Source organism: Ursus arctos, unplaced genomic scaffold (genome assembly GCF_023065955.2).
Source record: "Ursus arctos isolate Adak ecotype North America unplaced genomic scaffold, UrsArc2.0 scaffold_1, whole genome shotgun sequence".
NCBI classification, from domain to species: Eukaryota; Metazoa; Chordata; class Mammalia; order Carnivora; family Ursidae; genus Ursus; species Ursus arctos.
Window position 1 is genome coordinate 52,596,863 of NW_026622763.1, and position 72,089 is coordinate 52,668,951.

The 72,089-nt window shown below is 41.2% G+C and overlaps 1 protein-coding gene across 2 annotated transcripts; it reads left to right on the forward strand.

The window, feature by feature from the left end:
* The first annotated feature begins 667 nt into the window (after positions 1–667).
* CDCA7 (cell division cycle associated 7) lies at positions 668–12,472 on the forward strand. 2 transcript variants are annotated; one of them, XM_026492540.4, is made up of 10 exons: positions 668–787; positions 3,477–3,602; positions 4,018–4,254; positions 6,967–7,203; positions 7,499–7,576; positions 8,668–8,862; positions 9,411–9,548; positions 10,119–10,268; positions 10,720–10,856; positions 11,211–12,472. In XM_026492540.4, exons 1-10 carry the CDS (start codon positions 767–769, stop codon positions 11,239–11,241), a joined length of 1,350 nt encoding a protein of 449 aa, XP_026348325.1. In that variant the 5' UTR covers positions 668–766; the 3' UTR covers positions 11,242–12,472. The 2 variants fall into 2 exon arrangements, with proteins under 2 accessions (XP_026348325.1, XP_026348324.1); XM_026492539.4 differs by lacking the exon at positions 4,018–4,254.
* Positions 12,473–72,089: the final 59,617 nt, after the last annotated feature.

Sequence of the window (72,089 nt, forward strand, 5' to 3'; positions counted from 1 at the left end):
GCCTGCATGATCCCGCAGATAAGTCTTAACAAATGGCAGCGCCTTTTTTGTCCTAATTTAAAAACCACAAGTCTTATGTAAAACAACAACGCGGCTTCCCGTGCTTTCTGGCAAGAAACATCAAGATTTAACTCATTTTATTGCTGCAGATAATAACGTGGTTGCCAGATAAGAAGTATCACACTCAGGGACAGTGACTGGACTAATAAAGGGGTGAATTCGTGCTTAATTCTTTGATCTTAACGTTTAATAACGTAAACCGCACGCCGCAATGAAAGTGGTAAGAGCCAAAACCCGCAAGACACTCGAGCTGCTCTCCATTAACCCGCATCTCGACTTTTCCTCTCCCAGCCCGGGAATTCATGCAAATCAGCCTGCCAACCCCGGGGCAATACGAACCTCTTTCGCGCCATTCGCTCAGGACCGTGCAGCAACGTAAAGAGAGTGGTTCTAGAACCCTAAAAGCGCCGCTTTTCAACGGCGGACATTAGGGCATTTCAAGGACGTGGCTTAGAGATCACAATATTTGGGGGGCCGCTTTTTTCCCTGGTGCCGAGACGGTCTCGCGCTTGGGCAAGTGGTTACCACAGCTTGCAGGACCTGCGCCCCAACGCGGGAAAGCCGGCCGGAGCCCCGCCCCTCGGGGCCCGGGTCTGCGCGCCCCGCCCGCCCGCTGCAGCTCCAGCTCCTTCGGCTCATTGGGACCGCGGCGCGCGGTGCTTCGCTCTCTCGTCTCAGAGCGCTGGCCTGGGCGCCCACCGCCAGCATGGACGCTCGCCGCGTGCGGGTGAGCGCTAGGCTGATGAACCCGAGGGGCGGGTGCGGTGGGTTCTGGGCGCGGGCCGACTCCCTCTAACTCCGCGGACGGAGTGCTGCTCATCAACTAGTGGCCGCCCTGGGCGGTGCCCATTTAGGCAAGCCCCAGATTTTATGCATTTCGCGTAATTTGGAGCCCGGGGCCGACCCGGCTGGGCGTGCGCACCCAGCACGCTGGTGGTCGGAGATTTGAGCAGTTTTCAGGTTGGTTGGCAGCGCTGGGGAACCCAAAGCCACGTGCGCCTGAAGTGCACGTGCGCTCGGGGCCGGACAGCGGCTAGAGCGGGTGGGTCCCCCATTGTGTCTGCCGGCCTCAGCCTGGGTAGAGGGGAGCTTTTCGTTCCCTCCTCCCCGGGGGGTTTGCCCTGCCGCCGTGCAGCCCTTTACAGCTTGCAGCTGCGGGCGAGTAGGTGGTTAGCTGCAACAAGACCTGCGCGCACTGGGGGACCCTTTGGACGCGCTCCCCGCGGGATTTTGTGCCTGCCACACCAGCATCCGCTTTCTAACCGCTGAGGATCGGTGGGTTTGAAGTTTAAAGGTCTTGCAAAATGGTCTCTTTAGGACTTGGGTGCGCACATGGGGGGAGGCATCTCTAGTTCTGGGTGGCAATTAAGAGCATTTGAAGGACCTGGTGGTCCAAACTGTTCCCCGACCATTTGCTTGTTTCCCACTTCTCCATCCACCAACCTTATTAACTCGCAGCTGCAGGATGTTGCCCTGAATGGAACGTTACTTTTTACTCTAACGGAAACCGGAACGTAGGGTCTGCCCCGGGAGATGTTAGAAGATGGGGGTTGGGTGGAAAGGAAGAGTGTGACTTGCTTAAAATAAATAGAGTAACACGTGGGGAGGCTGTGGTTCTAGTGCGGGTGGGATGTGGGAGAGGGCGTGTTGGGGGCGTGGTTTCAGAGACACATCTCTTGGGTGTAACCTGGCAGTAGCTTTTAGGTTGGAGAAAGCCTTGTGGAACAGGACTTGGAATGTGACGTACCTGGGTTCAAGTTTGCGCCATCCTGTGACTTGAGTTATCCACTTTACCCCTCACGCCTCAGCTTCCCCATTTGTTAGGTGGGAATAATGATAGCACCTTTGTTGCAAGGCATTAAGCGTAATGTGAAAGCATGCTTAGTGCCGGCACGAAAAAAACACCTAGCAGGTGGTATTTGTTATTACCTGCGTGCCAGAAAAGTTCATCTCAACCATGACCATTTGCCTTTTTCTACGTCTTTTCCTCCACACATGCATTTGCCTGCTAACAACTCTTGGCATGTGCTGACGTGTTAAAGCCTAGCGTATGTTTCCCTGTCAGCTTCCAGTAGACTGCCCCCTTTGAGGCTGTCTTGGGCCTCTGACCGCTTGCAGGTACATTGTTGAGTAAATTGCTGCAGCAATGCCAGGAGCACTCCTGTCGAAGATTGCAGAATTGGGTTCTCCTTCCAGCTGTGTCATCTTAGGCACTCTTCACCTCCCTGGGGCCTTGAATTTTCTTACCTGGAAAATGGGGTGTTTGTGAGAGCCCTTCTAATAGATAGCCCTACCCATTATCCATTTTTCTGCCTTTCTAAAAGGACAAAAGATAGAGTTCTATTTGCAAGAGATTGAAATGAAGTGCAGAGTGTTAGGTGTACAAGGAAGGTCAAGAATGTTCTTTCCACCTGACACCTCACATCTTGGCTTTATTTTGTGGGACCCATAGCAGACCCTACCTTTCAGAGTTTTCAGTGTGAGGAGTCATTTCTGTTGTGTGGCCATGTTTAAGAAAATTAAAACGTAGGAACTAAAAACACTTAAGTCTCATTAAATATTAAGAAATGCCAGAAACTGCTGTCTTTATTTTGAGATAGATGCTGATTGCATTTTCTGATGAACAAAGCCAGGCTGCTCCGTGTTTATGAACAAGTAACCTACAAGTGATTTGTGGCTTACACAAGGTCTTCTAAAAACTTTAACAATTGTGTAGCAAGGGGACTTCAGAAAGAGCTGCATGTCAGGCCAGGCTGGTAGGATGCAGAGGTGGAATCAGGCATTCTACCTGGGTTTGGAGTGCTGTTTGACCTTGTCTCCTTGTATGTTTGTTGACTCGGTTTTTGTAAGGACTTGGGCTGAAATCAATATACCCTCTGGTTAGAGCAGGGCCTGCTTGAAAGCCCGCCATCTTGAAGTAGAGGTTCTACCCACATTTTGTAGTTTGGGAAATTAGCATCACAGTACAAGAGCCCAAAGCTTACATAAAAAAAGACCTCATTAGCTTGATTTTGGCTGAGGGAGAGAAATCACTCTACCATTTTTTACTTTTGAAATTTCCTTTTGGAAGTGCAATCTAATGTTTTTAACAGGTTTTAGGAGGTCAGCATTAAACCCCTTGGGAAATCCCTATCACGCTCAGCTTGGTGGGAAGAGAGGTGGGCAGTAAGGTAGTTCTACAGATGTTTGATTGAACGGATAAATGTCCTTAATATTCCTTCAAAGGGATCCCCTTTTAAGATTTTACCAGGTTTTGAAAATATTTTTGTAGCATTCACAAATCCTCCTTTTACTGTGTAGGGTATAAGAAATAGATATATCTACTCTGTGCTGTTTGAACTACTAAACTCAAAAATGATGTCTTCAGTTAGTGTAGTAAGCGTCCCACTTAATAGTATTGCCATTTTCATTTACAGCAAAAGGATCACGGAGTAAAGAAGAACGTAAAGAAATTTAGATATGTGAAGTTGATTTCCATGGAAACGTCGTCATCCTCTGATGACAGTTGTGACAGCTTTGCTTCTGATAATTTTGCAAACACGGTAAGTGCTGCCTGAGAATAAACAGAATTGAGTCTGCAGTGCCCACAGTGCCCCAAATGCTTTGTGCGTGATTAAAACTGCTTGCTTTTTGCCTGCATTTCTATACAGCCGCTGGAAATTCAGTATGCATTGTAATTTCATTTCACTTTTTGCTGTGGTTCTAGGTAGTAATTGTTGGAGGTAGATTAGCTACTTATTCTATCTTTTTGAAATGTCGCCTATCCTAACATGCCTGATGATTTGCCATAACAACTCAGAAATCATTTGTAAACCTCTGAACCATTTTTCTTTGTAACAAAAGCTGTTCTCTTGTAGTGCACTTGTAAATGTGATTTGCTCTCTGCACGGTTTATGGAAAATTGGTTCTTGAAAAAGGAAAAAAATGCACAACCACATTTATTTATTTATTTTACAGAAACCTAAATTCAGGTCAGATATCAGTGAAGAACTGGCAAATGTTTTTTATGAGGACTCTGATAATGAATCTTTCTGCGGCTTTTCAGAAAGTGAGGTGCAAGATGTGTTAGACCATTGTGGATTTTTACAGAAACCAAGGCCAGATGTCACTAAAGAACTGGCCAGTATTTTTCATGCCGACTCTGACGATGAATCATTTTGCGGTTTCTCAGAGAGTGAGATACAAGATGGAATGGTGAGTTTGAGAACCCATGTCAAGATGTACAGTACATTTACAGGCATGACATACTTGTTTAAATTTATTTTTTTCCTCATAATTTTCATTTTAGTTATGCCAGAAGATTTTGTTGACCTTTTTAATATTTTAAGAGTTATTTTCTTCTTCAAGTCTTGTAACAATTTTTACTAATGTAGTCCTACTTGTAAAGCTTGAACATTTTGTAGGCTCTGAAAGTTTTGGAAACTGGTCAGATAAAATTGGCCAACCTCCAGATTTCTGTTGCCACAAAAATCTAGCCTGATGATCAAAAGCCCACATGTCCTCAAGATTAGCTATATTCATATTTAAGTTCAAGTGCCCAGCCCAGTACTGGCCTGCAGCAGGCCTTTGGTAAATGTTGGTTCCCGTAGTGGATCTAGACCTCATTTGAAAAACCTGTGATAACTCATGTGCAGGAGTTTAAGTGCACATAATGACAGTTAGGGCCCTTCCTGCTTTCACTTGTGCTCCTTGGCTGGCCTTTCTTGTGCACGCTGCCTTACCTTTAACCTCTGTCATTCTGCTCAGACCACTGCTGCTGCTGCACCTTGGTCCCACTCTCCCTGAAAATGGTGTTTAGTTCTGCAGACTGGTTAGCAGGACTGTCTCAGCAAAGGAAACTGTGTTGATTTACAGTCAGGTGCTTGCTTCTCAGCTCAGTGGGTTCTGATGGGGAGCCACTCCCAGGGACCACAGCGATGCTGACATTAAGTGAGAGCATCTGGCCAAGGAGTGTTTATCACTGTCTAACTTTGTGGTAATGAAACGCTGCCTCCAAATCAGTGCAGATTGAAGTTTTTGCAGGGGCTGGTCTGTAAGTCTGCATGTGACCTAAACATTGTCTAGCCTGGGTCATTTCTGGGCAGTGTTTTCATTCTTTGTAGATGCTATTTGTTTCAATTAATAAGATGCCAGTTGATTAAAAGGCTTAAGAACCCATAAAAGTTTGTCATTTTCTCGTCTGATATCAGGCACACTAAAAAGTACACGAAGAATACTAGAAGCTATGCAGATTTAAGAAGTGTTTGGATGTTTAAAAAAAATGGGTGATATATTTTCCTTTCTCAGTTTTTTTTTTTTTTTCAGCCATCACCACAATCAATTTAGAATATTTTCATCAGCTCCCCAAAAAAATCCTGTCCCCATTAGCAGTCACATCTCATCCTTTCCCAGTACCCTCAATCGTCAATGGGCAGCCACCGGTCTGTCTGCTACCATTATAGATTTTCTATTCTGGACACTTCTTTTTTTTTTTTTTTTTTTAAAGATTTTATTTATTTATTTGACAGAGACAGCCAGCGAGAGAGGGAACACAAGCAGGGGGAGTGGGAGAGGAAGAAGCAGGCTCCTCGCGGAGGAGCCTGATGTGGGGCTCGATCCCATAACGCCGGGATCACGCCCTGAGCCGAAGGCAGACGCTTAACCACTGTGCCACCCAGGCGCCCCTATTCTGGACACTTCTTACAATGAAACCGTACACTATGCTGTCTTTTGTGACTGGCTTCTCACACTTGAAGATTTTCAAGGTTCTTTCATGTTGTGGCATGTGCTAGTACGTAATATTTTTATTGCTGTATAATATTTTGTAAATGTACAACATTTTATTTATCCTCTTCATCAGTTGATGGATTTTCGGGTTGTTTGCACCTTTTGGCTATTGTGAATAGCACTGCCATGAACATTCACGTACAAGTTTTTGTGTGGACATAATACTCTTGAGTATATATACCAACGAGTCCTGTAGTAACTCTGGCCTTTTAACGAACTGGCAGGCTGTCTTCAGCTGCACCTTTGTACATTCCTACCAGCAGTGTATGCGGTTCCAGGTTCTCTACATTCTTGCCATACCTGCTATTGATTCAGCTCCACTAGTGGGTAATGAAGCAGTATCTTGTGATTCTGATTTGCTTTTCCCTGATGGCTAATTTTAATATATTTTTAATGATGGAATCCCACTGCATTTTTGGAATCCCAATTTTTTCTTTAATTTTAAATTTACAATAATTAGGTAACTCAGGTAGTCAAATTCATAGAGACAAAGTGGAATGGTGGTTGCCAGAGGCTGGGGGGGAGGAGGGAGTTAGTGTTGAATGGGTACAGAGTTTCAGTTTGGGAAGATGACAAAATTCTGGAGACAGATAGTGGTGATGGTTGTACAACAGTGTGAATGTCCTTCATGCCACTAAACTGTACAGTTAAAAATGGTTAAAATGGTGAATTTCCCTTTTCGCCTATTTGCCGCAAATTTTTTAAAAAGTAGATTAGAGCACTAACGCACTTTCTAATAAAGTTTAATGCCAAACATCGAAACCATGTTTGTGAGAGAACACATATTTGTTTTTATAGGAATTCTAAAAAATAAAGATCTATTTTTGAATTAAAGAGGGAGCTGGGATTTTCACATTTAAAAAATGTGAACCACTTGCCTAAGAGCTGAGAAGGTGGCTTACAACGACGATGTGTCTCAGATAGGCTACAGGAGTTAAATTACCCTGATTATTGTATTTATTTGTAATTCCTGATTTTGTTGCCCGGCACTGTCAATTTAAATTGACAATTAAAGTGTTCAATTAAAATTTATTTGATGTCAGTGTCTTTTGTTCACAAAAGGGATTTTGTAGTCATACTGGTGCAGCCTGTGGGACAGTCAACAAGTCATTAATGACTCCATTGTTCCTGATTAACTAGAGACTGCAATCAGACCACACTGGCTATAGGACCCGCAGCCAGTGCCGACGGTCTGGACCCCTCCGGGTGGCCATGAAGTTTCCAACTCAAAACACCAGGGGAGCCGCCAACAAAAGAGCAGTGCCCCCCCAGCCCCCTGAGAATTCTGTGACCAATTCCAGTTCTGATTCAGAAGATGAAAATGGAATGAATTTTTTGGAGAAAAGAGCTTTAAATATAAAGCAAAACAAAGCAATGGTAGGTATCTGACTTTGTGCTAACACTGACCTTTCCCGTCCTTTCTCTGAGCTGCTTGTTGCTTTTATCTGTGTCCTAAGAATTATTTTCAGTGTACCTGTGAAGTCTTCACAGTACGTGCTTTAAAATGTGCTGCTTTTCCTAAATTAACTTCTCTTTTTTAATCTATTAAAGTCTTGGTAAATGTATAAATGAAATCAGAAACTCAAGATGTGCTGCTGTAATTTCCAGAAGTTGCTTTTTTTCAGCAGTTATTCTAAACTAATGGTTTGTGTTGAATTTCCTCCCTTTTTAGCTTGCAAAACTAATGTCAGAATTAGAAAGCTTCCCTGGCTCATTCCCTGGAAGGCGTTCCCTACCAGGCCCCAGTACAGTAAGTGCAAATCCTTGTTTATATTGTAGTATTTTGGACAGGTCTAAGATAGATATTTTTTTTATTTTAAGATTTTATTTGAGAGAGTGTGCACATGCGTGCGCAAGGGTGGGAGGAGGGGCAGAGGGAGAGGGAGAAGCATACTTGGGTTGCGCGGGGAACTCAATGCTGGGCTTGATCCCAGGACCACACGGTTAGGACTAACCGAAGGCAGACGCTTAATGGACTGAGCCACTGAGACGCCCCTAGATTTGTTATTTTAAAATCCAGTTTCCTTATTTTTGTTTAGTCGTACAGACAAAGAAGTAGAGAAAACCTTCTAACAGATTTCTGGGACCTTTTCTCTGCTTGCTAGGGCAGGTGTGATCTCTCCAAGCCATGCTTCTGCAGTGCTTAAACCCCTTTTGATTGGCTGTTTTCTCTCCTTCCCAACTAAACTAAGCCTCTCAAGGGCAGGGAGTAAAGATTGAGTTTTTTTTTTCCTGTATCCCCAGCATTAGGATATTCCTTCTACATGGTAGATGAGTAATAACAGAGGTTTTTAATAACCGAGAATGAGAGGGAAAAAAAGGAAAAAACAATTTCTTAACCAAATTATGGCCTAATACATGTGATTATCTTCTAAGGAACTAAGCTGGTATGACTAAAGGGGATTTGGTGTGTCTGCTGTGGCACAAAAGGAAAGACTTCTTTCCCCACCTCTTCCTGGGAAGAAAAGGAAGAGGCAAATGGAACAGAAGGAAAACCATAGATACATTCCTCTCATGTAGAAATAGTGTGTTTCAGGGCTTAAGAGATGTTGTAGAAAGATTTTTTTTTTTTTTTTTTTTTTTTTTTTTTTGAGAACAAGATCTGTTCTTAAGTGGAAGAATGAAAGGATCATCTCAGTGTGAGAGAAATGGCTTTGTGTTAGAAAAGCAGAATTACAACAACAAACATTTTGGGGCTCACTTTCCATGCATTATGGAAACGACAAGGGATTAGGAAATGGAGCTCTCCTTTTACTTAAACAAAAACGTACTTAAGGAGAAGGTGCCACTTCTCTTCATTCTGGAATAAATGGGTTCCATCGCATGTGTTTTGTTTGGCAGTCAAAGACACCCCGAAGGCGTACATTCCCAGGTGTTGCTTCCAGGAGAAACCCTGAACGAAGAGCTCGTCCTCTTACCAGGTCAAGGTCCCGGATCCTTGGGTCCCCTAGTGCTCTACCCACAGAGGAGGAGGAGGAAGAGGAGGATAAGTACATGCTGGTGAGAAAGAGGAAGACCATGGACAACTACATGAATGTGAGTTCTCCACATTTGTGCTTGCTCTTCCGTTTGTCATCTTCTGTAGGCCCAGTATCCAATACAGGGACCCACAGGGCCTCAACACTAGATGACCCATAATAAACCTTCTCATATCATTCGGAATTGTTAATGTCAATGTCCTATAAACTTATTTGATGTGTTTTGTTAGCAGGTGAGAAGGTCAAAGCTTGCTTGCTTTTTTTTTTTTTTTTTTAAGATTTTAAGTAATTTCTGCATCCAACATGGGGCTCAAACTTAACCCCAAGATGAAGAGTCCCACGCTCTACCGAATGAGCCACCCAGAGCGCCCCCCCAAACCTTTTATTTAAGTGGCCAAAGCTTACTTCAGCTTTTCTTAATGTAGGAGTCATTTCCATGATGATGTCCCATTATCTTTAGAAAACTTAACAACTTGCCCCTTCTCCATAAGCTCTAAGAAAGATTTCTAGGTTGAATTCTTTGTGAAGAAATTACAAATCATGTATCTGGAATTCAGAGCTGGGGAGAGCTGGTAAGAGCACCGTTCCATGATTTTTGTCATGCAGGAAGATGACATGCCCAGAAGTCGTCGCACTGGATCCATGACCCTTCCGCATATAATTCGCCCTGTGGAAGAAATTACAGAGGAAGAGCTGGAGAACATTTGCAACAACTCTCGAGAGAAGATCTATAACCGTTCATTGGTACACATCTCTAGAAGTTGTATCCGTGAACATGAACATCTGTGAGAGAAAGGATAGCTTCTATCCTTAGAGTTTTGCTAATGTTAAAAGTCTTAGGATATGGGATATGTACCTGTGTATTTTTTTCATATAAGGAGAGTTTTTTAGCATCCTTGGGATACACATCTGAGTCTGCAGTAGTAGTATTTGCTTAGTAAGCCTTTCGTAGCATTTGATCTCTTTTAATTTAGAAATTGATTCAGCATATATTTACTGTGCGTATGTTTACATACACAGGTGCTGGGATATAGGGGTGTGCTAAAAATAAAGATTTGGGTACTTTTTTTGCATAAGATGTTTCTTGCAGAAAACTACTTTTCATAATATTAGCTGTTGCATCTGCCAATTGAATGAAATCACCATGCTTGATTTATTTTTCATGCCCTTGGCATATACATGTGTATGTAGATTTGACATAGGATTGAAAGACAAATTGTGAGATACTATCTACAAAGGACGTTCTTTATGCTACTTTTCTATACAAAAAGCGGTGTTTTGTACTGTTTTTCCTTCTTCTTTGCGTATTTGTAGGGATCTACTTGCCATCAATGCCGCCAGAAAACTATTGATACCAAAACAAACTGCAGAAACCCAGAGTGCTGGGGTGTTCGAGGCCAGTTCTGTGGTCCCTGCCTTCGAAACCGTTACGGTGAAGAAGTCAAGGATGCTCTGCTGGATCCAGTAGGTAGCCTTGAAGGGTGGTCTTGTGGGCTTGAAGGTCAGCCATGAGTTGAAAGGACCAGAAAGGGTAACAGTAAACGAATCAAGTCCTTATCATTGTGGGGAGTGCATTTCAGGGGAGGCTGATAAATTCATAGTATTGGTGCTAGGTAAGTATGAGCCCCAGCCCCCCCCCCCCTCCCCGAGTGCTTGGTTGGGACCAGGCCATTCAGGGGAAGTTGACTCTACTACCCCTGCTAGTTGCTGTGTAACCTCTGCTGCATTTTGTAAGAAAACAGCAGGAGGGCTAGTGGAAGTTAATCATATTGAGCTTTTACTCTTACTTGAAGAAAAAAAAAAAGATAAAAATGCAATTGATGATACTTACCTTAGAGGTTAAGCAGGAATAGATAAGTAAGGGGAGGAGAGTACGATTTGATTTCAAATCTGCCTTTTCACAATTCTCCTTCAGAACTGGCATTGCCCGCCTTGCCGCAGGATCTGCAACTGCAGTTTCTGCCGGCAGCGAGATGGGCGGTGTGCGACTGGGGTCCTTGTGTATTTAGCCAAATACCATGGCTTTGGGAACGTGCATGCTTACTTGAAAAGGTAAATGGCTGATTTTTCTCTCTTCCACACCCAAATCTTACATTCATGTATGTGTCTTAATAAAAAGATGACAGAAGTGAAAAGAGCGGTTGTCTCCTGGTGGTGAGGACTGCAGGTTTGACTGGAAAGGGGCACTTCAGGAGCCTTTTCGATTGTTGGAAATATTTTCTATCCTTATGTGGGTGGTGGTGACGTGTGTGAGTGCATAAAAATTCCAGTTGTATGCCTCAGATGTGTGCACTTAAATGTATACACTTTAACTCAATGAAAACATTTTGAAAACTGGATTAGGCTTTCCAAAGAAAATTCTTAGGTTGAAAACCATATCTTGACCTGTTCCCTTCTCTCTTTCAGTCTGAAACAGGAATTCGAAATGCAAGCATAGCATTTGGAAGATCTGTTCGTCTTCCACTGCGCAAGTCTTCCTAAAGTTTTTGGTTTTGTCACATGATTGAAACCCGAGTTAAGAATTTTGATCAGTTTTATAGGAAAGGCAAATCAAGTTATTTAGACACGTGTTTCTGAGCATCACAGAGGTATATCGCTAGCTATACTTCGCCCTCCTGCAGTTTGTCCTTTGCTTTCCCCACCCCCACACCCCATACGAGCCCCCTCTATTTCCAGTGGTTCTCTCCCACCATTTTGTTTCTGAACTCTTTAAATGGCAATTTTAGGAAAGCATGTTTGATTTAATTGGAGTTGAAATAACCCTGGAATCCACCCATAAAACCAAGCACTTAGAAACACAGTAGTAATGTTAACTACATCTATTGAATTCCAGAGAACAGCCCTCTAACTTGTTCACAAGAAAGGAGTATAATAATTTAAGATTTAGCGTTCATACTGGTTCATGTTTTTTAACAGAATCAAGGCACACAAGTCTTAAAACCATGTGGAAAAATTGGGTAATTGTTGGAAAGAGGAGTATATTACTTTGGGTGCCCCTCATGAGAATATTCCATGACTGTGCTTATTTTACAAGTTGTCCTGGTTGAGACTTAGTTGCTGCTGCTTTCTTCCACTACAAGGTTAAGTGATGCATCTGGCTCTCTCAGTCACTGCCCACAGGTCCAAGGGCAGTGCTATATTCAAAGCCATTGTAGAAAAGACACCCCAGGGAGTTAAGATGGTGAGGCTTCAGGAATAGGCTGACTTGAATTCATGCTGTAACACTTCAGTGTAATTATAGTTAGCCAAGTTTATTTTGGTTTGTATGTAAGGTGTTTCAAATTAATTCCCAATCATTTCGGATGGAAAATTAATAGTAATACTACTCTACTACTAGTCTTTGCGGTGTTTGCTTTCTTGAAGTTAAAACTAGGCACAGGGTTCTTGTTCAGGTTTTAAGCACTTTTATAACAATGAGAAGTGCCTTTTTAGAATTGGGTGACTTTGAACGGTTTGTTAACTTGCCATCTCTGCCCTTTTAGTTTCTGGGCAGATTTCATGTGTTGTGCCCCATCCCCCTCTCCTTTTGCATTAATCAAATCGTTTTGTAGAGATGGAATCTTAAGTGTTTTGTGTGTCCATTTTCTTTGCATGTGCAGCCTTTTGCTGGGCCTGTTCAGTGTTTGATGCCTAATTGGATATTGAATCAATAAATGTAAATAGAGCTTTTGATCTGTAATGCTTTTATACAAAGTTTTTTATTTTAATAATAAAACATTTTACTTTAGCTTGTCTTATTTTTTTTAATTCTTTAATACTCATTCTTACTGAACTGAATCCTAATTTTTTCCCTCATACTTAAACAAAAGATTGTTTCTACCTTTTGACTTAAGTTTCTGAAGGTCAAGGGCCAGCTCTTTTGAACAGGACCTAGCTTGGTGATAAAACCAGCCAGTAGCTGTGATGAGAAAAATCAGCTGAGACAGCTACATCCCAAGATAGAAAATAATACAAGCTCATGAAGTTTTACAATATTGTTTTCCTTCACCATTTGCCAACCCAAGAACTAACGGTGATTTCACAATACCTAGCTTGATTTTATCAGCCATTTGAATATTTAAGGCGTGCTGTACCTTGAGGCCTGTTCCAGGACAGAAAAGATGGCATGGTCTAAAAGTTCTCATAACCATGGTTGGCCAACTTCAGCCTGTGGGCCAGATGGTACCGTAGCCTATGTAAATATGGCACTTGCACTAAGTACTATGTTTTTAGAAGGTTGTAAAAGCATGTGGCACTATGGTCCACAAAGCTTAAAATGTTTTTACAATCTGGCATTTAACTGTAGGTTTGCTGGCTTAGCTCTAGACTTAATTCAGAAATCATGTTCACTCCCACATACTCGGGGAAAACAAGCCATTTGAAAAGTTACACAACTGGTATTCTAGATAGATGCGAAAGAAATGGGTATTTCTTCTAACAAACTTGGGAATCTTAATCCAAATTCTAATCTGACCCTTTTTTAGGGAGGTAATTGGGAAGGTTAAATTTTTGGGAGTTTGTAATATTGGCACTAGGGAACATTGTTGGTGTTACCATGTTTTAATATGAAGTGGAATTAATGTGGTTTTCCATCCAAAACTAGTGACACCTTTAAAGGATTGACAGTCTAGTGGAGGAACTACAAGTTCTGAGTAGGAATGAAGAGAGGAAAAGACATGCTCTCAGTATCAGGTGTTTTATAGCACTGATGCGCCCATGGGTTTTATAATGGCTCCCATCTTAAAAAAAGAAACTCATCAGTTGCGCAGTCTCAGCCTTGCCTGGAAGCCCCAAACTTTCTCCCACACACCATCCTTACAGTTGAGAGAACTAAGGTTTTAAGAGAAGTCTGTGCCTTTATTGGCCGACCGGGTCACTTACAGAGGGATGAAGTGGAAAGGGTGGGTGGTCCCGATGCCAGGCCAGGCGAGCTTCACTGGCTTGCAGGTAATGGAGAACTCCCCCAGGTGGTGGCCAATCACCTCCGGCTTGATAGCCACCTGGTTGGAGGTATTGCGGTTGTAGGCACCACCCAGCTGCACGCCATCCCGGCCAGACAGGAGCACCCTAGCCTCCTGGCGCCGCTACGTGGGCGGTGCCTCTTGCCTCGCGCAGGCGCCTCAGCTTTGCGTGCCGCTCCCTCCAGAGGTCCGCGTGCCCCCCCCCCCCGGGGGCCACCCAGCCACAGCGCCCCTGAGGGCGTGCATGAGCTGCTCGAGGGACTAGTTCAAAGCCGGGTCCTTGAGCAGGTGAATGAGCTGCTTGAGATACAAGTCCAGAAGCCAGTCAAGGCCCCCGCGACAGTAGGAGATGTTGAGGAGGCCCGGCGCTGCTTCTGCTGCACCTCCGCCATCTTGTTGGCTCTTCGGAAGAAGTGAGAGAACTCAAGGTTTTGCTAAGTTTTTTGTTTTTTTTAAAGATTTTATTTATTTATTTGACAAAGAGCGACAGAAAGCACAAGCAGGGGGAGCGGCAGAGGGAAAAGCAGGCTCACCACTGAGGAAGGAGCCCGGTGGAGGACTCTAACCCGGCACTCCGCGATCGCCACCTGACCCGAAGGTAGGCGCCTAACCAAGTCACCCAGGCGCCCCAGAGAGAACTCAAGTTTCGACAATTAGGTGTGAAGAGTAGTTTACAGCATTTATGTTCCAGGAATAGTCTTTGCGTTTGTCTCTTCAGCCTGGGTTCCCCAGGTAGAGAGGCTGCCCACCTTCCTCTTCGCCGACGGAATAGAGACTGTAATAGCCTTCAGTAGTTTAATAACGAGGAGGGCAAAGGCAGTAGGGGGTGCTGCACGAGGGGCATATTTGTGTTTTATTTTGCTTTCAGAAGAAGTGAGAGGGAGCTCCTGATGGCTCAAGGTTATTTGCACACCAGGGAAATGGAGTAAGAGTTCAGTGCTTTGAAGCGTGGCTGCAGAGTATTAGGTTCTGAGAGGAAAGTGACAGCAAGTCCTAAGGGGAATAAAAGGTGAGCAAATGTTATTTTATCTTAATGTTAACCACACATTTGTGGAGTAGTGTCTTAAGGTTGAGGAGGTATATCCAGAGAAGTTGAGAAAAATGCCCAATGCCACATAGGTAAAATGTCAGAGCTAGAGGGTTGTCCAGGGAGGAGGCCTTCGTCTTTTTTTTTTTAAACCAAGCTGAGCTTACCTGCCTTAGAAAAAAGCAGAAGGAGGTGTTAATCGGGTTCTGTCAGTGAGAACAAGAGCGTACTGGGTGCTGAGGTGGCTTTTGCAGAATCTGTTGAACACGGGGACAGGAGGTCTGGGAGGGGGCTGAGAGCTTCTGTGGTCAGGGATAGTGGGAAACCTGGGTATTGGATCATCCAGCAGGGATGTTGGCAACCCCTGAGGCTCTTAACTGCAGGGCATTAACGTTCTGTGGGTAGAAGCCACCTTTTATGTAATTACAACGTTCAGGGAGGCCGGAGATAAGAGGGGAGAAGAACTTCCAAAGAAGGTGTTGCTGAGACAATGGAAGATGCACTAAAGCTTGGAGTGGCAGCAGGAAGCTGGAGAATCTGCTTAGGGATGGTGTAAGAAATGGACTCTTGGTTGCAGAGAAACGGCACATGCTAATGGATGGAAGCCTCCATCCATTATAATATCCAGGTGATGACTTGTTTGAAAGAGCAAGAAACAAAAGAGACACCATTTAAGGCTAAAAGCCACTAACATTTTGGTTTTTTCATATCCCTTGCATTTTGTTTTATAGGGTAGTATTTATACTACATGTACAACTTTTTTAGCATTAAGGATGTCAAAACATTTTAAATGGCTACCCAGTATTTGTTTATATGGATGGTACATATTTTACTTAAATAGCTTCCAATCTCGGGGTGTCTGAATTATTAATAATCTTTTGCTATGGTGAGTGACGCTATAGTTAGTATTGTTATGGCTAAAGCTTGAGTTAAAATAGAGTTCTAGAAAGTAAAGTAGCCCTTAATTACAGAGATGAAGGAAGGCAGTAGATTAGGAATTTTGGAGGGGGGGGCTATTCTGTAGACCTCAGCTGGTAAACTTGGGTGCAGCCCACGAATGGGAGGAGGTGAGCTACTTGATTAGACATCAAAGTAAGAGGCATGGTTCACTATAGGTGAACTCAACATGTAGGATTGCAGAAGTGCATAGCTGGCCAAATAAGAAACAAATGTTTTATGTAATCCTGTGCCTTGAATTTAAGGAAGTTTATTGGAAGTGTTCACATGAAAGTACCTGCTAGTCATGTGTGATTGCAGCAGTGCTCAATGCAACCTTATAAATATTTGCCAGAGGAAGAAAACCAGAGTTGGTTGAGCACTTCCTAGGTGCAAGGCACAGTGCTCAATATGGTATGTTTGTTAGCTTTTCATAGCAGGTGTTTTAGAGATGAGGAGACTCAGCAAGGTTAAGTAACTTCTGAAGACTCAAGAGCCCATGCTCCTTCCCCTAGCCTAAGAAAGGAGGTACTAGATCTAACACTTCTAAGGACTTCTGATAGACCTGTCTGCATACCTTGGTCATAACATGTAATACCTGCCACCTATACTTATGTGTTTTAGTTTCTCCTGTTGTAAGACCATGAAGCTCTTGAGAGCAAGACCATCTTTGATCCAAATCCCCTTAACATGTAGCAGGTACTCAATAAATGTTTTTAAAATATTTATCAAAGGATGAGTTGAGTGTCCCAGGCAGGAGAAGTAAAGTTACGGTGGAGGAGAAATAATGAGTAGATCCCAGCATTGAAAGCATAACCTTTTTTATGATACAAAGCTTAGCTTGCTATGAAGCTGCCATGGTCAATTCATTTAAATTTATGTATTTCTAATGTATTTTCTATGGGAGAATATAATTTACTTCATCATACTAACTTTGAAAGAATACCTCTATTCTAGTGAGTGAAGTATTTGTATTATTGAGCTACAAATAAGCTACTAATTGAGCTACAAAGAAATAATTTTATTTTTAAGTAATCTACACGGAACATAAGGGCTCGAACTCACAACCTGGAGATCAAGAGTCGCCTGCTCTATCAACGGAACCAAATCGACACCCCTAAATAAATAATTTTAGATACAGTAGCTCTTAAATGTTACCATGTGTTGGGGGAAAACTTTTGGTGGCAAAAATTGAGTGCATGGAACTTTTTTTTAAATAGAAAAGAGAGAGGTCCACTCCATGTGCCCATCACTAACTTCAGCAGTGATGAACTATGGTCCACCCTGTTTCAACTGTATTTCTTTACTCCTCCTAACCCACTGAATTCTTTTCTTCTTCTTTTTTTTTTTAGATTTATTTATTTTAGAGAGAGCGCACATGCATGAAAGGTGAGCGGGGCAGAGGTAGAGGGAGAGAATCTCAAGGAGACTCCCCACTGAGCTTGGAGCCCAACATGGGGTTTAATCCCAGGACTCTGAGATCATAACCTGAGCCGAAATCAGGAGTCCAACTCTCAGCCAATTGAGCCATCCAGGTCCCCCGCACCCCTGCCCCCGCCAGAAGAGCATGCAGCACTTGATCTCAGCATCATGAGTTTGAGCCCCACATTGGGTGTAGAGATTACTTAAATAAAAATAAAACTTAAAAAGAAAAAATAAAATACCAGACATTATATGTAATTCATACAGACTTCAGTATTTCTAAAAGATAATGATTCTTTTTAAAAAATATATAATCAAAATATCATTGTTAAACCTGTATAAAATTAACCAGAGTTTCTAAATATCAAAAATGGAGGAGTGCTTGGGTGGCTCAGTCAGTTAAGCTTCTGACTCTTGATCTCAGCTCAGGTCTCGATCTCAGGGTTGTGAGTTCAAACCCCACACTGGGCTTATAAAATAAAAATAAATACATGTCAAATATGGATAGTTCAAATTTTCACTATCCTACGGTCCTCGCCCTTTTTATATAGTTGTTTTAATTTGAATTCAGGAGTCTTAACTCTTATTTATCTATTTAAAGTCTCTTTTAATTTATAGGTTTCCTCTCCCTTTATCCTCTTTACAGTTTGTTTAAAAAAAGTTAATTTTCCTATGGAATTTTCCACATTTTACTAATTGACCCCATGGTCTCATTTAACGTGTTCCTCTGTCTTCTTTGTTAGATCCAGAAACTTGATCTGATTCTGATGCAACCATACTTTATAGCTAATGTTATGTACTAACATTAGAAGACTCTTACTATCCTGTTTTCCCCCTTTTTGTATTGTTAATAGCCACTGATGAACATTTCCTGTAAATTCTCTCTTTCCTTCTTCATTTATCCACTGGAAATGTTCCCTCATGGATGATTTAATTATCCGAGGTAGAGTTTGTACAGAAAAAGCATATTAAGGACTTGATTTTTTTTTTTTTTTAGCCAGTTTTTAGAATAAAAAATTAGGTTTCTGGTATCCTTCAATGGTGCCTATGAAGGTTTTGGGGGGGTTTTGTTGTTGTTTGTTTGTTCATTTTTAAGTATCATATGACCTCCTGAATTTTTCAAATATTTGGTGTGTTTCAATCCATTGTGTTACTGTTCTTATTGATGCCCAATTTTGGCCCGGTGGGAGCCTCTTCAGGTAGACTTCTCAATCCTTCTGATATGACCCCAGTGCTTTTTTGGTAGTTTCTTTTGTTTTCTGGTAAGACAAAATGTTCCAGGCTTACCTTACATATTTTTGCCCCAAATATAGAATCAATCATTTCTCCAAAGTGTTTTGTTTTCAAAACACATTTCTTTCATGTGTATCTACTATTTATCTGTATATTATACATACACATATATACACTATTATATAAATGTGCTTATATATAAGCAATTATATACTTTAGTATTTATGTATTTATTAGTAATATATTAGTAATATCACTATGTATATACATCTATATGGTTTCAGAATAATACCAATATTATTACTAAAATATAAATCATTTACTGAGAACAGTTTAATATTTTTTGGTTTGGTCCTCAGTGTAAGTCCTTTGGTACAAATTACTGTTTTAAAAATGTTTTAAAAATCATTTTGAACACTTCCTCTTTATGTGGTTAAGCTACAAACTTAATACATTGTTAGGTCCATTTGTTTTATTTTGCTTTTGATTTTAAAGACTGCTTTTTAAAAATTTAAGATTTAATTTAGTTTTATAATGATGTAAAACAGTTACATATTTTCAGAGTCAAGCTTACAAAATAAGATGTTTTTAGAAAAACTAGATGATATTTCTATCCTTTCACCCTGATCCTCTCTCCCTCTATAGGTAAACATTTATAAAATTTTATGATTTTGATTTTCAAAAATATAAGCAAGTATGTGTAAATATTTGTAGCCTCCTCTTGCCATATCAGATAAATGGCACATATTACTCACTACGTACTTTTTTCTATCTTGCCTCTTTTATTTAACTATATGTATAGGAGGGAGAAACATTAATTTTATTAAACATAGAATATTATATAAAGAATTCTGAAATATACTCACATATATGAACATTGAACTAAGCTTTAAAGTTTCAGGCAAAAAGATGTGGAGGAGAGTGGTTTTCTCTCCTACTCAGACACCCAAGGACAAACTGTTCTATAAGCTTATGCTAGGAAGTCAGTTTCTCTTTTCTTGCATGCTTAGTAGGCAAGCCATTTCAGCAGGAACGAGTGTTTCAGTTTTCCCTTATTTTTATTTGATTACATGTTCTTAAATAAGCTGAGCCTCAAGTTTGTCTTTTAAATTGAATAGCTGTAAATGTTTCTCACTTCTTGAAGACGACCATACAGTATGGCTTTTAAAAAGGTAATAATCACCGCTGGAGCTTGCCTGAATTTCCAAGACGTGACCATTTTGAGTATCCTAGTGCTTCAGGAGGAAAAATATGTAAATAAAATTCCTTTATGCAAATGTTTCCTGCAATTCTCATTGCCATCCAAATTCTTGTAAATCATGATAAACAGATGCTACTGAACTAAATGACTAAGTAAAATTATGGAGATAGATTCTATTTATCTTATTTTTCAGTGTTGGGGAGGGAGAGAAGGATATTAACTAAATTTTATCTGTCTGCATGATGATTAGGGCAGACACCAAGAACTCTATTAATTGAGTTCAGCAAGGCGATATGTGGTACTCTTCAGAATTGGAGAGCTGCCCTTGGTAAGGGAGAGGTTCTATTGCAACTTAGTTTGCTTTATCAGAGAACTGTGTTTTGGAAACAATTCAATATCAAACTTGCTGGGTCTTTGCCTACTGTTTAAATTTATGTTACTTTTTTTTCTTAAAAAAATTGAACTAAAATTCACTTAACATAAGATTTACCGTTTTAACTATTTAAGAATGTGCAATTTGGTAATTTCCAGTACATTCACAGTGTCCTGCAACCATTGCCACTATGTAACTCCAGAACATTTTCATCAATCTCAGAAGAAACTGGATACTCATTAAGCAGTCACTCCCCTTTTTCTCTCCCCACCCCCCCAGCCCATGGCACCCATTTGCTTTCTGTGTTTATGGATTTGCCTGTTCTGGACATCTGGGAACATACAATATGTGGCTTTTTGTGTCAGGCTTCTTTCACTTAGCATAATGTTTGCAAGATTCATCTTATAGTAGGTATCAGTACTACAGTCTTTTTTTTTTTCATTTTTTATTATTTTTTTATAATAATATTTTTTTATTATATTATGTTAGTCACCATACAGTACATCCCTGGTTTTTGATGTAAAGTTCGATGATTCATTAGTTGCGTATAACACCCAGTGCACCATGCAATACGTGCCCTCCTTACTACCCATCACCAGCCTATCCCATTCCCACCCCTCCCCTCTAAAGCCCTCAGTTTGTTTCTCAGAGTCCATAGTCTCTCATGCTTCATTCCCCCTTCTGATTACCCCCCCTTTCTTTATCCCTTTCTTCTCCTACCGATCTTCCTAGTTCTTATGTTCCATAGATGAGAGAAACCATATGATAATTGTCTTTCTCTGCTTGACTTATTTCACTTAGCATTATCTCCTCCAGTGCCGTCCATGTCAAAAAGAACGATTTCTCAACATTTGCTGCAACATGGACAGTACTTCAGTCCTTTTTATGGTCAGATAATACTACATCGTATGGATATATCACAATTTATTCATTTGTCAGTTGATGGATATTTTGGTTGTTTTCACCTTTTGGCTGTTGTGAAAAGTGCTGTTATAAACATTTGTTTACAAGATTTTATTTGAGCACCTGATTTCAGTTCTCTTGGGTATATACCTAAGAGTGAAATTGCTGGGTCATATAATAACTATTTTTAATTGTTTGAGTAACTGCCAGACTGTCTTTTCAGATGCTTGATTTTGTTCTTTGATGGCCAGAAGTTTTCATTTTAATAGAGTCCAGTTTACCTAGTTTTGCTTTTGGTGTTATGTCTGCGAATCCGTTGCCAAATCCAACAATGTGAAGATTTATGTCTGTGTTTTCTTCTAAGAGTTTTATAGTTTTAACTTTTTTTTTTTTTTAAGATTTTATTTATTTATTTGTCAGAGAAAGAGAGCACAAGCAGGGGGAGCAGCAGGCAGAGGGAGAAGCAGGTTCCCCGCTGAGCAAGGAGCCTGATGCAGGATTCCATCCCAGGACCCTGGGATTATGACCTGAGCCTAAGACATAGACTTAACCAGCTGAGCCACTCAGGTGTCCCTATAGTTTTAACTCTTACGTTTAGGTCTATGATCCATTTTGAGTTCATTTTATATGTGTTGTGAGGTAAAGATTCAGCTTTATTCTTTTGCATATGAATATCTCATCATCCCAGCACCATTTGTTGAAACGACTCTTTTCTTTTCCCCCATTGAACGATCTTGGTACCCTTGTTGAAAATCAATTAACCATAGATATATGGGTTTATTTCTGGACTTTCAGTCCTATCCCATTGATCTTTATGTCTGTCTATATGCCAACTCCAGAATGTTTTGATTACTGCAGTTTTGTGCTAAGTTGTGAAATTGGGAAGTGTGACCTTTTACCTTTCTTCTTTTTCAAGATTGTTTTGACTACTCAGGATGCTTTGCAATTTCATATTATTTTAAGGTCAGCTTATCTATTTCTACAAAAAATGGAAGTTGGAGTTTTGCTAAGGATTGCTTTCAATCTTTAGTTAAATTTAGGGAATATTGCCATATTAACAATATTAAGTCTTCCAGTCCATGAACAGGGGATATCTTTCTATTTATTTAGGTTTTCATTAATTTCTTTCAATAGAATTTTGCAGTTTCCAGTGTACAAGTCCTGTGTCTCCCTGGTTAAATTTATTCCCAAGGATCTTATTCTTTGTGACGATATTATAAATGAAATTACTTTTTTAATTTTCAGATCATTTATTGCTTATATATAGAAATACAATTCATTTTTGTATATTGAAGTTACTATTATTATTAAGGGAACTGTTTTCCCACCAGTGCATCCTTGAGAATTTTTGCTGATTCTTTGGGTTTAATGGTCACTCTCTGACTCAGACTTTCTAAATGCTGAAGGATATTGCCACCCTCGTTAGTCTCACTCTTCTTGATATGAGCATTTCAACACTACTTTATTAACAAAAAGTTAATGCTCTTAAATTAACCATAGGTAATACTTTATTTGAAAATGCTGACTGAAATGGGGAGGAGAAAAAAGAGAGATCTGGAAAATAAGCTTACATTCATCTTATGTTTAAGTGTATTCTTATTTATTTTATTTTTTGTTCAGTATATTTGGATGGTTATAAAAATGTCTTTTGATTACTTATTATATAAAATTAGAGATTCATGATTAAAATCACCCACAATTCTACTACTCACAGATAACTATAGTTAATATCTGGGTCACTCATGGATGTTGAACATGAGTGTTGTTAACATTGCTAAGATTATGCTCTGCATATAATTTTTATCCTTTTTTTTTTTACATCAAAGTTGTGTAATAGTGCCTCACTGTTAGGAAACATCAGTATAAATACTCTATAAAGATAAATAATAGTAATTTTTTGACATTTATTTGGGACAGCCATTTCTGGCAGGTCTCTTAATGGCTTCTTCTTTTTCTTTCTTAAAATTAAAGTAATGCATTCATTTGGTTAAAATAAATAGTTATGAAGGATTCATAATTAAAAGCAATAAAGGTTTTCCTTACTTTTCCAGAACTAGTCCTACTCTCCATGAGGCAACCACTTTTAATTCCAATTTTATAACTTTTGAGGGATAGCTACCATATTTCAGATAATATTTCTCTCCTGATATTTCTTGATTTATCAACTTTAGACATTATCTATTGACCTCCTGACCTCTTTTCCCTACTTTCTCATCACCTCTCAAGGCCTGACCAGATAATAAGGGGCCTTGGCCCTAAATATTAGGAGCAACTAGAATTTCCTAAGCATTTTTTATATATCAGGTGTTCTGCTCTAAATTTGTGCTTTTAATCCATATCAGTCAGATGAGTCTGTTTACATTATTCTAGTTTAAGGATGAGGAAACAAAGGTTCAGAGAGGTACAGAAACTAGTCCAAAGGTAGCAGATCACATTTTCCAGAAAATGGCCTCAATGATATTTCTTGTCCCACCTGCTTTTCCAAAACACTACCCTTCCCTCTTGCCTTGAAGTCTACTTCCTCTCTTTTTGAACCTGAGTAAGCATTTGTAATTGCCTTGATGAATAGAACACTCTGGAAATACTGCTGCTTAAGACTTCTGAAGCTGGGTTTAAAAAGGTGGAACAGCTTCTTACTGTCTCTCTCCCTGAGACGATTCTTGCCCTTGGAATTCAAGTGCCATGCTGTGAGGAAGCCCAGGCTCCATGAAGAGGCATATGTCGATTTTCTGGCTAACAATGCCAGTGTAGGGCCCAGCCAACAGCTGGCGTCAGTCACCAGATATGTGAGAAAACAGGCCTTGGAGTCATTCTCATCCTCCCAGTCTCCCAGCTGAGGCCCCAGACATTGTAGAATAGAAACAAATTGCCCACATTATGCCCTGTCCAAATTCCTGGACCATGGAATCTGTAAGTGTGACAAAGAGGTGTTTTATGCCACTGAGTTTTGAGGTCATTTGATACATGGCGATAGGTAACCAGCAAATCAAGCCACAGGCATCTGGTAAGTGACAGCCCTTCGGTTTGCACCTGGCTCTGTCTATCTCCAGAATCAACTCTTAGCCAGTAGGCCCCATAAATGGGAAGCCTATTGTATTAGTTTGCTGGGGCTGCCGTAACAAAATGCCACAGACTGGGTGGTTTAAGTATATTTTCTCACAATTCTGGAGACTAGATGTCTGAGATCTTGGTGTTGGCAGGGTTGGTTTCTTCTAAAACCTGTCTCCTTGGCTTGCAGATGGCACATGGTCTTCCCATTGTGCTTGTCTGTGTCTTCATCTCTTCTTCTTCTAAGGACACCAGTCATATTGGATTACAGCCCACTCACGTGTCCTCATTTTACCTTAATTATCTCTTGAAAGGCCCTATCTCCAAATGTAGTCATAGTCTCAGGTACTGGAGGTTAGAACTTTAACGTATAGATTTGGGGAGAACAGAATTCAGCCCATTAAAAACTATCCACAGGACATTCTGGTGGTCTTGGGCCTGAAGCTCTGGCTCGGGTCTGTCTCATTTATCTACCTCTTGCCTTTATCTACTTGCCTCCCAGGGCTGTGGTTTGAGACCCTGGCTGCCCATCAGTATCATCTGGTGAGTTCCAAACTCAAGAGTTATAGCTCATGTTTTAAAAGTTCCTCCATGATTCTAATCTGCAGCCAGGGTTGAGGATGACCCCTCTGGGTTGGAGAAGAGATCTGATGAGAGCAGTCAGTGAACCAGCCAGGAGAAGTGAGGGTCACTTGGGATAGCAAATTGTTGCTTTGGTTAGAGGGGGAGAAATAAAAATCAGAGAATCCTTTCATGCTTCACAGTAGCTTAGGTATGAGGAGGATGGGGTAGTAGGTGGACTAAAGAGCAGAAGATGTGGGGAAATATCCATCCCACTAGTTAAGATGCAGAATTTTATTACAGGATGTTGGAAACCAGAAAAGAGAAAACAGGAAAGCACAAGATATTTAATGGAAGTGAAGAAACACACATGAATAGGGTTTGGTATCGCTAGGGCTGCCAGCTTTATTGTAGCCTGGTCTTCGTGATTTACTTTGGAAATTTGTATCTGAGCAGAATTTATTGACTCTATTTTATGAAATGCAAAAATCAACGGCTGGAGTTATCATTCAGCGTGGGAGCTCATTACCCACATGCCAGGAATCACAAGTGTCCATCTCCACTCACAATTGGAAGTCAGAGCAGCCCCAGCCAGTCCCCACCTAGCCTTGCCTCGGCCACAGACACTCAGCAGACCTCTATTCCGGACAGATTTTTCTTTCCTTCTGACTCCCAGTCTTCCCCTTCAGCTGTTTCTGGGGCTGTATGTTGCTTGCGAATCGACATGGGGGTTGTTGCCTATTCCTGAAGTCATTTATATTGGTATTACTACAGTAAATTCTTTATGAAATAAAAATCAATAGTCACCGACATCCTGAGTAGTGAGGAAAATAATTGTTTATGGCACTCAGCTTAAGCTGTTCTGGTAATCACGTTGAAAAATACAATATTTATTCATTAGATCAAATTTAATGAGGCCTCCTGGCAGTAATTATAAAAATTACTGTAGCAGTAAATTACTAATGAGTTGTGATGTGCTTCCTACCTGTGAAGAAGGACTGGGGGTTGAAAAAGCCTGCTACCCAGATGAGGATGTGAGGGAGGGAGCCCCACAGGCCTGGCGCTGCTCTCTCACCCAGGCAGGAAAGGATCAGTGTACCCAGACCACAAAAGCAAACAAGAAAAAAGACCAAGGACACGCAACCAGGGGGGTTCTTGTGGCTTCGAACAGGATCAAGATTAGAGCATTCTTTTCCCCAAAGGTGAGCATCATCTCAGCGACTTGGAGTTGCCGGCATGCTGGGGTCACAGAGGAGCACTAATCTGATGCCTGGGAAGGACAGAGCTTCTTATTAAGGCTGGGAAATGATTCCAGACATACGCCGCCCTTCAAGTCTGAGGGCTTGACTCTGACCGCCGAGGTGCAGGTTTGGCTCAGCGTTTTCAAAACCAGCAGCTGAGCGTGGCGCCTGCTCTAATGCAAGCACAGTTGATGGTTTTTACAAGCTCCTGGGGGCTTCTTCCTCTTCTGAAGGCTCAGGACTAGCTTGAATTTTTGCTCTTCTATTTATAGCATGGAACTAAGTGTTTGTGTGTGTGTGTGTGTGTGTTTAAGGGATGTGAGTAATTAATTTGATTGAGAGCCTATATATAAAAAAGCCAAAAAAAAAAAAAAACATACATCGATCTGAAGGCAGGCATTGTTTTAAAAAAAATACTGTAACAGTTAAATGGGAACATTAAATCTTTTTTTTTTTAATGATTTTTTATTATGTTAGTCACCATACAGTACATCCCCGGTTTCCGATGTAAAGTTCGATGATTCATTAGTTGCGTATAACACCCAGTGCACCATGCAATACGTGCCCTCCTTACTACCCATCACCGGTCTATCCCATTCCCCCACCCCCCTCCCCTCTGAGGCCCTCAGTTTGTTTCTCATAGTCTCTCATGCTTCATTCCCCCTTCTGATTACCCCCCTTTCTTTATCCCTTTCTTCCCCTACCGATCGGGAACATTAAATCTTGACAAGGTATAGTTCAACATAGCTTTGTACTATAGTTTTCTGGATTAATACAGACAGTGGATACCAGCTTTACCCCATAATGGGGCTACTCTGTCAGTTTACAACAGTAGCCTTTGTTTGCTAGGCACAGAACCATGGCCTGCCCATGAGGGACCAGCCACACCAGGTGAGGGCCTCCCATCCATCAGCAGCTGGTGTCTGGTAACCAGCAGAAACGCCCACCGAAGCCTCAGCGTAGCATCCCCCTCAAAAGCACCTTCTCTGAATAGCAGGCAGGCTGTCGTCTGGAGTGACAGCTATCTATTCAGGTAGTGGCTGCTATTGTCTTCTTACTTGTAACACCAAGAGGATTTTTGTTTAACTTTAAGAATTCTGACAGCATCTCAGAATGTCGTACTCCAGGCGGGTTCAACCCCTCCTCTCATGGGGAGGATGCAATGACATTAGAGTGTACATTTTTTTCTTTAAATTGCAGATGCATTAAAACGAGATTGTCAGGTTTGTTGGCTTGTCAGACTAAAGTATCAAGATTGTCATAGTGTATTATATCACTATAATATGATCATTGTACACGGAACTCATGAGTAATATTGTACTTAGTGGTGGGACTGAGTCACATTAACTTAAGAACAGTGAAAGCCTTGCATTTTACCAGAGAATCTAGGAAAGACGGCTACCTTGTGGGATGTGAGGCCGGAATGTCATCATCCAGGAAAGGTCAGGAAGCCTTCTGTGGAGAGGGAGGTACAGTAGCAGTGGCAAGCCAAGGGCTGTACTGGGAGACCAGAGCAGGAGGGAGTGGGGGGTTCCTCGGGGATGCCAATAGAAGCACCTGATAGGAACTCAGAAAATGGCTTTCGAAGGAAGGAGTAATTTCAATTTGTGGGTTTTCTTCACAGTTAAAATCACGTGTGGCTACACTAGAAACAATTTGGAGAGGAGCGTTATTTTAGTATAATGTTAAACTCCTTGGCCATTTATTCACTCACTCACTCATTCATTCATCCATCCATCAGGTGTTAATAAGCTCTACCGTGTGCCAGGCACTAGGCACCCAGAGGTGTGGGTAACAGGTGCAGGCCTGCCTGGCAGGCTTGCAGGGTAGGGAGGGAAGGTGTTGAACAAGTACAAGTACAAACACCCAGCATCCATGTGGAAGAAGTGCTGGAAAGGCCTAACTTATTTTGAGGAAGTGATGGGGAAGCTGAGAACTCGGAGGAGGAACAGGAAGGGTTAGGTTGGGAAAGGTGGGGGAGGAAGGCTTTAGAGGCACAGGAAGCAGCATTTCTGGGCTGGAGAGTGCTTGGTGCCCACAGAAACTGGTGGAAGGTCAGAGGAACTGGAGAAAAGCCCTGACCTCTAGGGCCAGACAGACTTGAGTTTCATTGGGGGCCAGTCAACCTCTCTTAGTTATAAGGGAATAAGTAACCATCTGTGAAGGCCTCAGCACACAGAAATTCAGTGCATGGAAACAACCAGTCTTGCTGTTTATTTCTATGTGGCAGTGTGAAGACACCCAACTACCTGTCTTGTGCTAGATGGACGTAGGGGGCAGGGGTTAGATGGACAAAGGTAAAGGCATGTGCAAGTATGACATCACTGTTACACCCAAATCAGGACGCAGAAGAGAACAGAAGAGCAAGTACTTAACATTGATTCAGGAGAAGAGTATCCCAACACTTTGTTAGTGTTAAGCAACACCTTCACATATAATAGATTAGCTTGTACATCATAGTTTATTTGAGTGACTCCCTGGATTTGTTCCGTATACAAACTACACAACCATACTCAAAATCCCTGAATCCAATACACTGTTCTTGAATTGCCTACAAAGTGGTCAGTTCGAAGTCTGTTCTTTTTTCCAAAGCAGACTAGTCTTGCACCTATTGATGTTGAATGTTCCCTAAAACTGATAGGATTTACAGGGCTTATCTTTCCCAAAAGATGCATGTAGATTCCTCTCACTAATGTTATGGCAAGCTGCATTCAGACTTGAAAAAAGAAAATTTTCCTTTAAGAACTGCTAAAGAAGTTAAAAATTTATACCCTGAACTGAACCCTTCTAGAAGTCAAAGATACCAGTGTTCAGAGTATGTACAGTTGCTTGTTTGACACCCGTGAACTCCATTTCCCCATGCTGAAGAGTTGCATGGTAAGATGAACTGCCAAAGAGGGTCCTTGTCATTCCTACCACAACAGCATATCAAAGCATGGTTGAGATAATTTTCATGGGAGAGTTGTAAACATATTTTAAGGGACTAACGTAGGCTTGGTATTCCAGGAAACTGGCTTGGTTAAATGAATATTTTACTCCACTTGTCTTCTTCATTGATACCTTCCCCTCATTATTCTTGATGTTAGTTGTTGAGGGTATAATGTACTTCATTAGAATTCTTGCTAGGTGAGATGTAGCGTTTTCCAGCCTGTACTTCCAGAAGATTATAAAGGTCTTACTTGCTGTGAATTTTTGTCTAGAGGCAAAGCATTCACTGATGGGTTGACTGAGCTTTGTAACCAAAATGGCTGAACAAATGAGATGTGGGGATTCTATACTGGCTTATCACTTCAGAATGCATAAAGCGGGGAGTTCTGGGGAGGGGATAATGGGGAAGAAGCAGGAGGAGAGCAGAAACAGGCTGGAGACTCACCAGTCCTGCCAGGCACGGCTTTGTCTGGCCCAGACTGTCTGTGGTAGGCAAGGGCACACGCGTATTCTCACGCGGCTCCACGCTCCCTTGCCTGCAAGCCCGCTGCCCCTGACTCTTTTTAGAGTGCCAGGTCTGAGTGTGGCTGAAAGAGCCGTCTGCAGAGCCTGCCACGTGCACATGGTCAGCTTTTTGTGGAAGCTGCTTACTGGGGGTACTTTAGAACTCAGCCTCTTTGTCCCACAAACAGCATACTTCTGTTGGTTTTTTCCCCCTAAATTGAACCACTCCTGTCCCTAATTGTGTCACTCCTGCTGTCACCTCCTAGCCATCAGAGCCCGTGGCATGGTTCTGATTGTGTTGCAATGCGTCCTTGAAGCATTCTTTTTGTTGTGTTCAATGGCTCTCCTTCAGCTCATAACACAGTGGTCGCAATGGTTTCCTAGGGTCACCCATTCTCTGCTGAGGACCAGCCCAGAAAAGCTCAGTCGTAATGAACGGGGCTTCAGACGGACAGACGCACACACGGGCTTGAGAGCCCTCCTGGCTTCGGCCACTCTAACAAGATTTTGTCATTTGTGGCTTTTGCACATTGGAAAAACTTTCATCTCTGAGTTTCTATGGGCTATAAATACTTGGTAGGTTAAAAAGGAATCATTCAGAACATGAAATAAACATAACCTGGCACGTACACAGCAACACACCTCAACGGAGCCCTTCAACTTGTAGGCCAGAGCTGCAGGAATCCGAGACAGGGTTTCCTTCATCTCCTCTCTCATTCACTTCCCTCCCGGGCTGGACACTGCTCTGGTTGATGACCTCTTTTGGTTGGATATTTTCCTAATGAGGCAGGAGGATTAGGTCTCCATGTTACTTACACCTTTTAACCATGTGAAAACTGTTGATTTAGTTGAGATTGGGGGAAATTTTTACAATGTATAGAAAAAATGATATTGATAATCTACATCTACTGCCAATCCAGAAATGAGTCGGTCCGTGGGACACTCTGTCATGATTCTGAAAAATCACTGTAGTCCTGGTCTCTATGACTTTGTTTGCTTTCTAAGTAACGGCTTTATTATTTTTTTTTCAGATTATAAGAGAAATAGGTGGTTCTTGTAAAAAATCTAATAGAGAAAGACTATGAAAAATAAAAACCATATTTTCCAAAGATAGTGTCATTAATACCTTGGTCCTATGCTTTTTTTTTTTTTACATTGAGATATAAAATCCATGTAGAAAAGTGCACAAATCGTAAGTACACATCTCAATATTTAAAAGATCTTTAAAGATAGTGTACCTCCATGTCACCACCATCTAGATTAAAACATTTCTTGTACCATAGCAAACTCTGTTGTGCCCTCTCCTAGTACCGTTGCCGTGGTCTCTCTTCGAACATGTGTAATATACATATCACATCTTTATACTCTGTTCTCTCTGTATTATACCATAGACACCTTGTTTTACGTATATCAGACATTTTTACAAAAATAGATCAAATTCTTTATGAACTGTTACAGTTGGATCTTCTCAGCTTTATGTAGTATAATAAAATGTAAATTTTAAATTATATAGTATTTATATGATAAAATATTTATATAATACCACCTTATAAAATATCAATAAAATCTCACATTTAATTACTATAAATATGTAATTTATATAATTACTGCTTTATCTAGTATCTTTCTATGTCAGTAAACATAAAACATCACTTGTAATGGCTGCATCCCATTATTAGGTGTATCATAATTTGTAAACTACTTCCCTGTGGATAGACACTTAGCATTGTTCTCTTGTGATTATATTTAAAAATTGCCATTAGGGCAGCATCTATGATCAAACTTATTCCAAAGGCTTTGTAATCCTATTCTACTGTTATTGGGTATGAATATTCTTAAATACTAACACATTTTTGTATTGTCCATCTCTTTTGTTCTTTTTCTAGCATGCAGTCATATCACGGCCAGGAGGACCGTGTGTGCATGCGTGCGCGCGTGTGCGTTCTGTGTTTCTGTTATGCAGCGGCCCCAAGCCAGGCCAGTCTTGGGGCAGGAGACAGAAAGTGTGTTTGGGTCCACACACGATGTCAGGAGGTTTTAGAAGTCATTTAAAGATTCTCATCAGGTTGCATTTCCTTTCTTCACAGATCATTCGATTCTTTCAACTCACAGGAGCAAAAAAATAAAGTATCTGGCTCAAGTCCTCTGACGCAGTCAAGTTGTTGTAATGTCACCCCTTCCACTTGACTGGAAAGCACCTCCATGAATACACACAGTGCATTTTTCTTTTTCCTACTCTAATCCATTCATATCACTGCCCTTGTTTCTCAGCCCCAGGCCAGCACCTTCCCCCCCTCCACCAGGCTTTTGGTATAATACTCCTTCCTTTTTATTAGGATAGAGTCTCTCGTACAAAAATCCAGTGCTTTGGGTTGGCACATTTGCTGAATTTTCAAATCAGGGGCTCATTTAAAATTTTTTTATTTTTTAAAGACATCTTTTATTTTCAGTCAGAAAAACAAGTAAAAATAATTCTCAGAGATATGTGTTTAAAGTACAAGGGGTTTTTATTAGGTTGTTTGTTTATATTGACTCTACAGAATTCTTTTTAGTCTAGAAACCACAGGGATTGTTATTTCTTTGTCATGGAATCCCTAGATCTTTGTGGGAGGCCTAGAAAAACCAGTTTCTCTTCCATTTAAACAAATTCAATTCAATTCTCTTCCATTGGCAGAGCACAGCAAAATCTTAATTTTCTCAGCCAAGGAGAGCAAAGACTGCCTGGGAGTTTTTTAAACATGGAGTTTTTTTAATCTGTTTTTTTTTTTTTTTTTTTCCCCAGAGAGAGATTTTTTTTAAATCCGTTTTTATTTTTATTTTTTGGCCCAGAAATATAGATAGATAGATAAATAGATTTTTTTAATCTGTTTTTTTTTTCTGTTTTTGGGTTTCTTTTTTGCCCAGAGATATAGATAGATAGATAGATAGATAGATAGATAGATAGACAGACAGACAGACCCTCTTCTCCAAAGCAACAAAAGCATATGAATTTTCTCTCCTAAAACCTGTCCTGTCCCAGGAGATTATGTATGAATGAAAGAAAGTAAAATTTTCTTATTGGCTTAAAAGAAGTAGCCAAGCAAATAAATACTTGTCTTAAAAAATTCAAACAAACATCTGAAAAGTAAAAAAATAAAATTTGGTTTCTCATGGTCCCATTACCTGGGGGTTAATCATTGTTAAGAGTTGGTGTTTGTATCCTGCTTTAAAAATCAAATAAGGGATTGCACTATTCATACCATAATGCAAAAAGTTGTTTTCACTCCACACCATATTGGACTGGTCTGTGGCACTGAAGGGGAGCAGAATGTCACCCCAAATTATGCCACTTTGGCATGCGGATTATATTGAGCCTAAGTACCATTGAGACCCAGGAGATTCAGGAACAACTTCTACCCCTCCCCGTAACTGCCTAAAAGAATTTAGGGGGTCTGGCCCAGAAGGAGAGCTGTAATCAGAGATAACTTTTTATCTAAAAGACCTGTCTGCATGGCTGAGCAACTTCTAATTATCAAACATCTGCTCTTATCTTCCTGTGAATTGCCCTCCTCCCCTTTGAAGCCCTATGCCCCTGGCTCTTCCTTAGCTCAAGATGGCACATAAGCCTCAACTGTCTAACTTGCCCTTGAGTCTCCTATCTTTGGGGCTCCTGTATGTACAAAATTAAAATTTTCTCCTATTAATTTGTCTTACGTCAATTTAATTATTAGACCAGCCAAAGAACCTGGAAGGGAAGAAGGAAAAATGTTTCCACTCTTATAATAAAGCACTAAGATCTACCTCATTCTTGAATGGCATTGGAAGATTCCATAGTATGAATCCCTATAATTGTTTAATCATCTTATATTAATGGACATCTAGGTTTTCTGCAGATTTTTCTATTTAAAAGCCTATATATTGCTTCTAAATGTCCCACATGGCCTGTTAATTCTAGCCACAGATCTTAGCCAGGCTCAGGGATAGTCACAATAGATGGTCAGTGGTTTTTTTGTTTTTTTAAATCCATTTCTATTCCTAAAAAGAAAGGAATGGGGCAATTTACAGCCAGTGCTTGGCCTGCTTACCCAGTACAAAACTGTAAATGTAAAATAGCTTCTTCCCTTCTCCATCCCAGCCTTCCCAACTTCTTCCTCCCGCATGTCTTTCCCTTTCCTCCCACCCATTTCTTGGAAGAATAGATTCCAAGAGAAGGTTTGGGGCTTGAACTAGGCTGATGTATACAAACTTATTTGGAGAATTGACCACATTATCTTTTTCTGGCCCCACATTCCTAGTTTTCTCCTATAATTCTCCAGAGTCTTTGGATTGTCCTCCATCTGGAACGTGGTGACTGTTGTCTATGAGAGGATTGCCAGTGGCTGAAAGGTGATGGCAGATGATGTAACTTTGTAGCAATTTCACACCAAACCCAAACATTTCTATCTCTTAACAAGGTGCTCTTGAGCCAAACGCATGGCATTTCGAATCTCCATGTTTGTGTTCACCTTCCTTCGTCATCACTAAGCCAGCTGAAAACTGCACACACAGACAGGTCAGCTTTCAGACGTGTATGTTAAAATGGCAGAGTTCTGGGTGTTGTGTTTATACTGTCAGGCCAGGAAAAACAGACAAGATTTAGGAAAAAGGAAGGCTATTTACTAGAATAAAATACACGATAGTTCACATCACATATTTTCTTGATGGACACAAAGTGACATCCATACTGATTGACTGTCGGCATGTGCCTCTCTCCTCTGAGCCAGGCTCTCTGTGATGGATCAGCCAGGCTCAGGCAAGTGTCAGAAAGATGATCAAAAGAAAGAGCTGTCTGTAGTTGTTCCATTTCTGAAGAGATTGACAACTCACCCTAACAAAAGGAAACATTAGTGTGCTATTTGCGTCTCCAAAAGAGACTGTGATAAGATGATGTGATAAATGGTGGGGTGGGGTGGGGAGGGAGGTTGCCATAAAAACACATAAGGTAGCTAAATGGTGAAGAGCAAAGAAAACCTCAGCTCACACAATTGATGAGGCTTGTTTATTTTAAGAGGGTGAGCAGATCTGAACAGCAAGAGAGCCTGTGGGTATCTCAGAAGACAGCCTACCTCTCTCACCAATGGTGCCCACAGCTTCAAGAGAAGTCTTAAATAACTACACACCTTCCCCGATCGCATGCTCCTCCCTCCCCCAGGTGCTTTATTATGACCACTGATAGCTTGCACAGGAAGATACTGTGTACCATTGGAGCAAAACCTACTCCCTTGTGAAACCCAGAGTGGGGTATGGGGCTGGCACAGCCCCAGGAGCAGGAGTTTGAATATTGGATTCAAAGAGGGCGTTTATTATGATTCTGAAACAAACTGGATGAACTTGAGTGTATCCAAATAGGAAATTGACCCCTGGAGAGGTTTTTCCCACACCTGCAGCCACTGTGACCCCTCATTAATTGTAGGCATGCCATCAGTTTCCAGTGTTTTCAGGTCATCTTGGCAGGCTCACTTCCAGAACATGTGGGAATAGATGTGTGGTGAACAGGTTGCATTTGGAAGTGAGAATGCTTTGACAAATGGCTCAAGTCCACACAGCACCTGGGGCACCTGTTTTCCTGCTTGCTGACCCTGCGTTTTCACAGCACTCCCAGCCCCCCCAGTGCTGCTGGAGGTTCTCTAGCCCTTGGTAACCTGGGCCATGTCTAGCAGGTGATGGGGCTCCTCCAGCCTGGCAGAGGTGTCTGGATCTCAACTGCGTGCTGTAGGAGCCCACCCTTGGGTCAGACTGTTTCCACTCAGTGACCTCACGGTCTGGGCTTGAAGTGGGTCCTCAAGAAATGGTTGCTTGAACTTGGCTGATTCAGAGGAGCTGAGGGCTCTAGAGTGCTTTGTTTAGGATGGATCTCAAGACAGGATTCTGATGGAGCCCGGGCCTCTTATTCTAGGCCTTAGAGATCCAAGGATCTCCCAGGCCTTCCTGTTTGCACAAACTAACTTTTTGCTTTTGGAGCTTAAGGTGGAGGCTACCAGTGAATCAAGACAGGTTCTTAAAATGCAGCTGAAAGGCCAGGTACTAGCAGGGTAGAGAAGAAAGTCTTCTGAGCTTTGTGTATTGTCAGTCATGTAAGCACCGACTACAGTTCCTTGGTAGAAAACATGCTCACTATCAAATGCCAATAATAACAATGGAGAAGAGTGTTTTACTGATTTCTTAGAAACTGTTTCTTCCTGCTCTGTGGGTGCTGGCCTCTACTATTACATCCTATTTGATGACGTACTTCACTCTATTTTTGAAATGCCATACTTTCTCCTGAGACTTAAAGCAGTTCAGTCGCGGTGTGATTTATCTTTAATCCCTAGGTGGTTTACACTCCATTTAAAGCCGTTCTATTGAGAAGATGACTGGATGGGAGGCTGTGGAGAGCCTTCTACTCATGGTGACGGCAGGGCTACTAAGTTGAGCTCCATTGGTGGGTCTTTGCTGGTCGGGGTGGGGGTGGGGGTGACATGATGAGGTTGTGCCAGTCACTAATTTGTGCCAGTCACTAATTTGGTGCCTTCAAAGACATTGGACATTGGGAAGCCCTCACCCTGCTCACAGAGGAGGCCAGACACAGGTCTGGGTCTTTCCACATTTAGGTGACCTGTGGGAGAGAAATGGACTCCCCTAACTTGAGGCCAGTCTTTATCTTTTGAAGGCTTCTTGGACCTATCTGAGCCCCAGGAGAACCCACCTCACAATGATACCACCCTTGTCTTTTCTTGATCTTCGTCTTCATGACCATGAAAAACCATTTTGTAAATAAAACCCAATTCTAACTTTTCTACTCTGGACAGCCTCCTGACTCCGTGACAGGTTATGAGACCATCTAACCCCTGGAGTACTGAGGCAAACTGGCAAGTTTTCAGGAGGACCTAAATCTAAAGTGATTTGGAAACAAGTAGTTGAGGGAAATGGTGAATAAGCTGAAAGTCTGAGAAGGAAACTCTTGCAAGGTTGGGAAGAAGAAAGGAGGCAAAGAAGCCGGCTTCAAAGAGGAATCAGGGATACTGGAAAGGAGAGAGAGAGAGAACAATAAGAAGGCCAAGTTAAAGAAATCAAATTACTTGAGTGAAAAACAAAACAAAAATGGCAACAACGAAACCCAGACATTAAACCCCAGAGTCCTCCTGACATTTCCAGAGGGCAGCAACACCCACCAGGTGATCTGACAGTGACACCAGGTGGCTGATGAGGCCACACAGAGGAGTTAGCCTAAATTATTTTACCCGAGTAAGCCAAATTTTGTTTTATAAACCAACCTTTCGACTGCAGCAGACAGAACTGTAAGAAACCTAGAAATCATGTAATTGGGTTCAACTTCCGTGTTTTATAGCTGAGGACACGGGGTCCTCAAATTAGCAAAACCGACCCACCAGCCAACACACACAAACAATAAGTGCAGTACAGGAGTGGAGACAGAGCACTTCATTTTAACCAACTCCATGACTGCAGCTTTTGTTGCTATTAATCTTTAAAATATAAAAGCTACCTTTTGGACAATAAGGGGAAACTAATATAAAAACACAAATTGTAATGATCTAGGTGTTATATTTGATTGATTTAGATGGACACAGGAGATTACCATATAATGGTAATCATGAGGAAAATCATCACAAACAGACATACAGGACTGTTGAGATAAAGCAGATTATTGAAGACAAAGCAAAAATTGACTAGTATTGTTTTCTATTCTGGAAAGTTACAGAGAACTATCTGCTATTCTGGGAGTAATATCAGAGATAGGTCATGTGCTTCCGGTAGTTTTTAAAGGATGTTATGCAGAAGAATCACCAAATGTAAGAGAAAACGGGAATTCTAAGTATTTTTGGTGTTTTATACAGTAAATTAGAATGCAGTGGTCTGTTTGTCCTAGTTATGTATGAAGATGGTTTCATTTAAATTATATAACAAATGAAGCATTTGAATGAAAAAAAAAAAAAAAGCCATGTTCAGTATTAGAATGAGAATCAGCAAATGCCGAGCATGCCGAATGTCACCCTGGACTTTTATAAAGCAGTTTGACTCTTCGGAAAAAAAATTCTTTCAGGGAGGAAAATGAAGAAATGAAAATATTTGGGGAAGTTACACTGATATGGCATATTGAGAACTGGTTCTCAACCTTAAACACAATTTCTTACGTGCACATGTCTTATAAATTACTGAAAAAAAGGAAAAACCCTTATGATTTCAGAGTGGCTTATGTAGGTTGATTCGTTTTATTGGCTATATTTTTTTAACGCTGTAAAGCCATTTCCTGTTTTGCTTTTGTCAAATTAAAGGGAAAAGAAAAATCAAACAGGAAAATAGCTATGTTAAATGAAATCGATGACCATACCGAAAAACACACATGCTTTGCCACTTTTGTGAACTCTTCCCATCCCTGTGTGTTTACAGATCTTTCCTTCTGAGCATCTCTATTCGCTGCCAGTGATGTCCCCTCACCAGTGACGACGTAATAGAAGAGGCTACCCACCGTCACTGTCAGGAGATCAGTAGGGTACAGGACACACAGGGTCAGGCCCTTCTGAGGCACTCCTTCATTCCTGCACCTAGTCCAGCTCTGGAAACCCCTTGGAAGAGCCACCACAAAGTAGGGTGGGGAGGGCAAGAACTGTTGCCTTGTCTAGCTAGCCCAGCGCAACCCCAGGTTATTTTCATCATTGTTCACAGTAGGAGCCCTGGTCAGATGCACAAGCCAGTGATTCTGTTGGAGCAGTCATGTTGATAATGACCCAACATTTATAATTTGTCTGTGCATGCCGAAACGAGTCCATATCATTAAAACAACGTGCGCAGAACGCGATGATGGACTTTTCATTGACAAACATTCTCACTTGGACTGTTGCTGGTTCTTTGAACTGTCTTTTAGCTGAATTGTTATTAAATACAAACATGCCTCCCCCCTTTTTTAGAGGGGGCACATGTTCCCTCTCTCATTTTTGAAGCACTGTCTCATTGCAAAACATTATTATTCCATTTGTTACAAATTAAACAATTTAATATTTTAGAAAAATACTTTCCCTTATTTAAATGAAAACAAGCAATGTAGTTTGCAAAGTAAAAGGCAGGGTTTCATCTTTTAGACAAAAAAAAAAAATTAGAGAGAGAGAAAGACATGTATTGTCTATTTGACAATCAAAACACTCCAATAAAATAAAATAAAATCGTGGTATCATAATAATGAGTTCTCTTTCAAATGGTTTGCTCTGAACTAAATTGTGTTCTTTATGTAATAGAATGACAAATGGTTTAATTCACTATCAAATATTCATGAGCTGTAAATGTGCTGCATCACCAGAACGGGTGCAAAATCATAAACAAATACTGTAGCATGAAGAGAGATGGAAGCGAACAGAAGTGGACATCTGTGTTGGTTTTTAATGGCATTGTGGCTTAAAGTCTAAGAGAGAGGAGAGAAAGAGTGCTGCTGTGGGGAGAAGAAAAGGGTGAGAAGAGAACCTAGATATAGATTTTCATAGCTCCTTTTCAAATCAGAAAGCTACAGGCAGATCAGGAATTAGGCCACAATGTAACAGAGATTTTTAGACATTTCAGAATGGATCCGGGTAGTATTTCTTTATTAGAAAAGACAGTGTGTAAACTGAGTTTTGGGTTTTTTCCTTTAAGTTTAGAATGGCTGATTATCATTACCGAATTACATATTCAAATTACCATTTGAATCTAAATTTTAAAATGAAGTGGATTAAAGAAAAATGAAGTGGATTCTGACCAGGGAGCTAGATGAGAGATCATCCTACATATCATCTACTTGGCCATATTGTTTGCCTTTAATGTGGCAGGACTTTGTGGGGAGACGTGTCTGTGGAAGGAATGGAAATTGCAAACTAGAAAAAAACAGTTCTATTCTGCAAGCTTTGAGAGTCCTCTTGGACCTCTCTGGAACAAATTGATTAATTTGGAATAACAGATTTCTTCTTTTAGCTTCAGCCATACTGTCTCAACGCCACACAGGTCTGTCTGTCTCTCATCCCTCACAGCAGTGGGGGCCAACAGTTCAGAAGGAGAGGGGAGTATGTCAGTTGTCGAGGACAGTGTGCCGATTCCCTTTGCCTCGAATGGGGCCAGATTCCACCATTTCCAGCAGCTACGTTCACACTTTTCTAGAACTCAAGTTCAGAAAAGGTTGACCACCACCCAGCATGTAAGGCAGTCCATTGGAGGAGTTCTGTTTCCATCCCTGGGAACAAATATTTGGAATTGCCTAAGAAATCTCTAAGAACTCTACAAAATTGAAATCAACTCTCCCAAATGGCATGAAGAGTTTTTGGTTATTAACTCTACCATCTCCTGTTAGCTAAGCTCATTTGTTTTCCCTCCAGAGAGAAGAGCTCTTGCATCTAATCATACCTAATCTTTCTGCAAAGATGTTTTCCTTAAGAAAAAAGTGTAAATCAAGTTTTTCTAAATCTAATCATATGTTTTATGCATCAGGGGAATTTGGAATGTAAAGGAATCCCATGGTGCATCCTTCTGTAAAATGAAGATTTGCTCCTTTATTATTCATTTTTGTAAATCTGAATAATTATTCATTGGGTTGAAGGAAGTATGCCTTTATTTAGGTTTTTGCATTTGGTGTCTTTCTATTTCTTATTTTCAGTGAGCTCCCAAATGGGCACACATTCCGTCTTTAGAGGAAGGAAACACGAGAAACATACTCTCTGATTCTAAGGTCTTAAGGAGCCTCCAAATTCTGTCAATGGATCATCGTCTGATGGAAAAAAACAGCAGAAAACCTTGCTTCTACCTTGCTCCATAAAGCTAGATATCTGTTTCAGAGTGTCTTGGTTCTACGCCTTACTGCTTTCCTTCATCTTCCCTTTTGGAAAATAAAAAGATACACAAAGTTCTCAATTTAAAATACGATGGTGTCTATTAAAGCTTTATCTAGCAGGAATTCCCCAAATCAAGGGTCATGAATTTATTCAACTACCAAGGATTCTGGAAAGTCTGGGCTCTGAAGATGAAGTTAGAAACGAGGGAAGGTTTATTGTTCATTCTACTCGGTAGAAAGCACGGGATCCCATAGCAAGGAAAGGCTTAGCAATCAGAGCAGAATGAAACCAGATTCTCAACATTTGTGCTATAGACCTCACTCCAAAGGGGAACTTTTTTGAGGTATTTTTCCACCCCCCATCTACAGATCCAAATGAAAGGAAACAATTTTTAAGACCTGTCTTGTTACCATGATAGAAAAGCAGGACCTTTTACTTTTCTTTCTTTCTTTCTTTCTTTCTTTCTTTCTTTCTTTCTTTCTTTCTTTCCTTCTTTCTTTCTTTCCATCTAGTTGGGCAATGAAAAGCATCTGATATTTGAGAAATGTAATTTTATAATTAGAAACCTGTCCTACAAGGACTTCCAGGCTCTAATTTGGGAAATTTCCCAAACCTAAATCCCCAGCCTATAGGAGTCCAGTTCTATACGGAGCAGGCAAACTGGACAATCTTTCAGTAAAGGAGAAACGGCCAAGGGAAAGTAAGACTCGCAAGAGGCTGAACATCAATATCAGCTCAAGTCCTTGGGAAAAGCCGCGGTATGAGAATAAAGTGGCTGACTGAAAGCTAACCATCAGGGCTTCTCTCACTCTTGGAGCAATCAAATAATTCCAGGCAGGGTTACCGGGTGCTTTGGATGACAGCAGGGGGAGCTCTAACTCTGGAAACCTGTCAGTGGTCACAGAAAGCTATTTACTGGGTCTAGATCTTTCCATGTACTGCTGTTCAGCACTCCTGTGACATCGGTCACAGAGGTCAGTAACAAGAAGCACAGGCAATGTCACTGAACCAGAAACAGGTCTCCCTTCCCGTAGTCCCTGGATGAAGAAAATAGTTAATACCTTTATAGAAACAGAGCTGACTCCCTAGCAGAGGCGTTTTAGAAGCTGGTGACCAAAGTCTTCCAAAGACAGCAAAGAAAAAGCCCTTCCTTCATTCTCGCTTCCCTCCCTCTGCCCCAGGAACAACTCTTTCTCTGTCAGGGACTCCGGTCTGATCCAACAGGTAGAACATCCATTTAGCAGGGGGGAGCCGTCCCAGCTTGTGCAAGCTGCCTGTGGTTGGGATGAACCAGATTTCTTCATGTCATCAATCAGCTCTAAGTCACTGCTGGGTCCCTGCTGCTCTCACTTTGGGTTCCTAGGAAGGAGAAACAAAACCCTTAAGCTGCAACTGTTATCAGGGCCAAGAGACTCCACCTCTTATGTCTTCTGTGCTTGGTGCAGAAGGTTCTACAGAGAGAGGAAGAAAGCCCCACAAAACTCAGACACATAAAAACCATTCCAGGGGCACCTGGGTGGCTCAGTCGGTTGGGCGTCTATCTTCAGCTTGGGTCGTCATCCCAGGATCCTGGGATCCTGGGATCAAGTCCCACATTGGGCTCCCTGCTCAGCTGGAAGCCTGCTTCTGCCTGTCACTCTGCCTGCTTATTCTCTCTCTCTCTCTCTCTGTGTCAAACAAATAGATAAAATCTTTTAAAAAACCCAAAAAACAAAAAACATTCCAGCCCATGAAATATCTGAGAAGCTGCGTGGCTCAGAGCAACATCTCCCCCTCCCCCACGGAAGCTTTTACAAGTCCTAGGAATTCTACAGTTCCAATGAATAAGTGAAAAACCCACTGAATTTGCTTTAATCCAGTCTTTTCATGATTTATCTGACCATGAAATATCTTTTCCTCTCCAGAGAGTACCTACAGCCCAGGCCTTTGTGTTCTGTGGAGCACACTTTGAGAAATGCTGAGTACGGATTAAAAAGAAATATTCTAGGGGTGAAGAAACATTTGCATTCTGCAGATTGGCTCTGAATCTAACTGTTGCTGTTATTTTTGTCCAGTCACCTAGCCCCTCTGGTCCTTAGTTTTCTCTTCTGCAGAGTGACCATTCCTCTAGTTCTACAGATCTGTGTAGCTCCCCACTGGAGGGGAATTCCAGATATTCAAATGCATTCAGAGCTCCTAAAATTGTGCTTCTGAACATGGAAACTGATCGCACATTTATGTTGAAAGTAGGTTGTGGGCTTTTGGCTACGAACAGACAAAAATCATCTGGCAAGAGGATATTCCTCTTTGTATTTGGCTTCTAAACTATGCAAGTCCTGTGGCTCCTTCTGTGTCTTTATCTGTCCGCTTTGTTTAATCCATTGAATAGTTGTACACATCATTCTCTTTGCTTTACATGTATAAGACTGCAAGGGTTTTGTTGTGTTTTAATTCATGTAATGAGTGGATTTTACTTTTTGAGGACATTTATCCAGAATTTTAACAGGGATTCCATGAATCACAAGGATTTACAGGCTCCTCTGAGCATGATCTGGAGCACCTGCCCGTGGTAGTTAGGGACCGACATTAATGAAATGGTGCAGGTTGGAAAGCATACACCTGAAGGTCTATTTCTAAGTAGCTGTAAGGGACAATGGTTGGAGTGATCATGTCTTCTGTGTTAAAAGGACCTTTCTGCTCATTCCCAAACCCTTGCCTCTCCTTCATTTGGGAGTGGGAATGGTATTACCTTGAATGCCGTTCCTTGGGTATGTTGATGCAGGTGTATCAGAAGGAAGAAGGGAAATGCGGTTTTGCAGTATGATGTTACTGGACATTCATCTTGCTCATTCCATCCGCATGTGCTTGTTCAACAGTGTTGAACAAATCCAGCAAGTACTGATTAAGCACCTACTATGTACCAGGTGCTTATTCCCATTAAATGAAAAGTCCTCTCTAAGCTCCAACTTAAATTCTGGCTCCTCTCTGGAGACATCCCTGCTATTTCCAGCTTTCACGGATATGTGCCAAATGCTAAACTGTTCTAGTTGGAGTCACACAGTTTAGCACTCATTATATTCTGTCTTATTGCTGTGGTTTCATATGAATCCCTAACTAAGAAATAAGCTTTGTGAGAGCAAGGGCTGTATCCCAACACTCTTTTCTTTGCTTTATGGAGCCTCCATAAATACAATTCACCAAATCATAGCAAATCACAACAGAATCTGGGGAATCCTTCTGACAACAGTTCTCTGCACCTCAGACTCACAAAATGTACTTTTAAGCCTGTGATATCTGTTGTGCGGTATGTGCTCATAACTATCTGTTATGTCTACTGTCTGTTTCAGTTGGTTTCGTTTCAGAATTAGAGGGTCTGATTTGGAGTTTACTTCTATTTGTTATTGATAATGTTGTGAGCTAAGATTTGTTAAACTGCACAGAATTAAGTGCCTTTCTGGGTGGTCTAAATTCATCTGCAAAGGCAACTTCCACTGATGTGGTCTTTTCCCTAGCTTTCTGTTTCACTAGTTTGTGGCTAATTATGAGGGTTTCAGTCAGTTCAGTGTAGCCACAGATGGCACCAACACCCCAGGTGGCCCAGAAGAGGATTTGTGGGGCTGTGGCGCCTGGGCTCCTTCAGAGAGACCCACAGGGAAATTAGCAATGTGGTTGTGGTTTTGTGTCTCTGTCCCTCTCACACCTCTCCTCCCAGCATCCTCGTATCTGCCTCTGGAGCCTCTACCTCTGTCCATCCTGGAGCCCAACTTAGGTGTTCCTGCTACAAGGCTACTACCTAAGTAAGGTGGGGGCTGATAAGTGTTCCCAGTGGGACCCCTCCCAAGTGTGTACCTGCATGAAAAATTGATCTTGGATATCCAAAAGTCCTTCACAAAGCTTAACTTGACTGGTCTTTCCCAGTAACGTCTACATATTTTTACAGTTAACAAAACACTTTCATGCACAGTGTCAGTTGAGCTGCAGAATAACCAGGTGAAGCAGGGGAAGTGATGGGGAAGCCAAGGACAGGTGACCTGGGCAAAGTATGGAAGAGTTGGCAGGGCCAGAACCAGGTTTTTCTAACACCCCCCCCCACCACCACCTATGTTTTGCCTTATATCATGGTTCTTGATAGATCCATCCCTCATCCTCATAGCCTGTAATGGGGTGTAGTAGATGAGTGTTAAGTCTGAATACCTGGGACTAAAAGTAGGTCTGCCCCTCACAAGCAAGTGGACAATGGTGACAGTGACAGGAATGGCTCCCCTGTATTCAGTACTTTCTAGTTATGAGGAATTGCATGCATATTATCTCATTGTCTTAATCCATTTGGGCTGCTAATACCAGAGACAAAGTGGTTTCTAAACAGCAAACATTTATTTCTCACGGTTCTGGAGCCTGGGAAGTCTGAGATCAGGGTATTAGCAGATTCGGTTTCTGATGAGAGCCTGCTTCCTGGCTCATAGATGGCCATCTTCTCACTGTGTCCTCACCTGGTGGGAGGGGTGAGGGAGCTCTCTGGGGTCTCTAACAAGGGCACAATCCCTTTCATGAGAGCTCCTAGTCACTTCCCAAAGGCCCCAACTCCAAATATCATCACACTGGGGGCTAGGTTTTAACTTATGAATTTTGGGGGGGGGACACCAACATTCGGTCTATAGCACTCATGTAATACTCGTGACAGCCCCAGAGGCATGTACTGTTACCCTGTTCTATAGTGAAGCTTAGAGCAGGGTTTCACGGTCACTAACCAATGCTGCTCAGAAGAAAAGCCATGCTTTGTCTGCTTTTAGCTTGTGATTATCCACAGTTTCTTCATTGGTTGTTGAGAGGTTTAAACAAGATAAATAAATGTCTAGCATGATGCCAGACTGACCTGTGATGAGCTCACAATAAACACTAGGTCTTTCTGCCTCTTCCCCTGAGCCTAGGGACTTAATCATGCTTCCCCCCCCCCCCCCGCCGCCATGTAAATATTCCCTACAGTACAGTGCTTTGCATAAGTTGGTTCTCAGTAAATGTTCATTGAGTTAATTGGAAATCAAAGCTGAGAGTGAGGAAATCAGTTTGCTTCCCTAAGCAGGTGGGGGAAATAAATGAAGCAGCCACACTATGGCGGCTGATGGTATCTAGGTTGGAGCACAGTGACACCAGAGTTGTGGGTTTGGTCCCCAACCACTGTTTTCCTGGTTCTTTGCCCATCGCTCTGGCTGTCCCTTCTTATTCTCCTTGTAGGCTTTCTCTGTTCACGCTCATTTTCTTGTATCTGAGAGTTCTGTCTACACTGGTAACTCGCAAATCCCTTTTACAGCACCGACCTCCTTCCTGCAGGCACATTTATATCATCACCTCCTCAGCTTGGAGCCCCACACCTCAAACATCGCATATCCTGTATTGAATTCATTATTCCCTCATCATATTTAGCTGCTTTTCATTTTAAGCTCATTTGAATCATTTCAAGTAACGATGGTTTTATTGTAAGGATACACATGTGAGGGAACCTGTTAAAGCTGAAAAAACAAAAAACAAAGCCAGGTCCCAGGGGAAGAGAAACCATAGTGGATCAGGAAGAGTGGGACCCCAGAGCAGCCTTTGGAACATTAACAGCAGGACCTAGCATGCTTTCAGTCTGGTTGCATTGCTAACCTTACTCAGCTCTCCTCCAGACTCTGCCCTACTTTGTACTTGCTACTGCGTGGCTGGTCTACCCTACAGGCTGTGCGGCTTTTTTTTTTTTTTTTTTTTTTTAACCTCATAGCCTCTGTTAAGTTTCCTCTTCCTCATCTTGCCCATAGCATCTGGTTCTTCATAACCCTGGCTTGCCTTGACCCCTATGGAGTCTCCAGCTCATAGAGTATGGAGTCTCTGTGCATTCTGCCAGCTTTAGCTCCCACTGAATACTACCACTGGATCCGCATGAATCACTTTCTCAGTATTTTTGCAGTTCAAACTTGAGAGAATCTGATTGCCAGGCACATCTTTTCTTGTCAGGCCACCTTGCTAGATGTTGACCAGCATATGGATTGCTATCATTGGGTCAGATCCAGTCCAGTCAGCTGTGGCCAAGGGTGGGACCCCTGGGCTGTCTTTCTTCAAGTGTGTTTCCACAGCCCAAATGTTCTACGTTAAGTGACAAAGTCAATTGTAAAGGATTGCATATTGCATGATTCCACTTATGTGAAATGCCCAGAATAGGCAAATCTATAGAAACAGACTGGAGATTAGTAGTTGCCTTGGGCTGGGGGTAGGGGCAGGGAATTGGAGGATGATGGCTAAGGGGTGTGGTGTTTCTTTTGGGGTGATGAAAATGTTCTAAAATTGATTGTGGTAATGGTTGGAAAATTCCAAGAACATACTAAAAGACATTGAAGTGTACACTTTTTAAAAAAAGATTTTATTTATTTATTTGACACAGAGAGAGAGTGCATGTGCAGGCAGAGGGAGAAGCAGACTCCCCGCTGAGCAGGGAGCCAGACATGGGGCTCGATCCCAGGACCCGGAGATTGTGACCTGAGCCAAAGGAAGATGCTTAACCGACTGAGCCACCCAGGTGCCCCGACATGTACACTTTAAATGGATGAATTGTATGGTAAGTGAATTATATCTGAATAAAGTGTTTTAAAATAAGAGTATATGGTAGGGCAGTTTTCCATAGAAGGGGCTGAGGACCAGGCAGATATTGTATCCTCCTTAATTGTTTATCTTAATAAGTGACTCCACTTTTCACCCATTTTGCCAAATCTAAACTCTGAAATTCATCCTGACATCCCCACCTCTTTCAATTTAATGATTACCTACTTCTCTGATGCCAGCAGTGATGAGTGTGGTAATCGGGCCTCGGTCTGGGTCAGGTGCCCATCCTCTGTGCTCCAAAAGCATCTCGTGCATGAGCGTCTCATTTATTATTCCACATTATAATTGGGGCCCTGCTAGCAAGTCTCTGAGGGCCTTTCATCTCCATTCCTAGCATTATGCCTGATGCTCTAGGTAACCTTATGTGGATGGGATGGGTGGATGGGATGGAATGAGGGGATGAGTGAAAGGGAAGGGCATTGTCTCTACCCATGACTACTGCCTGCTTTTAGAAATCTTACCAATTCCCTAAAATATGTGTGCCAGTGGAAGAATGAATGAGGACTAGGTAGATCAGTATAGCTCCACCATTGTAATCTACTGAAGAATCCAAAACACAAATGATGTTAATGAGGTTTAGCCTGTTACTGTTGGAGTAGTTAGCTGGGGCAACTGACAAACTTCCAAGGACTCAGTTTCTACTCACTGTGATTTGAGTTGAGTTTCGGATGTGCTCTGTGGTATGATATGCTCCTTGGGGTAAGGGCAGACTCAGTGCTAACAAAACATTATAGACCCGATGTTTTCAGTCATCTCTCTTTCGTGCCAAGGCCCTTGAATGAAAGATCTGGGGCATGAAAGGCAGGAGGATGGGAGAAGGAGAGGGGAGAGAGGAATGGACTTCTCAGAGAACAACGATTGATTTGAAATATGAAACATCTTATTGATAAAAGCAAAGCCTAGACGGAAGGAAGCAGTTTGATATAGCACACTATCTGAAAAAAATCATGTGCATCTGTTTAGCACAATATACAACATAATGACAGCAATCTTCCCTGTTTGTATCTATTCATCTGATTATACAGAGTAACAATTCTTTTAGTTACACATTTATTTACCCAGGGATTTTTTTAATGGATAATAAGTTAGTAAATCAGATAGCATGTGTTCCGGATAATACTTTAGTAAACTGTCTACCACACATGACAGTTGCAATTCACATTTTATGTAACATCCAGTGTTCCATTAATACACATAGCACAATGTGAAGCTATGAGCAGCTCTTCAAGAAGGACAAAGCAGATTTTAATGATTATTTAATATTGTTTGATCTAGACACATATTATGTTGAAAAGCTACAGACCAGTCCTGCAATGCACCACAGATGTGACGAGAAATGTGGACTATTTGAAGTAGAATCCAGTGGCCTTCTTTTGATGCAGTTGCCATGGTTGTTGGTACTCAAGTTCCCAGTCTCAACAATTACATTACAAGCTTTTTCTAACTGGTGAAAATGCAAACTTGAATCCCAAAATACATGTATTGCTTCATGGCAAAATAATGAGCACTAAAGAAGAGAGGAGCATGTTTAACTTAAGTCATTGAAATATGATAATAAAAATATAAATAATTCTCTCTTTCTAAAGTGAACACAAAAGTCAACACAATTTCTGATCCTTTCCAGAATGTTGAGTGGAGCAGGAAGTCTTACTGTTTAAGACTTGAATGGAAGATGGGAAAAGGGCACTGCTAGGAAAAGGGCTTGCTGCCACCCCCCCCCCCCCGCCCCCGCCCCCGCCCCGCTGACCTGGGGTCAGGCTGCCAAGAAAAGGCAGCTGCTGCCCTTGCAAGGCCACATGTAAGGATGATCTCTGACTTATCCAACAATATCTACTTGCTCTGTGCCTCATCACAAAGCTCATGGGGCTTCTCAAGGTTATTAAAATGAGATCTGTTGTGGTCTTAATGCCACATTGTATGTATATCTTAAAGAAAATCCCTTGGGTCAGATTCCCATTGCACCCCACATTTGTAGGGTATCACCAGAAAGGGATACTGGAACTCTTATTATTCAGCAAGTTATTGAACAGGGAGCATTTGCAGGCACTCTCTGAGCTGCTCTGAGTCATTTCCTGAAGGGAGAAGAGTCTACATGTTAGATCTGATCAGATATAGACAACAGCAAGACCTTTCTGTTGCTCCCATGGAGAGGCACGTGACAGTATTATTGGATATGGACTCATCTTGGCTTTTTCTTGCACAATCCCACCAGACAAGCTCCTTAGCCAGGGACTCCACAGCTTTGAGAAGGCAATTCCTTGGGACAGGATGGAAAGACATTGGATATTTGAGCTACTTTCTTGAAATAATTTAGCAAAATCACATTTGTTTCAAATTGAAGATATATGGGGGGGGGGAACTTGGCATTAATAAGTATCTACTGTTTACCAAGAATTTTCCACATATTTTCTCATCTCATAGTCACAGTGGCCCTCAGAAGTAGGTATTATCACCTTCCTTTTCCAGACAAGGAAACAAGATTCAAATTTGCACAATTAGTCAGGGGCAGTGTCAGTCTCTGAAGCCAGCACTAGCTGCCTCCAAAGCCTGTGTAGTTTCTCTGTGCTTCATGCCTCGCTGCACAGTAGTGTTCTCTGTGAATGAAAAATATACCATTGCCCCTATTCCACACCTAAGATTCTGAAGAAATTGGTCTGGGCTGGGGCCAGGGCATCAGTGTTTTTAAAAAGTTCATCCAGTGATTCTACTAAGCAGGTAGGGTTAAGAACGACTCAGTTACAGCATACCACCCACAAAATTACAACCCCACTGTAAGTTACATACATTCACCTGAACTACGTAAGGTCGTCATTGACTAATATCATGCCATCTGTATTGGGGGACAGATAAGAAAAAGTGGATGTCCTTGAACACAATTATCAATCCTTTTTATAAAAAATTCCTCATGCATTAGGCATTCCACAGGGAGACTTTGGATTGTATGGGCCTCTTTTTTTTTTTTTTTTAAATTCCAATTCAGCAAGCATCTTAATATGTTTTAAATAAGGTCATTGAGCTGTGTTCTAGTAGTGGCTGTATTGTACCAAATCCATTTAAGAAACTCAAGAAAGGAAATGATCAAATGAAACCATATCCTTGACCACAGGGTCCAAAAATGGGTTAAAGTTTAAAATGTAGGCATTTCCGATCGTTTATTTCTTTTATTCATTTTCATGATCTCAGCACTCTCATTTAATTGGATCTTTGTTTTAATAACTAGAATCTAGCTGTTCACCTGGCAAGTTATTCTGGTGCTGCGGAGATCCATTCTGTGGATGAGACATGGTAAAACCTATGCTATTAAACGTGGATTTGCATTTGAATCAAAACTAACTTCTTTTTTGTTTTTATTTTTTTGGTACCATGTGTACTTTCTTTTAACATGTTAGTACCATTATTTTCCCCAAGGCCATGAGGGCTATTTCTAAGGCACAAAAATCTCCAAAAAAACCCCAAACCAAAAATCAACCCACTCATAATCTATGAGTTAAATGATGTAACCAATATGCTTGTGGTTAGAAATTTTAATGCTTATTGGAGGAAATGCTCCAAAATGTTAACAGTGGCCATCCTTGTTGATTAGAGGTACATGTAAAAAAAAAAAATCCAAACTAAACCCAAACACTTTTTTTTAGATTTTTAAAACTGTTTATATCTATGTAGTCCTATTTATCATTTTCTTGGAAGACCATGGCTCTGGGTCATTTTCAGGAGTCTTTTTCTTTTCTTTTTCTTTCTTTCTTCTTTTTTAAAATTGCATCTTAGTTCAGTGACTTGCTCTAATAAAAGCCTTTTATTTTAAACATATGGGAGTAGAGATTAAAAACACTGGCATTTTTGCTGAAAATCTTCTAAAATGAACAAATATGCTTCTAAAGCTTCCTCAGACTTGAATTTCTTTGAACTACTCAATATACATACACATAGATAGATAATGTATATCTCTATATATACATATATATATGTGTGTGTGTATGTGTGTGTATATATATATATATATATATATATATATATTTTATCTGATTCCAGATTTCATTGAAGAAGTAAAAGTAAAGCATTATGTATGGTTTAACAAGGAAGAAGATAAGCAAAAATAAGGAGGCTTAATTCCCACGAATTCTTTTAACATCACACTATATCAGAATGCCGGTGGTTGATCCTGGTCACATGACCTGAGCCAGCCACTTTACCTCATTTGCCTCAATTTCTTCATCTGCCAGATGGGACCAATATTTGGTAACTTCCCAGTGGGGTTGTTGTGAGGACTAAAGAAGTTAATATATGGAAAGTGCTCAGAACACTACCTAGCACATGATAAGTGCTCAATATATGATAGGTATTTTTGTTATTATTATTTTACATGTAATAGATACTTAGATCAATGGCCAAGATAGTTAAGTTATACAAAGTCTACTTGGATAGCCTATGTTTTAAAAAAGATTTCACTCTTAGTTGAATGTTCCTAAGCAAGGAGAGCACTCACAGGAGGCAGCTAGTGGGAAGTAGAGAGCAGCTGTTTCCTCTCCTTGCTTCAGGGCAATGCAAAAACTTCAGTTGTTTTGTTTTTGTCCCGGGATGCTGCCCTGGGAACTTCAGTAGATACTGGAGACAAGTTCAGAGTTACACTCTGATGGCCAGCAGTTTATGTTCCTGACCCAGGGCCATAGGCTAGGATTTTATCAAGAAACCATACTCTGAGCCTAGACTTGCATAGAGATCTTTTACTTGGGGTACAGAAGGGTTGTAGCACATTTTCTTCCCTTCCTCTCCCAGCTCCTCCTTCCTCCCCTCTTTCCTTTCTTCTCCTTTCTTTCTCATTCTCTTTTATTTATTTTCTTTTTATGTTTTTTTTAGCATTTCAGTTATTTTTAGTCAAAGAAAAACAGCCTCTTCCAAGGGTGACAAAGTGAATTGAAAGTCGGAAGGAAGCAGGGTGTGGGCTGCTCAAAGCTCTTGCTCCAAAATCTAGAGGTGAGAAGGCCCTCCCAAGAACTCAAGGGTGATTGGCCAGCAGAGGGATGCCTTTGATGACTTTGGTCACTGGATTGGTCTAAGTAGGCTCTAAGGTGATGTCCATCTGCTAGTTGGTTGACATTATTAACATTATTATTCTTGGGGGTATTAAATAAAGGAATGATGCATGGAGTGAAAAGAATGGATTCAGTTAGATTCTGAATCACAATCAGAAAATAGTCTTTATCTGGTGCAACCATAATTTCATTTCTCTTGGAGCAAATTTGAAGGAAGGTGAGGTCATTCTGGGGGTTGATTTCACGCATGGCACTCCAGGTCTTTAAGATGAAGGTATGCATGAGGTTGGCGTGCTGTGTGGTGTCCATGCTGCTCTTGATGGGAATGCTTTCTGTGTTCACCATCATGATTCCCCCTGCTCCCTTCTGTCTCGGAAATGGCTTTAGTGTCTCCTCTACCTTGCCATCTCTGACCGATCAGGTAGCTCTGTGTCACCAGCACTCAGTCCCTCATTCTCGTTCTTTTAACAAGTTATCTATTCTAAAAAAAAAAAAAAAATCCCTTTATGTCCCTGTTTGATCAATAAAAAGCAGTGAATAATAGTGGAATAAGTTAACTAAATAATAGTGGAATAAATTAACTAAAAAGTTAATTCTATTGCTAGTGTAGCAAATAGCGCACACTGCTTATTCAGTGTTGGTATTCTGTGGCATGTATACTAGTATTGTGGGCTCTCCCTGGGAGAAAACCCCCAAACATGCATAGACATAGAGCTCATCCCCCCTTTCCTTTTCCTCCTCCTCATCCTCAGGAGCCCTCCTCCAGCCTGGTGGGGGGAAGGGGTGCTGAGGGAGAAGTTGCTAGCTCTTTTGCCTAGGATTTCTCACCTTGCTCCAGCCCCTTAGAGCCCGTGGGCTCTGAAGGAATGCGTTTCTTAAATCTCTATCAGCTTTTACTTAACTACTGCATTCGATTACAGCATTCTTTCCAGCAGCATTAAATATTAGAATAAAAATGATTTTCAAAAATACCCTTCATGTCTTCTCTTATAACTTGGACCACATTTTGAGTGCATGCAGCTAACTACAAGGCATTCTTTCTTTGGCTGTAAGTTCAGATGTCTTGTCTTCATTATGGAACAGTCCCACACAAGCCCCAAATTGCTCATATTTCACTTTTATGTCTTCCGATTCACTTAGTATATTATTCTTAAATCATCTATTAAAATTCTTGACTGTTTCCTTTAATTTTTGCCTCTACACTTTGATATCCCCTCTGTCTTAAAGCTTATACTCAATTTCTCCTTAAAGAAACGCAGAAGGCCTAAATTACCTAGTTTTTGCATATCCCCCCCTCCTCACCCCATGATAGGTTGTTCTTTTAGTGATTACCAGTCCTGGGCTTGCCACCTACCTTAGGATAGAGAAACTTAAATGTCATTGCTTATGTTTGGTTGAGGACCAGTAAATCTGATTAGTCACAATTAAGTCATCAGACCAGGAACCAAGAAAAGGGACTTAAAAATGATGCATGAAGCCATCTTTTATTAGAATATAGGTTTTTGGGGTCTGGATGGATCTCAGAAATAAATGAGGTGTGTCAGACATTTTCTAGATGAAGAAACCAAAGACCTGAAAGGTTACTTTTCTTGGTCAAGTGCCACACAATTAATGGTGTAAGTCTAAGCATCCTGACACCTCCTAGCATAGCACTTACATTCATTCATTTCCTTCCTTCCTTCCTTCCTTCCTTCCTTCCTCCCTCCCTCCCTCCCTCCCTTCCTCCCCTCCTTCCCTCCTTCCCTCCCTCCAATATTTTTTCATGCCTACTGTGTACATGTTTCATAATAAACAAGGGACCACTAGTGATTTATCTTTGGAATTAAAAACCTGGACAAACATATGATCTGACAAGTAGCAGAGTGCTAAACAGACACGTAGGAATAAGAACAACACTGGAAAAATCTGTAGTGTGGTCCCTGTCAGTGTAATGTAATGTTCCATTAATAACACATACCACGGCACTCTTACTATAATACTATAGAACCTTGATTCAAAACAAGGCAAAAGAACTAAAGGACAATAAGAAAGTACACATACACTTTCAAATCCATACACAGAGATGGAGCCGCCTCAGATGTAATTCAGCAGACAATTAGTACCCTGACATTTTGGCAAAATTTCCAGGCATTTCCATAAATCCTTTTTAGATTCTTTTTCCCTCCAGCTCAGCAAGACGGTCACATTTTTCTGGGCCTCAGACAAACAATAGCCTCCAAATGATATTTAAGAACAACCCCCTGGCATGACAACGGAGGCTCAACCCATCTCGGAAAAAGGAAGGTCACCATATGCCCTGTGCTCTTTGTGCAGGGCCTCACTGCCATTTTACAGCTGCCTTAGCCTTTTTATTTTACTTTGGGAGACAAGGGCTCAGCTAAAATGCGTAAAGGGGATTTAGGATTAAGCATCATCTTCTATCTCTCTAACCTGTAACATCTTTCATCCTAACAAAGGTGGGAGGAGCTGAAGAGAGAGCTGAGGCTAACAGGAGGAGGGCAAGGAGGAAACCAGCAGACAATGGGGGGGGGGCAAGGGAGAAAGCCATCTTTTCTAACCTTGCTGTCCCTCTCACCCTCATTTTTTCTTCATCATACAGAAGCACCATCTGTTCACAGACTTGATGCGTTTGCATTTGTTTTCCATTCAGTAACAGCTTATATAGGAAGCAGATTATGAAGAGAGCAAATATGCCACCGACTGGATCAGTGACTGTACATTGTTCATACCCCTTAAAACTTTGCAAAAACACTGCAGCAAGCTCTGTGTGGGTCCTGACCAGTGCCTAGCTCCGGTGTGCTGGCCTTGATTAGCACCACCTGACTTTGATTAGCCCCTTTATGCCAAAGCCTCTCAGTGTTTATGCACTTCATTTATACTATATTTTAAAGTAGGCTTAAATGATGTTTTTAAAAATTTTTCTAGTATGCTAGCTTAACAAGAGCATAAACAATTTGAGAACAGGGAATTTATGGTCTATTTCTTGTTGTATGCCCTTTTCTCTGGTCAACCAGAGAGCTGACTCTATAATACATTGACATTTGGCAAAATTTCCAGGCATTCTTTTAAATATGTAGACTTATTCGATCATACTTTCAGAAGTAACATGTGAGAATAAATTACAGGAGAGAGAAGTGCTTATAGATCTATATATAGTGCAAAAGATCGCTTTTTGCTATCTTAAAATAGAAAAGATATACTATACTGTCTTTGACATTTTTAGGCATCCCTGAAGAAATGATCCAGTTACAATGATCTTCACACTGGGTCAGAATATGTCCCAGTTATGTGACTCTGATATGCAAAAAGGCCCACATATAATTCCACAGAGCTGATATACTCAAGATTACATTCCTAAATATCACTGGACATTTTAGTTACTTTTGAAACTTTGAATTATAAATAATGCTGGGTCGAATCTTTGAGCACAGAGCTCTTTCTTTTTCTTTTTTTTTTTTAATTTTTTTAAAATTTTTTTAAAGATTTTATTTATTTATTCGACAGAGGTAGAGACAGCCAGCGAGAGAGGGAACACAAGCAGGGGGAGTGGGAGAGGAAGAAGCAGGCTCATGGCGGAAGAGCCTGATGTGGGGCTCGATCCCAGAACGCCGGGATCACGCCCTGAGCCGAAGGCAGACGCTTAACCGCTGTACCACCCAGGCGCCCCAAGAGCACAGAGCTTTTTCTGTTTTTAGAATTAGTTTCTTAGTGTTACAAGAAGTAGATTTATAAAATCAAATGAGTGATATTTTGAATTTAATCTTCAAACTCTACTGTTTAAGAAAAGTTTACTGTTTTAAGTAGGGATATGGAAGTCAGGACCACTAATTCATCATTGCATTTATACATCTTCACCCAGACTTTGTTGAATACTCTTGGTACATTATTTAACTAGAGTTTTCAGCTGTCAAACAAAACTTAATCCTTTATTTACCTGAAGTAACCCCCCCCCCGTTTTTTTTTTAAGATTTTATTTATTTATTTGACAGAGAGAGACACAGTGAGAGAGGGAACACAAGCAGGGAAAGTGGGAGAGGGGGTAGCAGCCTCCACTCTGAGCAGGAAGTCCTACACCAGGCTTGATCCCAGGACCCTAGTATCATGACCTGAGCCAAAGGCAGACACTTAAGAACTGAGCCACCCAGATGCCCCTGAAGTACACCTTTTTGAAAAAAAGATTTATTTATTTCTTTTAGGGAGAGAGAGCACATGAGCTGGGGAAGGGTCAGAGGGAGAGAGAGAATCTTAAGCAGACTCCATGCCTAATGTGGAGCCTGATGCAGGGCTCAATCCCAGGACACTGAGATCATGACCTGAGTGGAAATCAAGAGTCGGCCACTTAACCAACTGAGCCATCCAGGCGCTCATATTTACCTGAAGTACCCTTAAGATCTAGGAGTATAAATTGCTATTAATATTATTTTTTAGGGGGTTCCTGAGATCAAGGCCCACGTGGGGCTCTGTGCTTGACATAGACTCTGCTTAAGATTCTCTCTCTCTGAAATAAGTCAAGCAGAGAAAGATAATTATCATATGGTTTCCCTCATATGTGGAACATAAGGAATAGCGTGGAGGACCACAGGGAGAGAGAGGGAAAACTGATTGGGAAGAAATCAGAGAAGGAGACAAACCATGAGAGACTCTGGACTCCAGGAACCAAACTGAGGGTTACAAGGGGGCGGTGGGGGATGGGGTAACCAGGTGATAGGTATTAAGGAGGGCATGTGTGGTGATAAGCACTGGGTGTTATATGCAACTAATGAATCGTTGAACACTACATCAAAAACTGATGATGTACTATATGCTGGCTAATTGAACATAATAATAAAAAAATAAAATAAGATTCTCTCTCTCCCTCTCTTTCTGCCCCCCCCCACTCCCGAGCACATGCACTCTCTCTCCAAAAGATTATTCTTTATTTTTCTTCGAAATTCCATGAACATTTAAACACTGCTACAGAATGTGAGTGAGTGGATTAAATACTTACTTAAGACTTGAATGTACTATTCTGGTATTATAATACATTTTGTACATACCATAAATTGCCTAGACATCAGACTACAAAAGTGCAATGAAGAATTGTCAAATTTTAAACTCTAAATGTCATAGATTAATAATTATACACTGATTTTTTAAAGAGCCAAATTTAACTCTGATATAATTTTTTATCTTATTTCATATTTCCTTGGGGATTTTTACTGTGTTTTAAAAATTTAAATTAGATTAGTGGAGCAGAAAAATCTCAGATGTCCATTTTAAATTGAAATTGCCATGTAGATTTCAAGAGTTATTTTATGTTGAACTACTTATGGACTCAAACTTTTTTTTCAGTTAATGCACCTAATTGCCTTATGTTAATAGTGTACACTTCTTGGCTAATAATTTCTCTTTTATTACGTTTGAGCATAAACATTCTTTTGTTTGAATAGAGCTTTTTACTTTTCACTCAAAATTATCTGCATATAAAATAAGTACACAAGATAACTTTAGTGGCATATCACAGTGGCCAGGCTTAACCACAAATACGCTGCCGTATCACTGGATCCCATTCCTATGTGTGCTCCGGGCACAAGTACACGCTCTGACAATCTACTGATAAGCATAAAAATCCTTTAACTTCTCACAGAATGGCCTTGGCCATTCCAGTGTAAAGCTTATAATAATTAATGTAATAGCACCCAATTATCAGACAGAAGATAGTCCTCGGGCAAGATTGTGAATTTACATTAAATCTTGTATTTTCCCCAGCTTGAATTTTCTTGGATCTGCTCTAATTTCTTTTGAATGCTGAGTCCATGCTAGTGTGCACAACCGAGAAGGGGTTATGTAGAGCTAGGTGAGTTGGGGGGAGAAAACCTGGCACAGTTACCCTACTGAGCAAGGAAGTGCAAACATTTTCAACTATTCCTGCCAAGGGGTTCCAGGGCTTAAACACAGGAGGGGATCTGATGTGTCCTTTAAAGTCTTTCATCTGTATCAGCTCAGAGCGTACATACAGCAATCCAGGCAGGCCCAGGGTGTTATGGGAGCCTGGAATCACCTCTTGGGGTCACTCACAAACCTGCAGATTTCATTCACTTTTCCAGAAGTTTGGAAGAACAGAACCCGCTGTTCCCTGTTTCCATCCTAGCCTGGAGAGCACTGCAAGTGAGAGTATGAATTCCTGCTGCTTATCCCCACAGACAAAGCATCTGCCCTTTGGATGGCGCCTCACAGAAGGTACTCCAGACTTCCCTACTCTCTTTGAGCCCCGTCTCTCTGACAGGCATTCCCTTTGACCCACTTGAATTCGAGTGTGTGTGATGTCACTTGGATGTTGTCCTCTCTCTCTCTCACTCCCCTTTCCAGGCTTAAACTCAAAACATTCCCTTACCAACCTTGCTCCCTCTTCTGCATTAGAGCTCATTTGTTACGGGGGGATGGTGTGTGGATGGATTCTGTGGTGCTCACACAGATTCCCCTTCAGGGGCCTACAATGTGCTGCTAATGACTCCCAGCCAGTCTTTCCCAGGGAATTGCCTTTGGCCAAGGTCATGCATGCCCTGTGCCCGAGGCTGCCTGTATGCAGGGACTAGCCAAGGAGAGGAAGAGGTTAAATAGGCCCAGCAGCCTTGGCCAGCTGCTACCACATCATAGTTCAACCTCTCCCCCTGCCAGTCCCTCTCCTCTCACTCCCTCACAGGTGGTTGCTTCTGAGAACCATCCTCCCAAAACCTCTTGCATGAAATCTCAGAGTCTTAAGGTCTATCTCCAGGGAATCTGACCTGTGACAGGGCATAATTCAGGTGGTGCCATATGCTACTTTGTAACAAGATTATTTGTACTGATTATGCCATTTTTAGGTGGTGCTAGAACTCTACAGGGACCAATAAATAGTTTTGAACTAATAGAGAAATAAGATGGACAAGTTAGGCAAGTGTGGGATCAAAACATCACCTTTACTACCGAGAAAACTGATCCCAGGATTAGAACCTCTATCTGCAGAAATGAGTGGCAGTGTCTCTGCTCCCTGCCACCGCAGTGCTGGACCCCAGCCTGCCCCACAGAACACACAGGTGTGGGCACAGTGCAGAAGTCTTGCTTCCTGCAGGCAGACTCTTCCTGAGGATGAATGAGGCTTTGTTCGTTGTCTCGAACGCATTCCTGAGTATATCACTCCATCTTCCCAGAGGAGGAAGGAATTGAGAAGTGAGCCCAGGAATGTGATGCTGGGTAGCTTCCTACCCATGGAAGGTAAGGAGTGAGGAAACAATTCTCTCCTTAATAGGTGGCCATCTCCCTTTTGAATTCTTGGGAAATCAGTCCTTTAACAAATAATTTTCCAATATCTTTAGTACCTATCATGTGACAGGCACTGTTTTAGGGAACTCAGATGTGAGCAACAGGCAAAAATCCCTGTCCTCGTGGAGGTTACAATCTAGTGGGGGACACAGAGATAAACAAGGGAAATAAGGAAAATATATAGTGGGAAGGGTAGTTATGAGTGAGCAAGAGAAACTATAAATTGAGGAAGGGTGGATGAGGGATCGTGAGAAATGGTGCCAAAAGGGACATGGAGAAAGCCTCCCTTCTACTTGAGTACAATGGGACCAGGGGGTTAATATCTGCCAGTGGAATTCTGGGGCCCATTCCAATTCCCATCCCCTCTGACACTCCCTGTTTCACAGCCCCACCTTCACCTCCAGCCCCACAAGATTCTTAATTGCTCTGTGAACATGAGCACTCACTGCAACCTTGCAGCCTTCTAGCCCATCCTCTTCAGGGGCAGTGACAGTTGGTGGCCTTGACTGTGGCCTTGAAGATATGGGCATTCTGGGTGTTTACCCCTGGCAGAAGTTCAGCAATCCTTCTCTGTCTGCAGTTTTGCTCTTTGCCAGAGACCAGTGCTGGTGTAGCTGGCTGTGACTCAGCCAGCCCTGAAGGGACCTGTACCACCTAAATCCAGATAGAAGTTGGCTCATGCAGTGATGTTTGTACCTTCAGCTTTGCTGCTGTAATATGAACCCTGGATCAAGAGATTCTGTCAGCAGTTAGGAACTAGGAATAGCTTAGGGGAGTCCTGGCATGCTAGATATTTCTTAGTTTGTGTTCCTCCTGCCTTCTTGGAATCACACCCCCTTTCTTTGGGGGAGCTGTTTTCTCTACCCTATATAGACCAAATATTCTCTACCCTATATAGGCTAAATGGGGAATTCATACTTTAACATGATCCCACTTGCCTGTACATAGTGTTTGGTCAAGAGATAGGCCCCAGCCAAGCTGAGCTAATCATGGAAGTCACTGCCATGTCCACAGTGACATGTCCCCAGTATGTGACTCAAGAAACCAATCAGAAATTCCCCTAGGGTTTCAGTAACTAAACCTGGGCAGTAGAGAACTTTTTTTCTCTTGAGGAAAAGCTGGGAGATGTGAGCCCATAGTTGCAGCAGCCATGTCTCTGTTCTGTGAGGAGAACTGGGCTGTGGTACGAGAGAGAAACGGATCTACACAGAGAGGAACACATGAGAGTGACTAGCCTGTGTCCCTGGCTCCAGGAATCTCCAGCCACACTCTTGCCCTTCAGGTCCTTGAGCCAGCACCTTCTTATTTTCTCCTTAGCTGGGTCAGGTTGGTCTTAGTCACTTGGAATCAATGGAATCATGACTGCCATACTGGGGGAGAACACGAAGAGTTCATGTTAGCCTCCCTACATCTTCTTCCTACCCTTCTTTGGAGGATTACTTCTTGCATGAAGCTTTTTCTTACTGTCCCAAGAAGAATCGACTCTTCCTCCTTCCTTTGTGCCTACACAGCTCTCCATTTCTTCATTCTCATCTCTTCTTCTCTTCGTGGGGCTTATAATCCTTAGTGTACTTAACTGGTTTTCCCATCTGTCCCCACACAGAGGGTAGAGATTGGTCTTCCTCCTATTCGTATTCCCAGAGTTGGCACATAGGTGCTTAGTATACGTTTGTTGATTGAATGGTACATGGATGGACAGATGAATAAGTACCACCACCATTCAGTGGGTGCCTCTATATGCCAGTCCTTTAATTAAGATTTCAAAATCCAGAGATTCTCTGGGCATTGAATTAATTCTGGGATTTTGGAAAGGTTTTGAGGTTTCTCTCTCTCTCTTTCCCTCCCTCCCTCTCCCTCTCTCTGTGTCTATCTCTCTCTTCACTCCCTCCCATTTTCCCTCCCTCACATCCTTCTTTCCTCCCTCTCTCTCCCTCTCTCACATGCACACACATCTCACTTATGGCATTCGCTTCTTTGTACCCGATATTTTTGGTCTTTTGCATAGAGGCCATGTGCTTTTTAAGAGCAAGAGCCATCCATATATTATTCATCTTTGCACCCTCGGGCACCCAGCACAGTGCCTGGAGGAAATGGAGTTAAATGTTTCCCGAATAAACTCTCTGTTTCCATATTTGGGTTTCTCTAGTTTCTTCAATTCAGATCATTTACACAGGTTTCTCCGAAGTGATCTATATGGGAAGTCATTGACTTCCTCATTTGCAGATAAATTTTATATGTAATAGCATTAATGAAAATTGTGAAAAGAGAAAGGGATCTATGCACAATACCAGAGTATTATGTCCAATGTATGTATTAATACCATGTGGCAAGGTGCTCATCAAGAAACATCAGTTGGTGGGACAGTTCTTCCCTGTGTGGATTGTCCAGCATATTGACCCAACCTTCCAAATGCCAGCAGGTCCCTCTGTCATTGTGGCAAATCAAAAATGCAGTATAGTTAATTTTTCAAAATATTAACCACAAATGCATCTTCTGGATTAAAAGATAGTTCGTTAGGTACTTATTTGTTTATTTTTGCTATTTAAAAATGTTTCCACCTTATTATTGTAAAAATAATATATGCTCATTATGGAAAAATCTGAAAAGACAAATAGAAGTAAAAAGTGTCCATTCTTCCACCCTTTTTAAGGTTAGCCACTTTCCTACCTTGATGCATATAATTCCACCTTTCCATCCACCTATGTATAAGTGAAAAGAGCATTGTGCTATATGTTTTGTTGTGTAACCTGCATTTTCTCTTAACAGTATATTATAAACACCTCTTTATTGCTGATAAAGACATTTATCTAACATTATCTTTAATGACTGGCAGATTATTTTATTGTCTGAATGTACAGTAATGTATTTTCTCAATCCCCTATTGCTGGACTTTTGTTTGCTCCCAACATTTATGATTATTAACAGTGGTGCAGTGTGGGACGCCTGGGTGGCTCAGTCGTTAAGCGTCTGCCTTCGGCTCGGGTCATGATCCCAGGGTCCTGGGATTGAGCCCCGCATCGGGCTCCCTGCTCAGCGGGAAGTCTGCTTCTCCCTCTCCCACTCCTCCTGCTTGTGTTCCCTCTCTCACTGTGTCTCTCTCTGTCAAATAAATAAAATCTTTAAAACAAACAAACAAACAAACAAACAAACAAACAAACAAAAAAACGGTGCAGTGAACCTCCTTGTTCCATCTTTTTGTAACCTGCCATTGTTTTCTTATGATGATAAGCTCCCAGAGTGGAATATACAGTTTAAAATGTTTTGAGACATACTGACAAATGCCCTTCCCCATTGCCTTTAGTTTAGGGTGCTTTTATAGCTTTCTTTGTAACCATTGAACCAACTTCCTGTCACCCCATGGTGACTTCAAAGTAGTGCTAAGAGAACCCTGTTTTCCCCAGACCTCCTCAAAACCTCTCCCAAATCCCAAAATTAATTCTAGTTTTTTACCACCATTTTTCCTCAGAGTGACCTGTTTTGTTATTTAAGGGCCACCCTGAAATAATTGAGGTACAAAGGCACAAGAAATATTTTAAGTCAGGAAAAGTAGAAAAACCTATAGAGAGCCTCACAGGCATGCCATAGGATCAGTGTAAGTTGATCATTATGTCTCTTAAATATTATTTTGAATATACTCATTATGTATCTTTAAAGTGGTGCTTTGAAATGCTACTTATTACTATTAAGATGTAAATAACCCGTTCTAGGATAAAAGCTGTATGGTTAGAAGGCTTCAAAAATAATGCCCTATGTACAGTTTTCAAAATATGGGACACCCTACTGCTATTCGCCTAGGTCCCTTCCTCGCAGGCCTGAGGCAGCCGATACATGAAGCTGACACACATGTGTGTCTCATGGAAGCTTCTAGAGCAGAACCATGTAAGGCAAAGCTTGGACCCAAAGTCCTATGCTCAGTTGACTCAACAGCCCCTACTTATCTCTATGTGAGGTCAAAATACAAATGCCAAAATTTCACTTTCCCCAGTTTTCTATTTTTGCTAATTGCATTTACCTTGTTCTTTTTATATCCTACACATGTTTGACATTTTAAAAAGGTGTTTTAGCCTCTGCATTTAAGCAAATTGGTCGACAGAACTCCCAGTGAGTCTCAAACTCGGAGTTAATATTCATGGTGTCCTAAATGTTAACACTACCATCAAAGCAGCTTGGTCTGCCTTGGCTCCAGCTAAGTTTAAATTCTATTTAGAGTTACTTGCCTTTTTTTTTTTTTTTTTTTTAACGAGTCCATTAACTTGGTCAGTTATTTCACTACTCTTCTTTACACAGGACAGTTAAATTATAATGTTACTTTTAAAAGCAGAGAATCCATAGAAGGTTTGTGTTTGGACAAGAGAATGCTTTTCTGCCAGAGGTGAGGATCTGGGCCTTATGTTCTAGAATGCCTTCTTTAGTAAAAAAGAGCAAACAAATCTCTGGAATTATTGGAGAATGTTCTTCATTTTAGTTTTTAAAAAATGCTTGCTTATTTAATACTCTGTTAATGAGAAGGCATAGAGGACCCCAAAGTTGAGAGGATTGGTCACCAAGTGTGTAATATACTATTGACTTGAAAGTGACTCTGAAAAACAAGGTCATGATACCTTATCAATATGAAATAACAAATGCAGTTATCTCCAGGTATATATGGGGTTAAAATACCATCATATTACACATTCATATTTTTTCTTGCTGTTAATCCCTTCTTTGGAATTCCCACAACACATTCAGAAATACCAGTACCATTCATATTGTCATCCTTGCCAAGAGGAAAAATACTAAACATTTCTATCAAGATGATATTTTCTTTAGAACCATTGCTGTTTCCTTATTTGTCAGAGAAATATATGAGTGAAGTCTTTTATTGAATGTGTATCCCAAATGTTTCCACTTCATCACTCTGGGGTTTCCATCTCAATCGTCTGAGGCCCCATTCTGTTGAACAGTCTTGTAATTTCCACATATCTCTTCTGACTGTCTCTTTTCTAATCCAGTTGTCTGGCTCCCAACCACTGCTCTGCTTTCCTCCTATTTTGTGACCAGGTTCCTGCTCTGTTGTTTTCTCTATCCTACTTTATCCTGACAGTGGATACAGACCTTTCCTGCGATCCTTTAGTGGAAGTTGACACCAGACTGTAACTTTTGAGGGCTCGGGAGCATGGGAAATTAATTAAATCCCAGAGGCCAGGACTGCAGACAGGATTGCTTTCAACATCCATCACCCTATCCATCACAGGGATCCCCACCTGGACTCCTTTCTTCCTAGACTCTGTCAATAACCACTTTGCAGGACCTACTTATCTTTCTTAAAAGGGAGATAGTGTCCCTTTGCCCCACATAGCATGTTTATGTTTCTCTCACTGGAGTCCAGACCCAACCTCGTACAGATCAAGAAGAAGGAAAAGGTTCTTTGTTAACTAGGTCTTCCACCTCTTTGTGTAAGAATTGTTCCTTCCCTGGGTTATGGCTATTTGAATATGTTTACTTCTTTTAGAGGCAACTCCACCCCTGTGACCTTGCCCTTTGACGTATAAAAGACTTGAAAATTCACTGGTTTGATGTCATATATGTCCCAGAATTTGGATTAGTGGCTCAGGTTTGGGACTTTTGCGGAGGGGTCAAGGTTGGGCTTTGGCAATTGCAGTCTTCTAACGTGAGGGCACTTCCTGTAGCCTGTCTGGAGTCTATGTTGCCTAAATCCGTATTTACTAAGAAAACATTTTCCCTGAAGGAAACCTAACTTCAGAAGTATAGGTCCCATTAAAAACCACATTCAACTGACATTGGAAAAGACACTGAGGGGTGCCTGGGTGGCTCAGTCGTTAAGCGTCTGCCTTCGACTGAGGTCATGATCCCAGGGTCCTGGGGTGGAGCCCTGTATCGGGCTCCCTGCTCCGCTGGGAGCCTGCTTCTTCCTCTCCCACTCCCCCTGCTTGTGTTCCTTCTGTCGCTGGCTGTCTCTCTCTCTGTCAAATAAATAAATAAGATCTTAAAAAAAAAAAAAAAGACACTGAACTTCCCAGTCAGAGTATGTGCATTCTGGTCTTTCCCAAGAACAGCAAGAGTATTTGTCTGACATTTGCACACATCTCAGTGATGGGTCTGGAAGCATGTGCAGGCGCAGTACTAGAAAAGAGGTTTTATTGTCCATCACTGTACAGCAATTTTTCCCCAAATGCAAATCAAAATAGTTTCTGTAGATCAAGTAAGTGTGAGAAGTACTAGCTAAAACAAGATTTCTTTCAAATCATATATGTCTCAAGACTTTTAATTTGCTCTGTCCATGTGTATCCTCCAGGGAGGGTATAACATGGTTCTCAAACTTTTGACCCCTAAATTTCTCCCCCCACAAAGAATTACATTTCTAGAGTTCTAATCAAGATTGGATGGCTAAAGATGAGACCCTCTGCCTTTCTTGGTTAAGGACACACAGTTTATATCCCATTCCTAGGCTATGTTTAGAATTAAATTTCTAGCCTGCCCCAGGGAATAGAGAGAAATCCCAGAAATCCTGTGATCTGGCAGCTTTAACATCATGAAACAATCTGTTCCACTCCAGATGGCTTTTGTCCAGGGAGCCCATATGGCATGGCCGACCCAAGCATCCAGGATCTCTGGTTTCCTACCTTGTTCTCTTGTTCTCTCCTTTCTTTCCTCATCCTGAGAAGTTCAGGCACATACACTTGAGAATTTTCCCCCCCTCAGAACCCTTCTTGATGGTTCATTGTAATTAAAAAAATATTTTCTTTTTGAGGAACAACTCTGCCACTACTTACCAAACTTGAGAAGATTTTAAATTTTTGGTGAGGCAATGATCATGTAATGTCTGGTTTCTGGGAATAATCATGCACAGTAATTATCAGTAGTCAATAATTCATTCATGCAAAATACAAAAATATAAACATTGTCATACTATAAATGCTAATGTATAATACTTTGCTTCAGGATTTCCTCTACTGTCCTTCATCTTTAGAGGATGAATCTTGTGTAGTGACCATAAACGCTTCCTCAGTTAAAGGTACACATTTTATCATAGTGGTTCAAGTTGATTCCATGTCAAGAAGGCATGTGGTACTAAAAGTACAATTTACAATCGTAGCTGCTTTACTGTAACCTCTTGGAGACCTGTAAAATGACCTGTCCTCAAGAAATATGAAGGAAAGAGTAACGTGAGAGAACCTATCTGTACTAATAAAAAAACTGGGGAGTAGCATTGCAGTTTCTTTAATGCATGTGGTCCCAGTATGTACATACACTCATCACAAGTATTTTATTTAAAGAAGTGGGAAAACAAGATACCTACTGAGTAGATGTGGTCTCAGTTGGACCACAGTGGACAAAAATGAAAGTGAAATGGAAACTCATCCATCAAGTTATCGATCTCTGTCACAATGTTGGAAGAGTCCCATCTACAATCTTGTTTTGTGGTGGGATTAAGGAGGGAGCGTTATTGTGGGGAAGAAAGAGAGAGAAAAGTTGTAAGAAAGTCAGTGGATAAATTTTCAAGAGTAAACGAACTCTTCACACAAACACTTAGATCTGCTCTTGTAGAGTCAACTGGAGTAAGAACTAATATATTTTGTTGATCCTGAATTTATAAAGCTCATCTATGACGAAAGAAAACAGTGAAGACTTTATTTCACTTATTTGTTATTTCCCCAGTGATACTATTTCTAAAATATACCAGTGACAGAAACCTAGTGAAAACAAGAGAGTTTATTCACTACTGTCAGAAGGAAACAGAGAGTGGCAAGAGATCAAGGGGGTGGGGATTTCCCTGTTGCTGAAAATAGAGAGTGCAACACATCTGAGACTGCTCAGTATTAGTAGTAACCGTGTGTGTGTGTGTGTGTGTGTGTGTGTGTGTGTGTGTGTGTGTGTGATGCTCTCAGAACAGTTTATCAAAACCTCCAGGATAGCACATAACACCTTGCATTAAAATCTTTTATTTGCAGACCTCAGATAGATTTGTGAACAACTAGGTCATATCAAAAGACTTAAGGTAGACATTTGTAGACCTAGAAAATCTGAAGCTTTCTCCTCCATGGGACTGTGAAGTCTCTCAATACTATGGAGATGCACCCATAGGAGAGGTGTGGCTGAACACAGTACGTGCTAAGGAGGCAGTAATGAAAAGAATATGATCCCTCTATTGGTTAGGATGTTTTTGGCTGCAAGTAACAAAACAACCTGACTAATGGTGGTTTAAACCATTAGGGTTTGCTTTTCTCACACATCAAAAGGACAGAGACTGGATGTCAGTTCAGCAGCCCAGTATATATCTAGAATGCTCAGCCTTTCCTTCATGGTGGCAAGATGGCTCCTGAAGCACCAGCCACCACATCCACATTCAAGGTAGTGCCTGGACAAGGTAGTGCAGTTGTTGCTTCTAGTAGTCATTCATTCATTCCATAAATATTTACTGAGAACCTGCCTTGTGCAATACTAAATTAGGCACTGGAAATAGAAAGATGCTGAAACTGGGAAATAGAAGATATAGAATGGAGAACATTACATGTTTTCATCCTCTGCCAGGTGCCTTCCTAGGAGCCTTCCAGAGGCTTCTCTTATGTTTCATGGGCAGAAAATAGATACATGCCTCCTCCTAGTTCAATCACTTGGGAAAGAGTAGTTGGAAGATTACAGCCTTACACCAGTCGTAATCTTCTGAGGCTAAGGGAGGGACTGTTCTTCCCTAAGAACATGTGACAATCATAATTCCTGGATTTTATCTACAATTGCTGCCCCTATTCATTTATTCAACCAATAATTATTGAGCACATGCGCTGTACCAGATACAAGCTAGGAACTGGGAATAGAGAGATGCATGAGATAAGGAGTTCCCAATCTCCTGGAAATGAAAACAGTGCAAACAGTTCATTGTAATGCAATGTGATAAGGCGAATTAAGGTGATGTTGGGAGTGGAGAAGAGCCCAGAAGCAGTTATGAATTTTCAAGCAGAGAGGAGAGGGATGGATTGAGATAAATGAAGAACTTCCTAGAAGAGAGCATATTATAGCAGGCTGTTGTGGGATAAATGGAATTCCACCGAGCATAGAAGGTTTGAAGGTGGAAGGGGGGTGGTGAGGGACACAGGAGTCTCTGACCTAGTTACAGTGATCATGGGGTGTTTGGAGTCTTTATTTCTCCATGGAAGTCAGCCTTTGCCCAGGTCTGTATGCTAATCCTGCCACTGGTTCAAGGAGTGTGAAGCAATGAGTAGTGGGTTCAGGGGAAGGTTGAATCTACCTTGAAATCTCTTCTTTGGACAAAAATCTCTTCTATTAAAGTTGTAATCTCTTTAACTTTTCCCTTGTCCTGCCAAACTAAGAGACAGGAGAGTTAAAGTTCTCCATTTGGAACCGAAAGATCAAACCTTTCAAAGAATCAGAAGGGAGGGGACAGCATTCCCTTCATTGTTCCTGATACATTTCTAACCTGTCACCCTCACTTCAGTAACTTTATTGGCATGACAAGGCACACAAAGAGCTTCCCAGCTGCAAGCTCTACTGCTCACAAGAAAGGGGAAGGCCTGAGGTTCCCCATTATATTCATGAGGGAGCTTCAGAGTAGGAAGGGGCCCAGCGTCTGTCTGCATTTTAGGCAAGTCCAAACAGTGCGGGACAAGGAAGCCTTCCAAGTTCCCCCAAGTGCTAATCCATAAAAGACCTGGTTGGTCTTCTTTATAAACCTAATCCTTCTGTCAATAGCATTTAGGAATCTGAGTACACACGCTTCAGAAGCACTGGGTTGTACCAGCCCCTTTCCGAATTAGTTGCTGAGCAAGTACACAGCAAGCCCTTTAGAAAGCATGGGGTTATGACATCTGACCTTAGGAAACCAAGTGACATAATCCAACTCTACACAACTCTATTTTGGATCTGACTAATGAAAATCCCCTACTGAGGAAGAAGAAGGATCTCCAGCATTAGGATGTATCTGAGGGCATAGGAAGAGATTAACTCTGACACTTTTATTTTGACCTAAAGATATTGTAACTTAAAAAATATTCTTGATCCCTTTGAAAGGTAAATTAAATGTGCTTTTGGAAGGAGTGTCTTGAATTGTAGTAAATATCGCATGCTGTAACCTGGTGGGATGATGCCAAAGCTCAGACTCCCCCTCATGCTTTCTCTGAGCTAAAAGAAGGGATGTCAGGCTCACTAGTAATGGTCCTTAGCATCAGAGACTACAGATGTTCTTGATGGCCTCAACAGCTGTGAGGTGTACTGGTCAGGTATTTTGTAGAATGCCCCTCAGTTTGGGTTTGTTGGAAGCTTTCTCATGGTTAGACTGGGATTACAGTTTTGTTTTGTTTTTTTTTTTTTTTTTTTTGCAGAAGACACAGAGGAAAAGTGCCATTCTCATCATATCATATCAAGGGCAGATAGTATCAACATGACTTAACACCTTGATCACCTGGCTGAGGAAATGTTTGTCAGATTTCTCCGTAGAAGTGGTACTCTTGCCTCTTTTTTTCATCCTGCGCTCTTTGGGAAGGTGTGCTTTTTTTTTTTTTTTTTTTTAAAGATTTCATTTCTTATTTGAGAGAGAGAGCACAAGCCAGGGAAGAGGCAAAGGGAGAGAGAGAAGCAGTTTCCCCACTGAACAGGGAGCCCAATGCGGGGCTTGATCCCAGGACCCTGAGATCATGATCTGAGCCGAAGGCAGCTGCCTAACTGACTGAGTCAGTCACCCAGGCACCCCAGGAGTTCTCTTTTGATAATCATTCTGCTAGATTTTGTTTCACTCTTATCATTTTATATGTCCTTTTCCTTCCTCTCAGTAGGAGCCTGGAACTCTGTGTACAAATAAGAGAAATCTGCTTTCTATGCTCTTCTAACTACTTAGAAGTTATAAAAAAGAAAGAAAAATCTTTTAGCACTTTGTAACAGAGAATAGAAGCAATTAGTTTTTACTTGGAGAAGGTCCTTTTTAGAGAAGTACCTAAAAAATCTCTCTGCACATGGAATAGGACACATGGAATTTACTGTAAGGCTAGAAATTGGATCACCGTGATGATTGTTATTAATGGAAGTGGCAGGGGACCAGACGATGAGGTCATTACCTCTTCCTTCAAGAGTGTGGACCTTGAGGACAGTGCCGGGGTGATATTTCATTATGCTTTCCTGGTGTTTGAGCATTTCTTGAATCTAACGGTTGGTTCCCACTTTTCCAAGAGCCAGCTGTAAGATATTGGGTCAAATTGTTTCACATTTATTTGTTTGTTTGTTTGTTTGTTTATGGTGGGGGCAGAGGGAGAGAGAGAGAATCCCAAGCAGACTCTATGCTGAATGCAGAGCCCGACTCGGGGCTGGATCTCATGACACTGAGATCATGACCTGAGCCAAAATCCAGAGTCAGATGCTTAACCAGCTGAGCCACCCAGGTGCCCCTCATTTCACCTTTAAACCCTTAGTTCCACATTGTCCTATAGGGATGCTATTACCTATTTTATCAACTTTAGTGCATCTTTACAGATGCTCATGAAATTTGTGGGTAATACTGCATTGAAAAGGATAATATAGGTGTATAAGCTCTTAGCCACAACTGTAAAATTTAAAAAAACATTTCTAAAAACTGGAAGTTATTTTATAACTCCTTTGGCAGCAAAACATGGCATGACCTCATATGATGCTATTGATAATTTTTATTTATTTCGTTTAGTACAAACATACATTTAGTTACAGAAATATGAGCATGTTTAATTATGGAATACTATCCATAACACGATGGAGATATTATATAATGTATGACATATGTACTCAATTATAGTTACAAATTCCTAACATTTCTGAATTCTGAAACACACCTGGTGCAAAGGAGTTCAGATAAGAGATTGTAAATCTCAGTATGTCAAGGTATCATTATTACTTCCCTGTCATTAGGTGGGACTTCTCTCAAACCTTTTTAAAACCACAGCCACTTACTTTTTTTTTTTTTGGAGAGTCACAGTAAACTTCTCTGTTTATATTTTCACTTGTGGTATAGTCTCAAAGTTCTTCAATATTAAAGCTAAGAGGTGTAAGGTAAATGTTATTGTTCGAGACGGGCAGATGGTGCTTTCCCACTCTTGGGGAACTAGGGCCCAAAGCATGTACACAGGAGATCACCTAGCAGTAAAGAGGTATCCAATTAAGTCAAAAAGTCTTCTGACCCGCACTCCTGCATTCTACCTCCCAGACCATGCAGCCTCCATCCCTAGTTGGTAATCTCTTCTCTGTGAGTAAATCCATTTGATGGTACATTTTAAATCAGCTTTAATTGGATACTTCCTGTGTTTTAAAAATACTACTCTCCCTGGGGTGCTTGGGTGGCTCAGTCAGTTATGTCTTGGACTCTTGATTTTGCCTCAGGTCACGATCTCATGGCTGTAGGTCACAGTCCGGCTCCGAGCTCAGTGTCGTCGACTTGAGATTCTCTCTCTCCCTTTGTCCTCCTCCTGCCCATACTTGCTTGCGCTCTCTCTCTCAAAATGAATCAATAAAATCTTAAAAAAAAAATACTGCTCTCCCTTATCTATGTAATTTTTCTATCTACCCTATCACTTTTTTTTAAGCAGAAGAATTTTTATATGTGTGTAGGTGAAAACTATGTAATTTTGGGGCTGGTTCATTGTTATCTGGAGGCAAAATTTTTTTCCCCACTTACTTGGTTAACTTCACCTGTTGATAGTCCGGGAAGCATTATAAATGTTTTTAAACCCTATGTAAAGAACTATCTTAATTAAATACAGTGCATCCCTTAGAACATCAATGAGCTGTAAAATCAGCTCTTCACCTTCCAATGCCTGATGGCTAATTTCACATGATATGCTAGCAACAGGCAGTCATAAAGTAGAAATCAGAACAGGGTCCTAGAAGGGGACAGAGAAAAGTTTTACGTTGCTTTTTTTTTTTTTTTTTGAACTTCCCATAAAATTTTATATAGCAAACTGGATATGATTTGACCTCTGAATTTTATTCCTCTTGTTTTGCATTCCAGATGGCTCTGGGTACAAATAATAGAAGCATGAAAGAGACTACTCTGATAAATAATTTGTGCTTTCTAATGAATGAATGCATCAAAATGTGGATGGAAATGTAAAGGCCACAGTAGATGTGTTAGCCCCATATATTCATAGGGGGAGAATTGATTGGAACTAGTTCTATGAATCATGTATAGATTATGTTATCCTTGAGTGGCGTTAGATGCGTGTCCTAAATGTAATGCTTTGTTACGGTTTATTGGCCCTGATCCTACTTG

Bases quoted from the DNA above. Each gene is read 5' to 3' on its own strand.
- CDCA7 (XM_026492540.4), top strand. From the start codon at position 767: ATGGACGCTCGCCGCGTGCGG. The intron at 788-3,476 runs GTGAGCGCTAGG...TTTCATTTACAG, and splicing joins TGGACGCTCGCCGCGTGCGG to CAAAAGGATCACGGAGTAAA. The intron at 7,204-7,498 runs GTAGGTATCTGA...CTCCCTTTTTAG, and splicing joins TAAAGCAAAACAAAGCAATG to CTTGCAAAACTAATGTCAGA.